Source organism: Lathyrus oleraceus, chromosome 1, assembly GCF_024323335.1.
Source record: "Lathyrus oleraceus cultivar Zhongwan6 chromosome 1, CAAS_Psat_ZW6_1.0, whole genome shotgun sequence".
NCBI lineage: Eukaryota > Viridiplantae > Streptophyta > Magnoliopsida > Fabales > Fabaceae > Lathyrus > Lathyrus oleraceus.
Genome location: NC_066579.1, coordinates 427,644,565 through 427,716,653, shown reverse-complemented (window position 1 = coordinate 427,716,653; position 72,089 = coordinate 427,644,565). Strand labels below are relative to the sequence as shown.

The 72,089-nt window shown below is 34.3% G+C and overlaps 1 protein-coding gene across 1 annotated transcript; it reads left to right on the top strand.

The window, feature by feature from the left end:
• Window positions 1–50,220: 50,220 nt before the first annotated feature.
• Window positions 50,221–51,556, top strand: LOC127114160 (MATH domain and coiled-coil domain-containing protein At3g58360). Its single transcript, XM_051046530.1, has 4 exons — window positions 50,221–50,348; window positions 50,431–50,591; window positions 50,799–50,960; window positions 51,006–51,556. The coding sequence occupies exons 1-4, from the start codon at window positions 50,221–50,223 to the stop codon at window positions 51,554–51,556; spliced, it is 1,002 nt and encodes a 333-aa protein (XP_050902487.1).
• The last annotated feature ends 20,533 nt before the right edge of the window (window positions 51,557–72,089 follow it).

Sequence of the window (72,089 nt, the reverse complement as noted above, 5' to 3'; positions counted from 1 at the left end):
TTGAATTGAAGAAGCAACTTGAAGAATTGCTTGAGAAGAAGTTTGTGCGTCCAAGTGTTTCTCCTTGGGGTGCACCAGTATTGTTAGTGAAGAAGAAAGAAGGTACGATGAGGTTGTGTGTCGATTATCGGCAGTTGAATAAGGTGACTATCAAGAATCGGTATCCATTGCCGAGGATTGATGATTTGATGGACCAGTTGGTTGGAGCTCATGTTTTCAGTAAGATTGATTTGCGGTCGGGTTATCATCAGATCCGAGTGAAGTCAGGGGATATTGCGAAGACTGCTTTCCGTACGAGGTATGGTCATTATGAATACACTGTGATGCCGTTCGGTGTGTCTAATGCTCCAGGCGTGTTTATGGAGTATATGAATCGTATATTTCATCCGTACCTTGATAAGTTTGTTGTGGTGTTCATAGATGATATATTGATATATTCTAAGACGGAAGAAGAGCATGCAGGACATCTGAGAATTGTTTTGCAGGTGTTAAGAGAAAAGAAATTATATGCAAAGTTATCTAAATGTGAGTTCTGGTTGAAGGAAGTGAGTTTCCTTGGCCATGTGATTTCGAGTGGTGGGATTTCTGTTGATCCTGCTAAAGTTGGTGCTGTATTACAGTGGGAGACTCCGAAGTCTGCTACTGAGATACGCAGTTTTCTGGGGTTAGCTGGTTATTATCGCAGATTTATTGAGGGCTTCTCTAAGTTGGCATTGCCGTTGACGCAGTTGACTAAGAAGGGTCAAGTGTATGTATGGGATGCAGCTTGTGAAGCGAGTTTTGTTGAGTTGAAGAGGCGGTTGACCAGTGCTCCAGTGTTGATCTTGCCTAATCCTGGTGAGTCCTTCGTTGTTTATTGTGATGCTTCTTTGATGGGTCTTGGTGGTGTTTTGATGCAGAATGGTAAAGTTGTAGCTTATGCTTCTAGACAGTTGAAAGTTCATGAGAGGAATTATCCTACGCATGATCTAGAACTTGCAGCTGTTGTATTTGTGTTGAAAATGTGGAGGCATTATCTGTATGGTTCCAGATTCGAAGTGTTCAGTGATCACAAGAGTCTGAAGTATCTGTTTGATCAGAAGGAGTTAAATATGAGGCAGAGAAGGTGGTTAGAATTACTGAAGGATTTTGACTTTGAATTGAGTTATCATCCCGGTAAGGCTAATGTAGTTGCAGATGCGCTGAGTAGAAAGTCTCTACATATGTCTATGATGATGGTTCGGGAGCTTGAGTTAATTGAACAGTTCCGTGATATGAGTTTGGGTTGTGAAGTTTCCGCTGATAGTGTAAAGTTGGGTATGCTGAAGTTGACTAGTGGAATTCTGGAAGATATTCGGAATGGTCAGCAAGTTGATGTCGCTCTAGTTGATCATATTACTATGGTTAACCAAGGTAATGGTGGTAATTTTGAGATTGATGAGAATGGCATCCTGCGATTTAAAGGTAGAGTTTGTGTTCCTGAGGTGTCTGAATTGAAAAAGAGTATTCTTGAAGAGGGTCATAGGAGTGGATTGAGTATCCATCCAGGTGCAACTAAAATGTATCAAGATTTGAAGAAGTTGTTTTGGTGGGCTGGTATGAAAAGAGATGTTGCTAAGTTTGTGTATGCCTGTTTGACTTGTCAGAAGTCAAAGATTGAACATCAGAAACCGGCAGGTGTGATGCAACCTTTGAAGATTCCTGAATGGAAGTGGGATAGCATTTCCATGGATTTTGTGACGGGATTGCCGAGGACAGTGAAAGGTAATGATTCTATTTGGGTGATTGTGGACCGATTGACTAAATCGGCGCATTTCTTGCCGATGAAGATTAATCACTCTTTAGAGAAGTTGGCAGAGTTGTATATTGAGGAGATAGTGAGGCTGCATGGTATTCCATCCAGTATTGTGTCTGATAGAGATCCCAGATTTACTTCTAGATTTTGGGAAAGTTTGCAGAAAGCGTTGGGGACTAAGTTGAGGTTGAGTTCAGCTTATCATCCTCAGTCTGATGGTCAGACTGAAAGAACTATCCAATCCTTGGAGGATTTGTTGAGAGCTTGTGTGTTGGAGCAGAGTGGTTCTTGGGATAGTTATTTGCCGTTGGTGGAGTTTACTTATAATAATAGTTTTCATGCTAGTATCGGTATGGCTCCATATGAAGCATTGTATGGTAGGAGGTGTAGAACTCCATTGTGTTGGTATGAATCAGGTGAGAGTGTTGTACTCGGACCTGAGATTGTGCAGCAGACGACTGAAAGGGTTAAGATGATTCAGGAGAAGATGAAGATTTCTCAGAATCGTCAGAAGAGTTATCATGATAATAGAAGAAAGGCACTTGAGTTCCAAGAGGGAGATCATGTGTTCTTGAGAGTTACTCCGACGACAGGTGTGGGTAGAGCTTTAAAGTCTAAAAAGCTTACTCCGAGGTTTGTGGGTCCGTATCAGATTTTGAAGAGGGTTGGGGAAGTGGCGTATCGGATAGCTTTACCGCCGTCGCTTTCTAATCTGCATGATGTGTTTCATGTATCTCAGTTGAGAAAATATATTGCGGATCCTTCGCATGTTGTTCAGTTGGATGATATCCAGGTGAGGGATAATTTGACCGTTGACGTGTTGCCAATTCGGATAGATGACCGAGAAGAGAAGACCCTGAGAGGTAAGAAGATTGCTCTAGTGAAAGTTGTTTGGGGAGGTCCAGCTGGTGAGAGCTTGACTTGGGAGCGTGAAGATCAGATGAAGGAGTTGTATCCGACTCTATTTGCTTGAGGTATGTTTTCGAGGACGAAAACTTCTAAAGTGGGGGAGAGTTGTAACACCCCAAATAAAGTAAAAGAATTATTTAATTAAGTTGATAATATTATTTTATTAATTTAATTAAATTAAATGGAATTATTGGATTATTATTATTATTAATTGGAATAATAATTATTGGAAAATATATAAGTTGGGATAAGAGAAAGATTCTCATTTTGGAACAGAAGAGTTTCACGTGAAGTTGGAAAGCTGCAGAGAAGAGGAAAGAGCTGTAGAGCGAAGGTCGAAGAACGGAAAAGCTGAAGCTTGGAGAGTGCTCAGAACTTCCTTCAATCCAAGAGGTAAGGGGTCTGAACCTTATTAAACAATGATATGCGAGCAATTGTATGACATCTGTTGAATTGTTGATGAATTTTGGGGATTTTAGGGAGATTGGGAAAGTTGGGGATTTGATGGAAAATCCTCTGATTTGTGAGTTTTGTTGTGTTATATGCATCGTAATCGAGGTATGTTGCGTAAATGTGTCTGTTAAATGTCGATTTTGGTTTGCTAGCTGTGGGGTACGGGTTATGGCGAGTAGAGAAGCGAAGCTGCGCTGAATTCTGCAGCAGAGGGTTCTGGTTGCGCGCGATTCGCGGCGCGAAGCCTAGTTCGCGGCGCGAAGCCTAGTTCGCGGCGCGAACTGGGAAGGATTTAGAGGGGTTCTGTAATTCGTTGTTCGCGACGCGAACCCTGCTTCGCGGCGCGTACTGAAGCGAAATAAGCTGTTCGCGACGCGACCCTTCGTTCGCGGCGCGAACTGTGTTGTATTGGAGAGTTCGCGGCGCGTCCCTATGTTGGCGGCGCGAACTGGTGAAATGCAGAAGCTAATGTTGGTGGGTTTTGAGTACGTTGAATTGCGAGACTCTTAGTAAGTCGCTGTAGTTGTACTATAAACAATTAATAGTGATTATATGATTTGTATGAGGTGTCATGATGAGGATATGTTGAATTTACGTGTTTAATTATGAATGTGTTATGTGACGATGTGATATCGTTATGATGTTGTTGTTGTTTTGTTGAGTTGTATGTCATGATATTAATGATGATGATAACATGACTATATGATGTTGTTGTTGCGATGATGATTATGATGCATGTTTGATGTGCATGCATTCATGAAAGGCCGATGCCTAGTGATGAACGGACATGAGTTCCAATGATGTTGTTGACTCCGGGCTTGTTGAGAGGCTTGGTTCCTTACGGGGGACTCGGATTCTATGGTGATGAATCTGGGAGTGGTGATCCTGTAGTGATCACAAAATGGGTATACCGAGTCGTGTCGAGTCATGCATGGGTGTGTGCATTGCATTTGATGTGTTGTGTTGTTGGTGTTCATGAGTTATTGATTATGATGATTAGGATGAATTGTGTTGGCATATGTGAAACATATTTATGTTTATATTTCTGTCGTTATATTATTATTTAATAATGTAATTCTCACCCCTTCTGCATGTGTTTATGTTCATCTATGATGAGCAATGTGCAGATAAAGAGGAGTAGCTATTGTTGAGGTTCGAAGAATAAGTGTAGGGTCATTCTACAGAGTCGAGTCAAATGCTCTGGTCATGTGACACCGGGGATTATGGGATCCGATAGCTATATTATTGTTATTTACGTTGTTTGTGATGAATGATTTGTTGAGATGTTTTGTTGAGATCATGTTGGCACATTATGATAATAATTATGTTGTTGTCCGCTGCGAAGATTTAATAAATTAAATAATATGTTTATTGTGATGCGATAGATGATATGTTGTATGAAATGTAAACTCTTCTACATGTTGTACTCTGAAGGACCTCCCTGTTTTGGTCTCATCCATTTCTTTGCTGTTTTCATTAAGTTATGAATTTTTGAAGTGGAAGCATGTGTTGATATTGTGTTTTGGAGCCTATGATTGTGTCTGTTTTTGTTGATTTTTATTGACATGGTTCCATTTGCCCAAATGAGCTCAAATTTGACATGGTAGACCTTGAGTACCCCCTGTTTAGGTGTGATTAATTTGAGAATTTTTGGATTTGCTTTGATGTGGATTTGAATGCAATAGTTCTGTTTGTATGCTTGGTGTTTCATTTGAACCAATGTGCCTTGTTTTGTGCATAACATGAACATGATGGATGATATAAACATGAGACCAATGATGTTTGCTCTTGTTTGACTTTAATTTGAGATTGGTGGGTGAATACCTTGCTGTTTACTATTTTTTTCTTGCTTTTGGACCCTAGGCTTGGCCTAGTGGTCTAGTTGCTAATGTTTGCTTGATTTTTCAGGATAAGAAAAGCAATGCTCATGGAGAATGATTCAAATCAATTTTAATTGATGTTGTTGATGTTTGTACACTAACATAACATTGTTTTGTAGGTTGTGAAGCTTAGGCTTAAGCTTGAGCTTGCCTTGTGTTGTGCATTGAGTTGTATATTCTGATTGATTGAACACTTGCTGTTTATATTTGTCTGTCTGAGTACTAACTGTGTTTGATTGTTTCCAGGTACTTTAGTTGCTCAGTTCCTTGTGAACTATTGCTTTTGCTTTGCTTTGCTTAAGCAACTTGCATAGAGGTATAACCTTCTTACTTCATGTAGTCTGGAGACCCGGCTGTTACCGGGCCGGGCAAATTGTCTGAAGTCCTCCTTAAGAGGCAATGATTGTGTATGTTTAATTTTAAGCCCAAGCAGGAAAAGTCCTTCAAGTAAGGCAATTGGTGGAAGGTAGGGACAAGCAGTCTGTCCCCCACTATTCAGTGAGTCTTCTCCTTGCTCCCATTACATGGTTGTAGCATTGAGATCAAAAGCCCAAGATCCTGTGCAGTGCACATTGAGTCAGAGTCTCCGAGTATAGAAGGGTCCCCCTATTCTGGACCCATGCTCATTTGTCAGCTCTCCCTGGTTAGGGATAAGAGCTGTGAGGTCTGATCCTCACTTCATCCCATCATCTGCTTCACCTTAGCCTCGTAATGGCAAGGTTAAGAGCAAACACAGCCTGTACAGACGATTGCTTAGGCAGTCAAACCTGATTGATTGAGCCCCCTTGTTTGGCTATAGTGCGTGTTATGTGGATATCTGATTGACATGCTTGTTTGAGATACCTGTTCTCATTTGATGATATATGATTGTATGCTTGTGTGCTAGCTTCTTTCCTGGTTAGGTTAGTTTGCTTATGCAAGTAGGATAGAAAACCGAACTTAGGGTTGACTTTGCATGACAACATTAGGCTCGAGTCTCAGCTCCCTAGTGTCGTGTTTTCCCCTCGGTTTCTGGTTAGCAATTCAGTCCCTTTCAGGGGAACTACATCGCCCTGATCCTTGTTCCAGACGAGGTATGTAGGCAGGTGGTCGTGCGAGACCACTCCGGGCAACCTTTTTCTTTTTTGCGTATGTTTGTTGGTTATCTGATTGTATGTTTGGGTTCGGATGCCGACGTAAGCCCAGTGATTGGCTGTCGGGCTCCACGTTTGCCGTTTTGTGCGTGTTTTGGTTCGGATGCCGACGTAAGCCCAGTGATTGGCTGTCGGGCTCCACGTTTGCCGTTTTGTGCGTGTTTTGGTTCGGATGCTGACGTAATTCCATCCAGTGGTTGTCGGGCTCCATGTTTGCCACCCTTGCTTGTTTGGGTTGTTTTGTGTTGTTTGGCGTGCGTAAGCCGAACTACAGTGGCTCTGATTCTTGTAGCAGACAAGATATGTAGGCATAAGGTGCGATACCTTATCGAGCTCCCTTCTCTTAACCCCACCTGCGTTCCCCGTGTGTGTGTGTGATGTTTAGCAACCTTTTCTTTTCTTAGAACGTGGATCCCGTCGAGTACGACGGACGTGAGGGGTGCTAATACCTTCCCCTTGCGTAACCGACTCCCGAACCTTTTCTCTCTGGTCGCGAGACCATGTCTTTCCAGGTTTCTCTGAGCGTTTCCTTTCCCTATCTTGGGATAAATAACGTTTAGTGGCGGCTCTGTGTTGTATTTTCTTTTGAGGCTCGCCGGTTGATTTTTCGCAGGATGCGACAATACTGACCAAATTGCTCATTCATCATAGAGAACTGATCCTCTTTCTTATCCTCCACAACCCTAAAGAAAGGAGGAAACTGAGTGTCCTTCAGAGTGTTGCCCACAGGATCTAGTCCACCGTCTGCAGCGAAACCAAAACCACCACCATTGTTGAGGACTACACCAGCAGTAGTTGCCTTCCTTCTGGGATCGCCACCATCCCTAGAACCACCAGGACCATTGTTGGAGGTACCCTCTTGATTATTGCCACTATTGGCAACCGAAGCCCGCTCAAGCTTCTCCACTTTATCGGTGAGTGCTTTCTGCCCCAAGGCGAACCCTTGCATGGCGTTGATCAACTCACTCATCTTCTCTTTCAGCTCGAGAATGTCAGCGTTGGGTGGATCCATCATTCTGGGTTTGTTGCGTCTGGTAAAGTATCTGTGCGGACGAGCTACGTGCAGAGGAATGATTCTGCGTGCGTGAGCAATGATTCCTGAGTCAATCAAACATGTTAGATACTGACACCTGCAAAATAGAATACAAGTTATTATGATTCATGCATGAATGCAATGTCTATCCGTATGAGGAACATTCTGTCTTTCGATCCTGGCTTCATTGAGACGGATAATAATTTGACAGCAACATTCTGACATAAATCGTCTGGCTTTGCCGTACATAACAGAAAATTATGAGGATGTCTCTCAACCAGAATCTCGATCAAGACTGTACCCCGCATATGGATAAACATGAGTTAGATGCGGATAAATGCAAAATGGGAATGATGCAGATGCATGAATGTAATGCATAGTGCCATCCTCCAAGACATCTGAACACCAACTGTACTGAATCCCGGTCTCAGAACTGATCACAACCATCCAAGGGACTAAGTAACCATAAATCCAACTCGGGGGTTCCGAAATAAACGGAATCGGAGGATACATCACCATCATCACAGGACAATCACTGAACGAATAGCAACCAGATCATCTGAACAAGTAACCTCAAATCCAACTCAGGGGATCCGAAATAAACCGAACCCGCTCATAAATACCACGGGCAGAACTCCGGCGTCTCGGAAATAAATCCATAAATCCAACTTATAAATAGAACCTAAATTACGGACCGAACCAAAGTCACCATCAAAGAGTCGCCAACAGAACTTGTATCTGTAGGAATCAAACCCCTCCCCTCACAGGTGAATTCTAATAAGGTCATCCTAAGGCGGATAATGGTCTCGACAATCGGACAAGATACTCAACGGGTTTGCCCTTTCGGGTGTGCCGTGCAGCTCTCATAAGATCATCTAAACCAAAGATCTGGGAAAGAACGGTCACCGAAGTCAACAGCTCAAAAGAGATAACCCAACCATAGTGGAAACCCCACAAGGAGGGGCTCTCTCAAAAGAACCTCGTCCGGCTGTGGTATGTCATGTCACAACAACATGTTGATCCAACATGTGAGACAACATGAGACCACGCTAATCCTAGGTGTATACTCGGGCTTTGGGTTTTAGCCCCACTCAGAACACCCATCCCCAAATCATAGGAACCACACCTGTCCAGAATCCAGCACAGTGATAATATGATGCATGCAAACATATATGCAAATATATACAATCACAATATAATAATCACAAATGCAATAAATAAAGCAGTAAAAGCAACCCAAACTACCCTAAAAACTACGCTAGAGAGCGCTAGGATTGACTCGCTTAGGGAAGATGGACCAGCAAGAGGTCAACAACAATATTCCCTAGCAGAGTCGCCAGCTGTCGCAACGCGAAAAACAACCGGCGGGAAAAATACAGAGCCGCCACCGACGCTATTCATTCTATGACGGAAAGGGAGCGCAGGACTAACCTAAGAAAGGGAAAGGAATGGTCTTACGACCAGAGATTACAAGGTATGGGAGTCGGTTACGCAAGGGGAAGGTGTTAGCACCCCTCACGTCCGCCGTACTCGACGGGATCCACGCTCAAAAGATAGCTCAAAGAGTAAGAAAAAGGGTTGCTAATAAACTGCTCAAAGAAAACTGCACCAAACTGGAATAATAGACAGGTGAAAGAAGAAAGAAGACCTAGGAAATGGACTCGGCAGGATGTCGCATCCTGGGCCTACGCAGTTTGTCAGAAACAAACATCAGAGTCAACGTAGTTCGGGGAAAAGGGAGACATGCTCGCTAGGACATCGCGTCCTATGCCTACGTATCTTCTCTATCCAGAGAAGAATCAGAGCACTCGTAGCTCGGCTAACGCACGCCGAAACAAAACACCAAAAAGAGATGCTGAGACGTCAAAATTCACACCCAAAAGGAAACAGAATGCCAATACATGGGCTTACCTCTGACTCCTAACACCAACAAACAGGAAACAGAATGCCAATACATGGACTTACACCCGACTCCTAACAATAACAAACAAAAGGAAACAGAATGCCAATACATGGACTTATATTCGACTCCTAACAATAACAAACAAAAGGAAACAGAATGCCAATACATGGACTTACACCCGACTCCTAACAATAACAAACAACAGGAAACAGAATGCCAATACATGGACTTATATCCGACTCCTAACAATAGCAAACGCTAACCAGCAAACACCAAAGATGAACCCCAAATGAATAACAAGTAGCCAAAGTGAACCCCAGATGATACAGGTAAACCCCAATATGAACCCCAATATGAATAACAATCGTCACATAATGAACCCCGAGATGAACCCCAAAGATGAACCCCAAGTGAACCCCAATATGAACCTCAAGTGAATAACCATCATCACAAATGAACCCCGAGATGAACCCCAATATGAATGACAACCGTCACAAATGAACCCCGAGATGAACCCCAATATGAATGACAACCGTCATAAATGAACCCCAAAGATGAACCCCAAATGAATCTCAAAGATGAACCCCATAAGGTATAAACATACCACACACGCCCACGCTGGACAAACAAGTACTCACACCAAAACAAATAAAATGGTGAACAACACACAAAACAACACAGCAAAAAAGAAAAAAAAGTGCCCGGAGAGATTGCTCACAACCTCCTGCCTACGTATCTCATCTGGTATGAGAATCAGGGCGACGTAGTTCCCTTTAACAGGGGTAAAACACTCTCCTAACCAGAGACCAGGAAGACAACAAACTAATAAGGAGACTAAGACTCGAGCCTAATAGTTGTCATGCAATCAAATCCCTAGGTTGAGGACTCTCACATGCATTCAACTTCCTCAGAAATCAATCATACAACTCCTACAAAAATGGAGATGAGAAGAGGAAAGCAGATAAATACACCAGCACAAGTTAACAAGCATCACACACTATATCCATACAAGAGGCCCAAACAATGGGTGGACTTTAGTCAAGAGGGGTCATATCAACCTCGACAAACAAGCCAAACTGTAAGGGTAATCAACTGGGCTCTTAACCACTGACATTGAACGTCAGGATGAGCAAATCAAAATGGAAATGAGGATGAGACCTCATAGCTCTTAACCCTGACCCGGGTGAGCTCATGACAAAGAAAGCGTGGGGATCCAGAAAGTGGGATCCTATTCCACTTGACAGACTCTGGACAAAAGATCAGGGGCACATGTTCAGAAGCATCAGCACGTAGTGCGAGCATAAAGAACGACTCACTGAATAACGGGGGATTGGCTACTAATCCCTTTTATCCGTCAATTGCCTCTTCTCTTGGAGGTCTTATAAAATATCATATTCCTCTCCTTGGAGGTCTTTGGGCACAATTGTAAACAAACACAAACAGGGCCTCTGAAGGAGGACTTGCCAGCAAAATGCCTGCCAAAAAGGTGACAGGACTTCCATACTACATGAAGTAAGAAGCTAACTACCTGAGTGGTGTGTCAACCACAATCCAATGCTCAAGCAAAAGCAAAAGCAAGCAAGCAACTAAGGTACCTGTACAAAGACTAAACAATTAGTACTTCAGTCATACAACCAGAAAACAAACAATGAAACCCTCCCACAGTTTTACAATTCAATGCATAAGTGTCCTAGCACTCAAATGAGCTCATGAGTTCACCACATCAATTAAAAAACCTACAAAACAAACATAAGTCATAACTCAAATGCATTTGCATCTCACAAGTGAGAACAAATCAACCATCAATGCTAAATGTCCAAACCTGAAACACAAGACAAAGTTAGTTTATGTACAAAACACTAGTGCAAAGACTAGATTCAAAACCAAATCAAATGACCAAAACAGAACCAATCTTTTACACATTACACATTCAAACACTCCACAAAATATCCTCAAAAGGACCAGCATCAAATCAACAAGCAAATGCCTCAAATTGCCTATGCCATGCAATGACCAAAAATAGGCACAAAATGAACTTCCAACTTAGAAAATTCAAATCAAATCAGAAACGCATGTAATGACCTTGAAATTTTTTATACAAGTTCCTCATATCATGAATAATCAATATGCAAAAAATCAAATCCATAATGATGCAAATGCTATGTGAACAAAAATGCACCAATTCAATGTAAAAAATGTGACACAAATTGTCACATTTATCTCCATGTGTCAAAAGTAATGATAGCATGTGAGAAAAATTCCAAACCAGTGACCAAAAATTCATATCATGTGTGAATGTCAAGCATGCAAAAGATTGGATCAGAAGGTTCAACATAGAGAATTTCACAATGCATTGAATGCAATAGATCAAATTAGCACAATGTTCAATCAAAAATATCCACATAAAAATCCAGACATCAACAAATCATGAAATCAGCACCAAAAAATAGTAGAGATCAAAACAAAACTATTAAAAAAAATTGGGATTAAATTGGACTATTTTTGCATTTTTTATGAATTTTCTAAAACAAACAAAATAATTGAAATATTAAAAGGAAATGGAGGGAAACAAAGATATTCAAATAAACTCAGAAATAACCACAGTCGTTGGATCTTGGCGTGCATAAGCAATCAACGCTCCTCATTCAAATAGTGAAACGCACCATTTCACTAATTGACTCAGCATGCCACTCAGCGTTCAAACAATACGCGTGGCCTTGGTCAATGCATCGTACCCAATCATTCATCAAAGCATGCAGCCACATGGAACACACGTAAGCAAAGCCCTAACATGTTACAGACGCCGGAGCTACAACTCCGGTCGTCTTCTCCGGCGAGACGCACGGTGGCGCCGCCGTGAGAATTTCCAGAAAATCACAAGACTTATACCAATCGAATCCTCTTTCAATGCTGAATCCAAATATCAATTCAATTCTTCCTAATTCTCACTAGGTTTTTCAGATCGAAAAGAAACATTTCTGAGATCTAAACTTATATTCAACACTACATGCTCAATACTCAACCAAATTCAATTCTAATCATATACTTGTGCTCTACACATCAAGATCCACACATCTATAATAAAAAAACAGCAAAAGGAGAGATCGAATTTGCATCACCTGGGATTGAAGCTTCTTGAATTCACGATCTCAAAGGCTATGCAGCTCCAGATCCACTCCTATGAACTTCTGTTGAAGCTTTGTGCAAAAAGAATTAGTTGAAACCACTTGATTCTACTTCAATTTTCAAATTCCATCGCCATGTTCATGCTCTTGCACTGCTCGATTTCTTGATGAATTGCAACAAACAGATGATGAATCTTGCTTAGTGAAGCACCAGGAACAAGAATATGCAAAGATCTTTAAGCTTTGTGTGAAGAAAATGAGAATTCGAAGTGAGAGAAAATTTGAGAGAGTTCTTGATTTTGATCTGAAATGGTTCTGTTATGGCAGTTACAATTAGGGTTTGGCTATTTATATCCCATGCTAATCATAATGCTAATCATATTTTCCATGTACTAATCATGATTAGTGAGATATGAAGCCATTTGCAAAAATGCAAAATGAGCTCTCCTTGCCATAATGCACGTGTACATCCTCATGTTAGGGCTTCAATCCACTTAAGAACATCCAATGGTCATGATTTGAGTATTTGTTTGCTTGCATCTTAAGCCAAAAATGAATGTTGAATATTTTCTCCAATTTGCACATGTGTGAAATAATGAGCATACAACCTTTTCCCATGCATGGCAAAGCTCATTTTGAGATGTCTTGATCATGAGAGGAATTGTGCAAAAAGAATGAATCAATTTGGAGCATTGTATCAAAAGTTATGCCATTTTGAATTTCCATGCACACCTTGTGATCAAATGACCATAACTCCTTAACCATTCATCATATGGACATGAATTAGGACTTTTTGGAAAGGTGAGACAAAGATCTACAACTTTCATGTTCACCAAAAATCCATTTGAAACATCTTTGATATTAAAAAGTCAAGTTGAAAGTGGACCAAAAAACTTGCCAAATTTGGAAACTTTGAATTATAGGTCACTTTCCATTTTTAGCAACTTTTGCCATGACCTTTGAATCTTCAAGATGGATGTTTGGAATGATGAATGAACCCCATTTGAACATGATTGAGGTGTCTCAACTCATTTCCCCACCTCATAGCCCTCAGTTGACTGCACAGTTGACTTTTTGGCCCTTAGATGACCTTGTAATGCCTTGATCCACTTGAGCCTCTACCACTTGGGGAAATTGCCCAAAAATGAAACCCTAGCTCATGTAAGCCCCTTATGATAACCATGTGATCCTCATCCCAAGAAAATACCTCATCTCTTTGAGAAACCCTAGTTGGAAGAATGGCATTGATTAAGGTTGACCAGAGGTCACAACCTTAATCCAAAGGAACTTGAGAATGAACTATGAAACCCTTGATGATGATAGAACCATGATGATGGTAATATATCCTTGCAAACAAAATGATGCTCAAGACCTTTGAAGAATCAAGAAACCCTAATTGAAGCTCATACCCTCAGATGGTTGATAATCAATTCATAGAGACCCTCAGGCTTGAATCATGTAACTTTTCCATCTTTTGAAAAGACTTTGGAGGATGACCTTCTTATTTTCATAGGAGATGCAAAATGCAATGCCTAATGCTCTAAAATATGAAACGCAATGTGTCAAACTAGTCTCAAGAAGAGGAGGGTAAATTTTGAGGTGTTACAAAGGGTTTATTGCTTTTTATTTTGAAATTGTGACGTGCATGAATACTTACAAAGATGACAAAGCAAGAAATAAAGGGTCTCATTGTAAGGTAGTCCAAGAGAAAGCCTTGTGTGTGCAAAAGTGGCATATGCTAACAAGTGGATCATGATCATATAGTCATGTCTCCATAGGGTAGTGCCATGATGCCATTCTTACAATAAAAGATTGCAAGTTACATATGAAAATCCAAGTTAAGTCAAAGTGTCAAGAGATAGGGCAAGGTCCTCAAGCAAGGGTCCTAAATGAAATCCTCTAAGTCCAACAATTGTCACAGATGAATGCATCTTAGTCTTTTAATTTTATCATGTTTTTGTTGTTTTTGTATATGAAAACAATAAGTAAATGACAATGATCAATATGCATGAGGATATATAAAATGATGATGACGATGGATGCTTGAAATTACAATATAATAAAGTTGACAAGAAAGTAAATCACAAGATGATAAACAAGATCAACAATGACAAAGGTTAGCAATGAATAGTTAGTGGTTAGTAAGCAAATGTACAAGGTAACCATCTAGGGATTATCTATCCATGAGTCAAAGGACTCAAAATATGGCGCATTAAGGGATAACTTATCATTGATGCAAAGTATTGAAGATGATCCAATGATCATCTAACAATAGGTTTGAACCAAAGAAAGTTATTCAACCTGAAGTCCATCTATCAATGATTTGACAAATGGAAGATTATATCACCAAAATAATTATTTCATATATATCACCAAATGTATCACCCAAATAATTACACCCCATAAGTGATCAATAAAAGGTTAACTCTAACTTTGAGTTTTACTTATTTCATATATATCACCAAATGTTTTAATACCTTGAAAATTTCAGATTACATGGTTTGCTAGCAGCTATTGAGGAGTTACTTGGTAATGTTGACTAGAGGTTTTGTGTCAGGCATTTATATAGCAACTTCAGGAAGAAGTCCCCTGGCCTAAAACGAAAGGAATTGATGTGGAGTGCTGCAACTGCAAATCATGTGAATGCTTGGGAGAAAATAATGCTTGAAATCAAGGGAGTCAATGAAGAGGAATTCAAATATCTCATCAAAATTCCACCAAGATTCTGGAGAAAATCAAGGTTCAGGACAAGTACAGGTTGTGATACTTTGGTGAATAATATGTCTGAGGCATTCAACTCTATCTTTGTAGCTGCTAGAGCCAAGCCAATTGTGGCAATGCTTGAAGAAATTAGAGTGTATATAATGTAAATATGGGAATCAAATAGGAAAAAGATTGGCAAATATGAAGACACGATACTACCAAACATCAAAAAGAGGATGGAAAGGGAATCACAAAAAACAAACCATTGGATTGTGAGGTAATGATTAATTTTTTGCCCTTCTACTTTGTTACATGCTTATGCAGAATGTTGAAAATTACAGGCGTGCAAGTGAATATGACTACGAGGTTAGGCATATATCACTAAATGGAGAAAAATATGATGTCAATCTTTCCAAGAAAAAACGCTCGTGTAAAATGTGGATGCTGACAGGGTTGCCATGTTGTCATGCATGAAGGATCAACATTTACAAATTGATGATTTTGTACCCGACTATTATAAGAAGGATCTCTATGAAGCTTGTTACTCACTAGTTATTTATTCAGTTAATGGGGAAGCTTTGTGGACTAAATTTGATGATGTTGATCTCCAGCCGCCACCAATAAAGAGACAACCTGGAAGACCTAAGAAAAAAAGGAATAGAGAAGTTATAGAAATGGTGAGGGGTGATACGCGCTTGAAAAGGGCAAACCAGGGAATCAAGTGCATTTGTTGCCACAAGGAAGGTCACAACAAGGCCACTTGTAAACTGCCACAACCAGTGGTACCTCCAACTCAGGTAGCAGAAGGAGCCTCAACTCAGGAACCACGAGCAATAATTTCAAGTCAGCCACCACAACCAACAGTTTCAAGTCAACCATCATAACCAACCGTTTCAAGTCAGCCACCACAACCAATAGTTTCAAGTCAGCCACCACCCAAAAAGAAGAAAAAAATTCAAAAGGGTGGGAAGCCTATTTCAAGTCAACCTTGAAGTTTGTTGTGATGTTTTTTATGCCTTATAATGGATTTTTGTAATGTTATTTTAGTGCCTTATAATGGCTTATTAACAATGGCTTATAATGCCTTTTTGTAATGCTATTTTAGTGTCTTATAATGTCTTATTAACAATGGCTTATAATGCCTTTTTGTAATGATATTTTAGTGTCTTATAATGGCTTATTGACAATGGATTATAATGATTTTTTGTAATGTTATTTTTGTATCTTATAATGGCTTATTGATAATGGCTTGTAATGCCTTTTTGTAATGTTATTGATATTCCTTATAATGGCTTAATGACAATGGCTTATAATGTCTTTTTGTATCAATTTTTGGAATGTTATAGATATGGATTATAACATGTTATATTTTGTTCCAACTTTTATACCAGTTATGTATCAGTGTTAAAACAGATGAATAATGTACAAACACAACACTTTGTTAAAACAAACACTAACATTCTCCATTAAATGAAAAGAAGATTACATTTATATTGTGAAAACAAAACACTAAATTACCCTAATCCTAATTAAAATACATTGTTACAAACACAAGGTTCGACCTTAAGCTCAACATCTCAACCACAATGGAAATTTTCAACCATCCTTTAGTGTGGATAACCTCATTCTTCAATTTGTTAATTTTCTTCTTTTGTATTTCAAGCTTCAAATCCCTTTCATCAACAAATTCATCCTCTAACCACTTGAAGAAATTACACCCCTTATCCATGTGATTTCTGTAATTTCTACAATCCCAAAATTTTCTACCATAGTTGACACTGTTCACATCAAAAATAGTACGAAGAACACTATCATCTTGGCAAAAACACTCAATTATCTTGTTTCTACGAATCACGAATCCAGATGTACCAAAGCTTGTGATTGAGGCACTCCATGCATTCTTAGACATTGAAGCACTGATGGAAGATGGAGGAATACAAATGCACGATGGAAGATGGAAGTATGAATAGTGAAAAACGAAGGAGGAAGATGAATATTTGGAAAACACAAACCCTAAATGGTTTATAACACAGTAGTTGAGTCTTAACTTGAATGGTTGCATACCTAGCATGCCACCTCAGCCATACTTAACATTTTCTCACCCTAACTAACGGAAGGGACCAAATACTTTAACGGAAGAGAAGTTAAGGTACAATTATATAATATTTTTTAGTTAGGGGACCAACACAAAACTTCGCTTAAAGTTAAGGGACCTAAGGACTAATTATGCCCAAAAAAAATACACCTAATTGCATTGTACCTTATGGTGTGTTATATTTCACCTAAGTGCACGATTCCTTATGGTATTCTTTATTCCACTTAAGTGCATCATACCTTACGGTGTTCTACAATTCACTTAAGTGTATCGTACCTTACGACGTTCTTTAGTTCTCTTAAGTACACCAGATCATTCAGTGTTCCATATTTCACTTATTCATTATATCTCTCATCGATCTGCCATTATGTGTGTGACTCTATAGGTTCTCGTGATGTTGACAATTATACTAAATCACCCACTTAATATAAACGGCATCTAGCAAAACATCATTGTTATCCAAGTCAAGAAAATTTCAGGTGATCTCACAAAACCTTTCCATGATGGTGTTTGTGTGTACTATTACCTATTTTCTCTCATGTATACATTGAATACAAGAGACAGATTGTGTCACCATTGTCTATTTCAATATTGGACCCTTAGACATATACCCTGTTACGCAGGATGGACAAATTTCATCTAGGTCACTCATGTCTCTCAACATTATTTGTGGAGTACCCATCAACCATCTTTATGGTCATCATATTACGGACGATGTTTGATTGACAATAAAGTACCCGACTGCAAATCTAGGATCCATAGTGGTTTTAGGTCGAACGGTGCTATACAGATATATCATCTTGAGAATAACTTATGACACTTGCATAACATTTTATATAGTATTATCATGGTTTGTCAATCTAGTATAAATATTACTCCTAACATTCATACCTATGTGAAGACTTGATAATTCTTTATCTAAGATTCATGAGATGTGTCCATCATCTTATCCACATAATAAAGCTTGACTATGGATACTTTAAGAATAATGTCCCTATGTTTAATGGGATCTCATGATTAATTCACACTCAATGTTTCATTAAACGGATTAGCTATTCTATAGACTTTATTATTTTGGAAAATCAAACATAACAAAGAAATATCTTTTATTATTGATATATAATTCGATACAATTACCAAAATTATTGGTCTCTAAAACAATATCATTAACTTGATATTTAACAAGATTATATTTAATTTTATAATTTAATTCTTATTTTTAATCTATAGATAAATTAATAAAGAATAAATGTTAAATAGTTAAATGATTAAAGGCTTTATACTCTTTTTAGTCTTGTATCATGTACTCGATATTCATATTTAAAAGAAATCATTTATATTATATTTCTCAATGTTTTAAAATGTATCACGTAGTTGTTTCCATTCAAATATCACTAATGACGTTAATTTTCGCTAAACTGTAAAATTCAATTGCATGTGATTGATTTAGTGATAAAAAATGGTCACTAGAAATGTTTCCTATGTTTAGATTATCTTTGTCACCTTCTTTATCAAACATATATCTCCAATAAAATTTGCTTTTCTTTTTATCACGAACACATATCTCCATTTTCTTTTTCAGACAAAGATATATCTCCATTTTTTTTTTGACAAAGATATATCTTCAATTTGTTTTTCTTACAACCTGTCGGTGGGAGAATAAGTAGAATTATGGTTATTTTCCACTAGGTTTGGGAATTTGAAGTAGGGAAAGTTGATATTGGGAGGATCGTCATTCAATCATGAATTTATATTTTTTTTATGAATTAGTGATCGATTTTTTCGTCGCTATATCACAAAAGCTTGTTCAAATCATATGGCATACACCATGGCAAAAATAAAGACACATAAACATTAACCATTTCACTTAAGTGCCACATAAGATTATTCATTGATTTTGATTTATAAAATAATTAACATGGTTCAATTTGTATAATTAAGAGATAATTATGATCCTTTTTAATGTTATTAAATCAATGGGAACCCTAATTGACCATGCGTCGGTTGGTTTAAATCGGACGGTTCAAATTTGTCCACTCCTAATGGAAACCCTAATAAACCATCCCTCTATATATAAACTATGATCCCTAATATACCGTACGATAAGTATATTATCTCTTATCTCTCATCTGAAGAATGTTTAAGACAGTAGAAGTATAAGTTGAAGATCTACGAACTAATAAATGTTAGTCATTTGTCTCTACATTTTTGTATTTCAGGATTATCATTATCATTGCCTATAAAACTTTCTCTTTAGACTCATCCAGATATTCTTGTAATCTTTAATAATATCTCATACACTAACATATCGTAGATCATAAGATTAAGGGCCAGTTTGTTTTAGCTTTAAAAAAATGGATTTTTTCTTTGTATTTTTGAAAATGGATTTTACAAAAATGTTTTTTAAAATATTACAAGTTTTTCTAAATTTATTTTTTATATATTAAAAGATTGAATTGTTCATTGTATAACATAAATATACATTATTGAAGATCAAAACATAGTCAAAATCACAATTTTTAAAAAAAATTGTATCTCAAAAATGATTTTTAGAAAAAGCTATTTGAAATAGCTTCAAAATTAAGTGATTTTTTGAAATTTTGATATCCAAAAAAAGTTTTGATAAAATGATAAAGTACCTAAAATAACATTTTAAGAATAACTATTCAAACAAAATTTTCATTTGAAGCTTTTATGAAAAGTTTCTTTGTAAATTTTTTTTACACTAAAATATATAACACTATAAAAATCATTTTTTTAAAAAGCCAAAACAAACGGGCCCTATGTGTGTATGCTTGTATATTTGTTTCGCTTCGCTTTTAATTATAATTATAGTTTTAATCTTTATATTAAGTATGTGTTATATAGATTGATTATTAAATTAATTCTAATAGTTGTTGCAAATATTTCAATGATGGATGATTTATTACTCTCTTCATTCTAGAATGAGCGATGTATCTCCAAATGTTGGTGTATAGAAGTTCGACAGCAGCATCAAACATGCTCAAAAGATAATTAAAATGTGTAAAGTATGTGACTTATTCATAAGATAATGATAGATATAATTCCATCAAATATAGGTATATCCCATTATGCTTCTTGAGTGGCTATTCCCTTTTGTGTTTAGGGAGTACTACTAGAGTTCAATTTTCACTCAATGAAACAAATATTCCTCTCATAGTGGTTCACCAGACAATGATATGATCATGTATATATTTTTAATGCTTATTTTTTTGAGTGTTGATTTGAATTATAGAACTAAGGAGACAATGTGCCTGAAGACAAGCATGGAGTATATGTTATCTTAAGTGGAAGCAGATGCAAGTGCAGATGAAAAACATCTTGATGGAATTGAAATGACCCCCTACCCCCTATAGCTACCTCGCATTTGGTACAAAACTACATATTTAGCGTGAATTTTAAGGTTACTACAAATATTTATGAGAAAGTTGTGAAAAAATATTAACATTTTTATATTTAGTATATATTTATAAATTTATTTTCAACTTCCCAATATAACTTCTCAGTTGATCAATAAAGAAGGAAATTATATTTAGATTTTCTATAGTAAAAATAGTTGATAGTTAATATGTTGGTTAGTAGTTTATAGTATAACTATGAATTTTGTTAACGTGCTTGCTTCTACGATCAATTCATTGGAAATGGGGACATTTCTGACCATGACCCCATTTGGATCAAAGGACATACAATCCATTAGGGTCGAAACTATTTAAGTTCTTTAATTGTTGGACAAAGTATAAAGATTTCTTTCTTTTTGTCAGAAGCATTCGGGAGTCCTTGAAGATTCAGGGGAGGGGAGGTTTGTGTTAAAAGAAAAATTAAAAGGGTTCAAAGAGAAATTTAAAGTGTGGAGTTGGGAAGTGTTTGGTTTTCTTGACTTTGAAGTGGATAACAATGTGATGAGATTAAATAAATTTGATCAGTTAGTTTCCTCTGGTTCCTCGAGTTTCAACACTCACCTTATTGAATACGGGATGAAGGCTTATTCTAAAGTGTGGCAATCCACGATAATACGAGAAAACATTAATTTTGAGACAGAAATCATGACACCAATAGATCAAAAGGGAGATTCTAACTCTAGGTTCTTTCACAAAGTTGTGAAACAAAGGTTTAGAAGGAACAAAATTATAGGTCTTAATACTACCTCGGAAAGAATGGAACAAGTGGAGGATGTTAGAAAGGAAATTAAATATTACTTTGATGAGTTGATTTAGGAACCTATTAGCATAAGGTCTTTGCTTGATGGAGTGGAGTTCCAAAAATTGAAATTTGAGGATAGATTTTCTCTTGAAGAGCCTTTTAGTGAAGAAGATGTCAAAGAGGTGGTGTGGGGTAGTACTAAAGAAAAAAGTGTTGGTGTAAGTCCTAGAGGTCAATACTTTTGGTACTTGTATCGAATTATTTATTAATAATAAAAGATTTTTTTCTTTATTATGCTTATTTAATAAATTCACTAGAATAGATAGTCCGTTTAATGTATCAAGTGTGACTTAATCATGAAATCTCATTAAACATAAGGACACTATTCTTAAAGTATCTGTAGTTGAACTTTGTTATGAAGTGGGATAATATTAAAGCATTAAGACTATTATGTATATAGACTGATGATCACATCTCATGGATCATGGATAATGAGTTATCAAGTCTTGAACATAGGTATGAATATTAGGAGTAATATTTATACTGGATTGACCCGCTGTGAGAATACTACATAGAATGTTATATAAAGTGTCATAAGTTATTCTCATGGTGATAGTGGTGTATATCACTCTTCGACCTGAAACCACTATGGATCCTAGATGTAGAGTCGAGTGATTTATTGCTAATCAAACATTGTCCGTAACTAGATGACCATAAAGACAGTTGATGGATACTCCATGAAGCATGTTGAGGGACATGAGTGACCTAGATGGAATTTGTCCATCCTGCATAACAGGATAAATGTCTAAGGATTCAATATTGAACTGGACAAGGATGACACGGTCATGCCTTATGTTCAATATAGACCAAAGGGCAAAAAAGATAATTTTACACACAAGTATTATCACAAAAAAGGATTTGTCAAATCACATGACATTTGTGTGTCTTGGGTAGCAGTGATGTGTTGCTAGATACCGCTCACTGTTTATTATGTTAAATACGTGATTTAATATAATTGTCAATGTCGCGAAAACCTACAGGGTCACACACAAAAGGACGGATTGATGAGAGATAGAGTAAATAAGGAACACTGTAAGGTACGGTGCACTTAAGTGAATTGTAGAACATCATAAGGTACGGTGCACTTAAGTAGAATACAAAATGTGGTATCTTACCACACGCTTAAGTGATTTTCGGTATACCATAAGATATGGGCCACATACACTAAGTGGATTTTTTAGTTTGCAGTCCATACAATTTGTTCTATAAATAGAACCCTAGTGCAGAAGCATTTCACTTGATGAAATTTTATTTCTCTCTCTCACTCAAAGTCTTCATTCGTAGCAGCTAGCACTGAGACTGAAGGAATTCATTCGTGTGGACTGAGTAGAGGTGTTGTCACCATTTAATGGTCGTGATCACTCCTTAGATCTGCATCAAAGGTTTCAATTGCCACAAGAGGTAACGGTTTCTATCACTGATCATGCTCATTCGTAAGAATCACCAAAGGAAAAATTTTAATTTCCGCTACGTTTTGGATCACAATTTTCCTTCAAAAAGTCCTGACCCTGATGGATTTAGTCTCCTTTTCTTAAAAGAATGTTGGGAAATTCTCAAATTTGATTTCTATTTGTTGTTAATTCCTTTCATTCCAAATCTAGCCTCCTAAGGTATGACCATTTCTTTCCTTTCTTTGATTCCTAAAGAGAATAACCCTTAAATCCTGGAGGAATACATTCATATTTGTCTGATAGGAAGCCTCTACAAGATTCTCTCTAAGTTATTGGAAGCAAGACTCAAGTGGTTTTAGATGGTCTAATTTCTCAGAGTCAATCAATCTTTGTAGCTCAAAGGCACATCCAGGATGGTGTCTTGGTTGTGAATGAGATTATGGACTATGTAAAAAGATTCAAGAGAGAGTGTCTAATTGTTAAAGTATATTTCCAAAAATCTTATGACTTCCTCTCATGGGACTACCTGAGATTCATTATGAAGAAAACGAAGTTTAGGCCTAAGTGGATGCAATTGATGAAGGTTGTGGTTTTCACTAGTTCTTTGTCCATTTTGGTCAATAGTTGTCCCACCTCATATTTCCAAGTGAGAAGGGGGTTAAGACATGGGGGGCTCATCTCTCCCTTCTTATTTATTCTGGCTACTTAAGGCTTGACAATGATGGTGAGTAATTCTTCTTTATTATGACAATTCCAAGGTTTTCACCTCAATAAGAATATCTATTTGATATCATCCAATTTGATAATGATACCATCATGCTATGTAGTGGGAATTGGAAGAATTTATGCAGTTTAAAAGGTATTATATCAGGATTTGAATTGGTTTCAGGCCTAAGTGTAAACTTATCCAAAACCAAGCTTTATGACATTAACCTAAAGGATGAGTTCTTATCCACTACAGCTTCTTTGTTGTCCTGTAACATAGGGTTTTTACCTTTCAAGTTCTTAGGTATTACTATTGGTTATAATCTAATAAGGGGGGATGATTGGTGCAACATTTTGAATAAGCTTAGGATCAAAGATGAAGGTGGACTAGGACTAAAACATTGTGGTACTTTCAATATGGTTTTATTGAATAAATGATTATGGAGAATGTTAAATGATCATAGTCTCATTTGGTTTGAGCCACTAAGTTTCAGGTATGGAAACATCCAGAGTAAGAGCATGTTTGATTCCCTTTTCAAAAACAGTTTTTAGTTTTTGAAAATTGAAAAATTAAAAACTTATTTGATAAATAGTTTTTAAAAAAGTGATTTTAAAAACTGTTTTTGTTTTTCAGTTTTAAAACTAAAAAATCAAAATTTGTAAAAGTTGTTTTGCTTTTGAATTTCTAAAACACCAAAACTGAAAACACGCGGAAAATTGTAAATTTTTATTGATGGTATGATTATAATTACATTGATTTGTTAAATATGAATTTGTAATAGAAAATGTGTTTTTGTTGTGTTTAAGAAGAATTCAACAAATGAAAAATGTTGTGTTTGTATAAGGGAACATATTTTAATTGGTTGGACATCTTCATGTCTATAACATATACATTATATATTTGTCTATTTTTTATTTTTTAATAAAATTTAACTATTATTCTTTTGTATATTTATTTTGTGATTACTATTATACATATTGAAAGAAATGATTTTATAACTTTATTTAATAACTATTTAATATAGATAATTGTTTATCATTTACTTATAATCACATTACTTATTAGTTTAAAAACAAATCAACCAAACAAATTTTTTCTTTTATCATCTCAAAAATAGTTTTACAAAATACAGTTTCCAAAAAGAAATTTATTTTGTTTTCATTCTAAAAATAATTCTTAAAACTAATTTATAAAACAGTTTTTAAAAACAAAATTAAAATTGAATCAAACAAGCCCTAAACCCTAAGATTCTCCATCAATCTTACCCCTCTTTTGGCAAGAAAGACTCACTTTGGTGAAGGATGTGCTTGCTCTTTGTCACAATCCAAAAAAGGAAGGAAAATGGTTTGCAAACTCCATTAGTTGTAAATTAGGAAATGGAAATGATATTGATTTTTGGAAATCCAAATGGCTAGGTCTGACTCCCTTATGCTAATTCATATTCTCTTAATGCTAAAGTTGTATAGATGGGAGCTTGGATTGAGGGGAAGTGGACTTGGAACTTAAAGTATCTTACAATCAGATCTAGAAAGACAATTTATTGAAATGGTGGGCATTGTTAAGCATATACCCATCAGTTTAGAGAGCAAGGACCAATTTATTTGGCGGAAGGATACACATGGTTTTAGTGTCAGCATCAGCTATGGCTGCATACTAGATTGAAGTTCCATGATAAGATCTATGGCTTTTTTGCTCTGTAGTTTGTTGGACAATTTGGATATGCATGAACAACATAGTTTGGAGGAAGGTGGAGAATAAGAATTATATTAAATACAAAGAATGATATGAGATAACGGAACATAATTGCACAACTTGATAAAAAATACAAGGGATTGTGAGAATATTAAAGATTTTCATATGCTTGTATATATAGAAATATAGTATGACGGCTAGTTTTTATTATTATTAATGAAGAATAAATTTACTATAATAGGTATTTTTTTATAAATGGTATGAAGCTTGACTACTTTTCCTCTTACTTTCTTTTTTGATGTATTTTGTCCCATTAAAAAAATCATTGGCGATGTTTGATCATAGTTTAAAATATATATTGGCATTTATGAATGAAAAGATTATGAATATGTCTCAAAAAATAAACTATTTTTATGGGTTTTCATTGGATATGTCTTTTATTTTGGTTTTTCTTTCAACTACAATCATTGTCTAGATTTGTCAATTTCATTTTGATAAAAAAAAATACTATATATCCGGACTATGATGTATTTCTCATAAGCATCATTTTCTTTGATGATTAGTTTCTCTATATAAATAAATAAAATTTTAGACCAAATCATTCAACAAATGTCACGAAGAGAAGTGTCGACAAGTGATGTTTTGAAAAAGGACATGCCTTAGTCATTCTCCATGCAATCCGAAAATTTTCCTAATCAATAAGGTGGAAAAAATACTCATTTATTTTGTGACTATTTGGTTGCAATTGTCACGCGTGCTTCAAACTACATGTTGGAATTGTGAATCACCTTCTTAAGCTTCTGAAATTCAATTCATTCCTTAAAATTCAGATTGGGACTAAGGGATTAAGGCAAGAGTAGGTCAGGATTCTTGGACACTACCTGTCCAAAATCACTCTAACCTTTTGATAATAGATTAAGGGGGATATGAAGAGATGACTAATATCACTATTGTATTCATCTTAAGTCTCGTGTAAAAGTTCTAAGATGTTTAAGACTATTAAATTTTGTAGAGAAAATCACTTACCGGCTTGTTTTACATGTTCCTTCATTATAAAAATTTTTAGATACAAAATATTTGACTTGTTCTACTCTTTCATTATATATATATATATATATATATATATATATATATATATATATATATATATATATATATATATATATATATATATATATATATATATATATATATATATATATATATATATATATATATATATATATATATATATATATATATATATATATGACATGATCAAATGACATTAATGTATCAAACTTACTAATATGAAACCTCTAATAACTCTTCACCATACATCCGTATAATAAAATTCATCGTTGGATTGAAAGTTATTATCATATATATCATCTTTATAAATTTAAACATAAATAAAAAATTATTTGATATATATAACAAGATGCATAAAAATTAACGTCTTACAAAACTTTAACAAAATCGTTAATTTTGATCGTTGTCTTTAATATATCAAATGTTTTTTGATAGATATTAAATTTTATAGAAATGATCTATATGATAATAGTTTTCAATTCAACGGTGGATTTTGTTATATGGATCTATGTCGAAGAGTTATCGGATGTGTCATGTTACTAAATTTAACACTTTGATTTTATTTGATCCTGATTATATATATATATATATATATATATATATATATATATTGAGTAAGTTCTTTTAACTTACTCTAAATCTTAACATTTAAATTGAATCTAATCTAATGGTTAAATTAATATTTATATATATAATTTTAATTATTATAAATTATAGAAGTTAGAAGTTAATTTTATTTAAAATAATAAGAATAAAAATGAAAAAAAATTATAAGTTAAAAGATATATATTCAAAAACTATTTCAAATAGTTTTTTAAAAAAATTATAAAGTACTAACAAAAACCACAAACTCGTGTTAAAAATAATTACCAAACAAAACTTTTTTACTAATAGTTAAAAACGGTTAGTTTATAGGCACATTTATGTACAAATTTGAAGGTATTCATGCGGATGGATAATGTTTTAAAATTGGGCCGGATCGATTGGTCGAATTGGGAATTTAATTTGTCTAATTTGATTGTTAGATCAAGTAAGCTATTAAATTATGAGGAATCAACTAGAACCGATAAAAAGTAGTAAGTCGACGATTTTGGAAAACCGGCGGATTAAAGGCTTGGTTTTTCCTCCAGATAAAATGATGTCATTTTGATAATTTTAAAAAAAATAAAATTAAAATATAAGTAGATTTTGTTCCGAACTTATTTGGAACAACTTTTCATCTTTGAAATTAAATTTGTTAGACACTTAAGTTATTTTATTATTCAATTTATGTTGAAAATAGATTTGGTTCAAAATTTATTTGGAGTTTTTTGTATTATTTGAAGCTACGCGAAAAATACCTGAGCACATCGCACACTCGAAGATACAACAGAGTCGCCATCGAACTTTATTTATTCCCGAAGGAAAGGAAAAATATCGATAAAACTCAGGGGAAGAGAAAATGGATAAGGAAGTCGGTTATGCAAGGGGAAGGTATTAGCACCCCTTATATCCGTTGTACTCAACGGAAATCATTTTGATTGTTATGTGCTCGAATGAGTGTTATTATTTAAAGATTACTTGCGAATGATAAAAAGGGAAAAAATGTTTAATAATTAGTGTGCTCGCCAAAGGTTTGAACCCTTGTGTCAATGTATCCTCATAGTGCAATAAGGAAATCAGAGTTCCGTAATTTGTGAAATTAATGGTGGAAGATGAAATGAGTGTTTGCCTAAGAACAAGGACTGACAAGGCAAATAAGAAAGAAATGGGTTTGATATGATGAAAGTATGGTTTGAACAAAGGATAATGTTTGAACTCATAGGGTAAGTATATTTGAACCAAAGAGGATGTGGCATGAGCCAATATATGGTATGGCCAGAGAAAAAAAAGGGTTTGCCTAAGCACGAGGACTCACAAGGCAAATAAAGCAAACAAATAAAGAAGTTTGCCTAAGCACTAGAACTTACAAGGAAAATAAAAAGGAAAGGTTTGCCTAAACACTAGGACTAACGAGATAAACAAAAAGGCTATTGGTTCAGAGGTAGGTATTTAACCATATGGTAATTAACTCAAATGTATAAATGGAATCCGAAGAAAATGTATTTGGTCCAAAGAGATAAGTATCTCACTGATGAGAATTGTTGAAGATATTGAAGATGTAGAATGGTGAAAGATTTTGATGTTTCCCCAAGGCAGAAGAATATATTTGATTGCTTATTTATGAAATTTGTTTAAAGAGTTTAATCGTTGGTACTTAGAGGAAGACAAACATCTAACCACCGGCTAAGTACGATCGACAATCAGAATACTAAGGAGTTTAGAAGACAGTTGCATCCTAACCATTCTTTTTCTCCCTAAGAGGACCAAATTAAACTCATTTTATTATTAGGTGTTTTGAATGAATGTCAAGTATCGGACCACAAGCTAAGTACGATCGACAACCCAAGTACTCGAAAATGTTGTGCACAAGTACGTACATCCCATATTTTTCATCCAATTTATTATGAAAATGATTTGATGATTTTGAAATGGATCAAGGTATGAGAATATAATAGAATGAAAGATAGAATTGGATGAGATAGAAGTGAAATGGAAATGGAATGGATGAGATACTTGATGTTGGATCAAACACTCACGTTTCTTTTTATTGTATTTTATTTTAAAATGTATTTGATGTTGGATCAAATGTGTTTTATTCTTTGGAAAAAAAGTTATTTTTATAGTTTTAATTTTATATTATTTAATAACATGCAAAGTAAACAACACAGAAAAGGAAAATTATATGCTATTACATGTTCATGGGAATGGGAGACATTTTACCCACAATGTGGGGATGAATCATCATAAACCATACAAAAAATGGGAAAGAGATCCATACAAGCATATAATGGTACCATACCCTAAATCAATCAAGTGGTAATGGTAGAAATTAGCATGTTCCAAATCCATGCAATGGATGCAAATGAGAAACTTATTCTAATGAATGCAAATTAGAAATTAGGTCTTAAAGCCAAGCATCAAAGTGAACCACAATATATGTGTGAAATCATATGATCAAATGGTTTTGAACCAAGAAATGCATTAAAGTCCAATGTGAACTATATGTGAAATTAATATGAAAACTAACCACCCACTTAATTGAAAAGTAACACATGAGTAATTAAATTCCATCACGATGAATCAAAACTTTAGAAATTGACTAATGACCTAAAATCAATTAAAATATAATGAGGTTCTAAAGCATTAACCATTTATTTTCAAAAAATTTAAAAGTAACAAAAAAAATAATTAAAGTCTAATTGAAATTCAATCATATCAATCATTTTCTACGTATTATTAAAAATAATCAAACCATTATACTCTCTTCTTTTAATCCTATTTTTTATGGCAAAATGTATCAACAAAATAAAGGTAATTAAAAAGAACTACAAAGAAAACACAAAGAAATTATAAAGAAAAAAGGCCAGGGGTATAAATTTTGAACTAGGGGTGTAGTTAGAAATGCAATGAGCCAAGGGCGCTGAGGTCCATTGGCTATGATTTACACTCAGTAGAGGGTGAAGTGAGAAACAGGTGTGTAGGAAGTAAATGATATGGGCTAGGGCGCTGAGGCCCAATAAGGCTCTGCAAGCAAATCCAAAACAAATGGTACTTAGTTGTCATGAATCAAAACTAGGGTTTCATGTCCTAATTCATAGGATAGGCTTTCCAAATTAAATGTAACACCACAATTCCTATGGATTGATCCTTGTGCAAATCCTAGCCCTTGGTAGGTATAAATACCACAAACCTTGAATCTATGATGACTTATCTGAAAGTGCTAATATGAATGAATGATACACACGTATTTGACATGAATGAGTGCAGATGAATCTCAAACCAAAAGTCAGATGAAAAGTAAAAAGAGGGGGACAAATTTTGGGTATGAAACGATTTTGTTGTGTTTGATGATTACGTTTAGAATTTGAACTCAAATAATGAATTTGTGAAATTATGATATTTTAAAATTTTATAGGTGTCGTGATTCTTTTAAAGACAAATTCATCTAGTTCAACCGATTTAATAACTTGTGAAATATATATATTTTTCTAATTACACATATTTTTTAAAAATTATATACTTTCAAAAAGTATATCCTTATTATTATGATATACTTTTTATTAAAAATTTAAATACTTTCTATAAACCGTAAATGTAGATACATTATTAAAAATTATATACTTTATATATATACTAAAATTAATACTAAAATATATTACTAAAATAATACTAAAAATATTAATAATAATAATAATAATGATATACATTTTTTAAACTTTTTTTAATCATTTGGGATATAATATTTATACTGTTTTAAAAATACTTATATTATATATTGTTTTTATTAATTTTTAATACTTATACTTTTTATAATATTTATAATACTATATACTTATACTTTTTAGTACTTATGTTTATAATATTATAAACTGTTTTTTTATTACTTATACTTTTTTATAATATTTATAATACTAAACTATATTAAAATACTTATTATTTTTTATTATTTTTTATACTACTTTTATACTTTTATACTTAATTTTATACTTTTTACACTATTTTTTAATTTTATTACTTTTTATATTGTTTTAAAAGACTTATTAAAATACTAGTTTTTTTAAAAATACTTTTACACTTTTCCATATTTATCACTTAATACTTAATAAAATATTGTTTCTTTTTCAATTTTAGAAATATAATTTACTTATAATAAAAATAAATTTTGAAATACTTTTTATAATACTTAAAATACTGCTTTTTCATTTCATACCTATTTTTTATTTCAATTTTACAACATATTTATAATTTTCAAAATAAAATAAAATACACACAAAATTTATATTAACATCACACCAACATAAACAAATATCAATACATCCAAATTTAAAAATAAATAAAAAATAGAGAAAAAAAGTGTATCTTCGATGAACAAATCAAACAACTCCAAACCTTTGATTTGAATCTCCTTGTAAAATTTGAAATCTTTATGATACATAAAAACATAAAATGAACATTAAAAAATAAGATAAGGGATTTGATGTAAACTAAAAAATAGAAACCAAAGAAAAAACAAATTAAAAACTTAAAAAATTACCTTCAATTAGATGTGTTGTTGAAGATTTGGGAAATGCGAAAATTGATTTAGAGGGATGAAGGTTGAGGTAGAAGGAAGTGAAAGTGGGGGGAAAGGAGAGTGAAGTGTTTCTGGAAATGGAATGGGAAAGTTGAAGCGGTGAAGTTAATTTATGCAGGAATCAGCGACGGGGGTTCCCACGCAGGCTAAACAATCATATTTAGCTTAGGGTAGCCCCTCGCAAAATGCCAATCTCAGCATGTCTCAACATAACATCATTAAATCCACTGACATGCACTAACGGTGATGTGACAAAGTGCAGAAGAATCTCAAAAGGTGCAATGGGGTGCCCCTCGCAGAAGCTGCGGTAAATAGTGGCTTGGGGTTGCCCCTTGCAAACACACACTTTTAATGACTCCATTTTTTTATGTGTTAGGTGATCACCCGTAAAACTCAATTTCAAATTTTAAAAACTCTCTCCTTAAAATTTTTGAGGGGCGTCCCCCACACAGTTTTGTTTTCTAATTTTGGTTTTTGTTTTATGTGTTAAAAGGGGATAAACCCCATGCAACGTATACATTTAGTGAGGGAATTTTCACCTGGAAAATACCACTGACTAAACATGTTTTTTGGATTGAACTCTAGTTTCAATAGGAGAAACTCCATGGTTCGACTAGAATCACTACTACAAATAAGATATTTTACGATAAAACTTTCACCTCTAACAATAAAAAACCGATAGGATATATCCTGGGAGCGCCATGTTCTATTTAAAAAAAATATACAGCCTATTCCCTCGGTTTTCTTAAAAAACGAGGAAATATAGCTACAAAGAATCTCGCTTCGAATCTCTGTTACTGCATTTTATGTTTTTTTACGTTTTTTTTCAATGGTTTAATTAGTATTTCTCAGTTGACGCACCTTTCAAGCTTCCCTATTTTTCTTTGTTAATCTTTTTTTTTCATTTTTTATTAGTATTAACCTTGCTACATGGTACAACTGAGAGGTAATGTATTTTGCATTAATATTTTCAAGTCAATTTTTTCAAAATCTCTTTTTAGTTTTTTATTTTATATATTCAAATCTCTCGGTTTTTCTAAAAAAAAACGATGTGATAATTAAATGTATTCCTGAAATATGGTGCTAAGGTGATTTTTTATATTTTTTATTTTTTAATTAAAACTTACATGTAAGTTTTTTTGGAAAACCATCGTGATTTCTCTTTTGCATAAAATACTTCAAAGAACTAGACTCTAACTTTTCATTTACCTATCAATGCTCTAGCTTCATATTGTCATATTCTTCGTAAAAACCCTAGGCGATTTTCACCGTCATTGTCATCAAAACTCTTTCAACAATAGGTGATATTCATCAACACTCGAACATTAAAAGTCATCACGTTTGAGGTGCATTTTTTTTCTTTTTCACATTTGTTCTTCTTCAAACAGTAGGTTTATATCACTAAAATGAATTTTGTATGACTGAAATGGCTTTAGTTTCTCTTGATCATTTGTTTTTCTATTTTGATCATTTCTTCTTCCAATACGTAGAACCAATGTGTTCTATGAGTTGTTTTTAACTTATATTTATTTCACTGAAATCACTTTAGTATCACTGAAGTGGCTTTAGTATCAGTGAAATGGCTTTAGTTTCTCTTTATCATTTATTTTTCCATTTTGATCATTAAAATGATGTTAGTTAGTATATATCTTTATTTAGAAAGTCATGGCTTATTCGACAAGCACCTCCCATACAATATCTGTTGCAACCTCTATTAATACAAAACGTAAAAGAAACACTAGATGTTTCAAGATTAATATCAAGGTGAAAAGAGCCCACAAAAACGGTGTTCACTACCCGGTTACAGTTGATGTTGCAACCGACAGGACTTATGGTGAAAATGTTGAGGATTTTATGGATTACAATGCATTACAAGGTAGAAGTAAAATGGGTATTTTGATAGATAGTTGGCACGACGTTGACGATGAATTAAAAAATAACACATGAACCAATATTATGGTATTTATTTGAAATTTTATGATTTATTTTACAAGTATATATGATCATATATTTTTTTGTATAATATTAATAACAATTGTATTGTGTAAACATATGAGATGTTTGTTGTTAATCCAGAGGATAGTTTGGTAAAAACAAAATTGCTTAGAAATGATGTTGAACGTTGGAGAGGCTTTAAGACACAACTCACTTGTGATTATATTAATCATCCAAGTGATGAAGTTAAGCCTCCATTCTTGATGTATTCATTTATTGATCAGGATGTTTGTGAGAAGTTTGTAAAATCTCGCACCACTCCTGAATTCTTGGATAAGAGCAAAAAAGGAAAGGATAATAGATCTAGAAATATCTATCCACATAGGTTATCTCATGGAGGATAAGAAAAACTTGAAAATAAGATGATTAAATAAAAAAGAAAACAAAGGGGTTTGTAGTTGGGAAATTCTATAAGCCTTGATAGCACTTTATCTCTACCATCATGTCATGAGAAACAGAAGAGGGCACGTCAAAGAAAAGGTGACGAGTTCACATCAGAGGCTACACGCGAAGTGGCTGAAAAGATTGTAAGTAGATACATTATTCAATAATATTTATTTTAGTTAAATCAATTGGGTAAATATGAGATTTTATATGCGTTGTAGGATGTATTGGTTGAACAATCCAAAGCTAGCCTCTTCGTTCTACGAGATTGTCATGACATCTTGGTATAAGAGATTGGAACCGAGGAGCATCTTGGGTGTGTCTGTGGTCTTGGAATAGGTGTTGGCTTCAAATCATATTTTGGACCATTTAAATTATCTTGAGAAGTAAACTGTAGGAGAGAGATTGAAGAGACAGTTGTTGTAAAGGTGGGAGAGGTGAGGGAGAAGTGGATTCAGGAGGCAAGGGAGATTTTATTTTAGGAGGTATATGAGAGTGTCTAGAAGGAGAAAGAGGAGCAAGAGAGGTTGGTCTAGGAAGAGTGAAAGAAGTTGAATGAGGAAGAGCTTGAGAAAATGATTGAGAAGTGTACAGTGATGTGCTTGAGGTATAAGTATAAGTTTAAAAAAATTGTTGTATGTTTTTGTTATTATTGTTTGCATATTTTGATTTTTGTATTGTATTTTTGTTGTTTTTATGATGCAGAAATTAAATTAATTGGGTCTACTCAACCAAACAATTTAAAATGCTCAGTTATACATTCATGATAAATTTATGGGGGATACAAGCACGAAAGAAAGTTGTTATTCCCACCAGGACAATATTAAAACCACACCACCACAACTAGATAACACTAAGAAACTTTCAATAGTATTAGATAGTATTTCATACATCTGCGAGAATATTAAACTAAGTCATGAACTAGATCAATTTTAGGTACTTCCTAAGACTTTTATTATGGAATAGTTGAAATGGGTGAGTGGCTAGACAATACTATATTACAATTGACATGCTGATAAGTATAATTTTTTTGTTGATTTCTATTTATATTCATGCGTTCTCGAACTTTAACATAAAGATTTGAATCTTGCAGGTACTTGCATGAGATGTGTGTCAAAATAAATTTAAGAAAGTATTGTTTCATAGATCCAGGGCACATTAGCCTTCATGGTGGTATGGTAGCAAACAATATCACACTTTACGTACAAGAGAAGTTGTTGAATAAGAACAAAGAATGTTATTTGATCCCGTTTTTCCGCCTGTAAGTATATATTAATTTTTTATTTTCATTTATGAATTAATTTTATACATATTATTAATTATTCTGAATGTTTATGCAATAATCATTAAAAACTAATTTATATATGTCTGAAGCAAAATGTTGTAGCTATGTTTTGCTCACTGCACTCAGACCTTAATGAAGTTATGATTAACGTTTTGAGTGGGTAAGTGATATTATTTTTAATAATCAAATTTACCTTTAGTTTTGAATAGTTTTTATTCATGTTTAATTTTAACTGACATGTGTAGAGTGATGGAGAGATACAATGCAATCAAACATAATGTACTTCGTAAAAAGTCAATGTTCTATTACCCAAAAGTAAGTATATTACTTGTGCCTTTTGATATTATTTTATTTGTGTGCATTAGTCATATAAATATATGAAAATTATTTATAGTCACGAAAATAACCCGATAGTTATTCTTATGGATATTATGTTATGAGATAAATGTTTGATATTGTCCCGGAGACATTACAAATGGATGGACTAAGCTTAGGTATTAGTTTAATCCATATATAGGTAATTTATTTATATTTCTAAAGTTAATATTGTTGTTGTTGTTAGATTATCATAATTTAAATTTTGTTCTAATTATAGGAGTTTAGCGACAGATCACCATTATCACAAGAAGTTCATGCAAAGAATAAGTTCAATTGGCCTTGTACTATAAGAATTTGAATGAATGAAAGGAGTACAAGTCATCGTCTATTGGTGAAGGATTGTCTGTTAAAGGAAATTCTTAAAGAAAGAAGGCAGGTTTGAGAAGAAGAAGGGTAAAGGTCAACATAAGTCTTATGATGGTGATGTTTCTCTAATTAGGTGTTACCACTGTAAGAAGGATGGTTACACAAGAAAGGTTTTCCCTGAACGTATGAGTAATCATGGAGGTAAGGATAATGGAAACACAACCATTGTGCAAGATGATTATGAATCATTTGATGTCCTTGTGGTTTCAAGCAGCAACTCTAGAAAGGAATGGATTATGGATTCAGGTTGCACTTGGCACATGACTCCAAACAAAGATGTGTTTGAGAGACTATATGTTTAAGATGGTGGATCAGTGTTGCTGGGAAATAACACATCCTACAAAATTGTAGGTATTGGATCTATACGATTCAAGCTCCATGATGAATCAATAAGGCTATTGACTGATGTAAGGTATGTACCTGAAATTTAGAGGAATTTGATTTCTCTTGGTGAATTCGACAAGAAAGTATATATTTTCAAAGGAGAGCAAAGTATCCTTAGGGTAATGAAGGGGTTGAAGGAAGTATTGAGAGGCATCAAGAGGCAAGGCATGTATACCCTTGAGGTTGAGGTTGTAAGTGGTTCAGGAAATATGTCATCCATAAAACCCGTGTCAAAGACTGAGTTGTGGCACAAGCGACTTGGCCATGTCAGTGAAAGAGGCCTGGTCGAATTTTCAAAATAAAATCTTCTATGTGGTGACAAGGTCAAAAAACTAGAGTTTTGTGAACACATAATAGATTTGTTTCAGATAATTTGAACAAGCCTCTTTCATTGACATGGCCAAGTCGCTTGTGTCATAGCTCAGTTTTTGACACAAGTTTTGTGGATGCCACATCTGCTGAACCACTTACAAACTTATCCTCAAGGGTATACAGACCTTGCCTCTTGATGCTTCTCAAGACTTCCTTCAGCACCTTCATTACCCTTAGGATACTTTGCTCTCATTTGAAAACATATCCTTTCTTGTCTAATTCACCAAGAGAAATAAAATTCCTCTTAAGTTTAGTTACATACCTTACATTAGTGAATAACCTTATTGACTCATCTTGGAGCTTGAATCTTACAGATTCAATACCTGCAATTTTGCATACTTTGTTATTTTCCAGCAACATTGATCCACCATCTTGATCACATAGTTCATCAAACACTTTGTTAGAGTAATGTGATAAGTGCAACCTGAATACATAATCCACTCCTTGCTAGAGTCACTTCTTGAAACCACGAGGACACTAGATGATTCATAATCATCTTGCATAATGGTTGCACTACCGTTATTCTTTCCACCATGATTATTCAGTTGATCAGGGCACACCTTTCTTATGTGACCCTCTTTGTTACAGTGGTAACACCTAATAGCAGAAACATTACCACCATAAGAATTTTGTAAAACTTTACCCTTCTTCTTATCAAACCTACCATCTTTCTTTGTAAATTTTCCTTTTACGGATAATCCTTCACCAACAGACGATGACTTGTGCTCCTTTCATTTGTTCAAATCCTTAAAGTACAATCCTAATTGAGCTTATTCAAAGGTAAACAAATATATTCCATACAAGAGAGTTTCTTTAAAATTAGCACGAGACTTAGGTAAAGCACACAACAACATCAATGCTTGATCTTCATCATCAATCCTGACCTCGATATTCGTAAGATCAAGAATCAACTTGTTGAACATATCCAGCTGCTCAGCCAAGACTTTGTCTTCACTCATCTTGAATGAATACAAAGCTTTCTCCAGGTAGATACGATTGACAAAGGGATTTTGTCATATACAAACTCTCGAGTTTGCTCCACATACTCGCTGTCGTCTTCTCCTTCGAGACTTTCCGAAGAACCTTATCATCAAGGCTCAATATGATAGAATTATGGGATTTCTAGATCATCGTCGTCTTCTCCTTCTCTATTAGGGAAATATCCATCTTCTCTGATCCTTTAAATGCTTCTAATAAATCATGTTGAACCAGTAGGGCTTGCATCTTCAAGCGCCACAAACCAAAATCATTCACACTGGTGAATTTCTCAATCTCATATTTTGTTGACGATATCTTCTCCTTCCATGCTCATCACACAAATTTGTTATGAAAGTTATGCCAATAAAATAGATTATGATTGGTTTCTTGATTAAAAACAAAACCACATAGTAAAAGAAAAGAAAGAAGAGAAGAGAAAGACAATTCAAAGTGGTATAAAAAACTGGATTCTTGATTCAACTTCACATTAAGTAATAACATTTACAATTGAATCTCAACAACACCATGTTCTCCCTCCGATTAGGATTATCAGGGATTCATAGGGAAGGATGACTAGTGTGTTATTTATAAGAAAACAAAACATTAGCTTTCAACTAACATACTAAACAATTGGCCCAACAAACTGGCCCAAATCGACATGCTAACTTAAACAACAAGCTAACATATTTAAACAACTACACTAGATCTTCGACTTTGACAGAGTTTGCTACAACACTAACTTATAATCCATAAGCTACAAGAATAGATAGAACTTTATGATTTTTTACTCTAGGTTCATGGTATGTCTTGGCTAGTTAGAGTAGATGTCATGGTAATCTTGAAGGTTCATTTCAATGATTAAACTATTTATTATGAAATAAATTTTTTAATTTATGACTTTAAATTATTTATTGGTGGCATAGTTACTTATGAAACTGCAAATTGTGTCCTAAATTTTGGTGGCAGTGCTTTTATTGGGAGGCTTCATGGTGTTTTTTTTCGATTCTTCTATCATAATTGTTAGGTGTTTATTATTTTGTACTATTGCATGTATTTTTTTTAAAATAAATTTTAATTTTTTAAAAAGTTGTTTTTATAAGTTAGAAAAGTAAGTTAACTTTTTTTTATAAAAAAATAGATCATAAGTTAGTTTTAATGAGTTCTTTCAAACAATGTAATAAAATTTATGTTACTAGATAAGTTCAAATAAACAAATTCAAATAGACCATAATTCAAATATCTTATAACATCATTATGATATTTCAATATAGACCACACTCACGAATGACAAATCATAATAAGACCACATCTAATCTTAGATAAACCTCTCAATGATTAAAAAAAACCTACAAAAATGAAGAAAGAGCTCCATAATCGAGAAAAGACCATCTAAGTCACCTCAAATTCTTATACCACAATGTTGTCACAACCTCGCAAGTACTAAACAAGTGATAGACTGACTCTAAGGGCCCACAACACAAAAAACAAGAATCACCATCACGATAAAGTAAGACAAAATGCTTAAACAAATCTCCTATAGTAGGAATCTTATATTGGAGGAGTCGCTAAGAGAAAACCGCCAATTTTGAAGGGGGCCAACTAATCCAGATTAAAGTAATACTCATGTACACTATATTCCTTGTGATAATAGTACCAAAATTATCATTAGAAAAGGAGTTGTAAGTCGATGCAGTCGAGTACACGCATTCATTCCCTAGCCGCGATCATTAATTGTCCATGTTCAGGTAGAATAGTTCCTTAAATTGATAGAAAGAGATTAAGAGTTAAATTTTGTTTCAGTATAAAAAGAGATCTCCTCCACTCGAGGTCCCAAACAAAAGTCCCCTCCTCCCTGTAGCACCTCAAATTTGCACCCTACCTTTTGTACATTCATTTTCATAATAGGTCATAACATAACATAGGCCATTGCATAGCATTGCATAGCCATTGGCCCAAGTGCAAGATCAACTGACAAATTAGGTCAAACTGGTTAGGAGAATCAGTCAATCAAGCAAGCAAGTGCCATTTTCATTGAGACAAAGCCCTAGGGTGGATTTATCAAGCTCATATGGTCCAAGTATCATTTTGAAGTGGTTTGGCCAAAGATTGGATGCTCAGAAGTCACCAGTCATTGTTCAGTCAACCAGAAACCCTAGAAAGTCAACTGTGGTCAACTGTGCCTGATTTTATGGATTGGAAGGTGTGAGATGGTTTGAAGAGCCTCATTCATGTCTATATAAGTCTCATTTGACATATCAAAGACCAAGGTTGAAGATTTGGAGGTCAGACAAGAAGTTTCCTAAAATGGCAGGTGACCTGTAATTTCAACTGCCCAAAATGGAAAGTTTTTCTCCTCAAAATTACTTCATCATACAAGCTTCAAATGGAATTTTGTCCAACATGAAAGTTGAAGATCTTGATCTCACCTTTCCAAAAAGTCCAAGAGCTTGAAATTCCCATGTGTGGTTAGCAAGATATGGTCCAGTCATTTTCCAGAAATGCCTGAAATCAAAGTGGCATAACTCTCACATGGAGTGGCCAAATTGGATGGTTCTTCTTTGAGCAAATCACATTTAATGTGTAATTTCATAATCCATCACCACATTTTGCCAAAAGCATTCACATAAAAAGGCCATTTTTCAAGTGCACTAATTAAAATCCAAGGGCAAAATGGTCCAACTTTCAAAATATTTGGAATTTTGGCATGGGACTTTTTGCAACAATTTCTAAATGTCATTTGTGACCTGTTGGAACCAAGTTTGGACAGAAAAATCAGCTGCATTAACCAAGGGCATTTTGGCCACACTTGAAAATTGCACATTAACACTAATCATGTACATTTTGCTAATCTTAATTAATTTGTGATTAAGTCTTGGTATAAATAGATAATTGCAACTGTATTCACTAACCACTAATCATTTTTTTCAGATTCGTCCAAAAAATCTCCAAATTTTCTCACTTTTTCTCCACTTTTTCACAATTTCACATAAGCATTTTTTCACCATTTCATCCATAATTCACCATTGTTTGTGCTTGTTTTTGGTATAATCTTCATCTGCAGGCATCGGTAGAGTTCTGTTTTCGGCATTTTAAGCAAGATTCGCACAAGAACTCCATTGTTGGAAGCTTGAGTTCTTCCATGGCAGCTGCAATTTTCTTCGGATTCGAGCACTTATGAGCTGGATTTTCACCATCAATCACCTCCATAATCAATCTACTACATCTGTTTTTGTGAATTGGAGCTAAATACGCAAAGATTTCGCACCGCCACTCCAAGAAGGTGAAATTTCGAACTCGTTAATTCACGCAATTGTTATATGCATCTTGTAGTGCGTTGAATGTAGAACATTTTGCCGTTTGAATCGCGTAATTTCGTCGAGTATTCATGGAGATATTTAGATTTAAAGTTTATGCGTCAAAGCTTCTTTCGATCGGATCTTTTTATACGTTAATCTTTAGCCAAAAGCGTTGCCATATACGTAATCTACATGGAGAGACGATCGCAACGGTATAAGGTTCGCGCGATTTGGTGAAGAATTTCCCGTAACCGTAGCTGGAGCTTGATGAACGCATGAACCGCGATGAAGATTAGAAATTCTGGAATTTTTTCTGCTACAGATCCGTTCAAAGCCGTGCCATTTTCGAAAATGTGTTTCCCTCCACATTTCACCAATCAACGCGTGACAACACATAAATTGCTACAGTACCGGTTTAAGCTTGGCTGCACATATTTACATTACTGCCATTAACTTACTAATTAATTCGTATTCCATTAAATAAATATCACAATAAATTAACAAATCTTTAAAAATTCATATAAAATTTAATTTAAGTCCAAATTAAGTGGGACTTTTTTTGTTAGATTCATAATTTTGTCTAGAATTTTATAGGTATGATAACTCAAGTTGTGCATGGAGATTTTTTGCTTGGCCTATGGATCTTTGTCATGTGTGCATTTTTTGTATGTTTCACCATTTCTAACATGAAATACTCATACATTATCCAAAATTAATGAAATTTCATATGATGATTCTTGACACATTTCTGGAGATTTTGGTATATCATTTGTAATTTTTAGACCTCTGGATTGGTAGATATGATTTATTCTTTTTGAGTGTGACAATATGTGTCACATTATGATATGCGGAGTTCATGAATTATTTTTCCATGCTTCCCCTAGGCCTATGGCCCTGATTTTTTGCATGAGATGACATGTATATGTTAACTTTCAACATGAATTTTTGTGGATTTAATTGGTCCCTTTTCTAATTGATTTGGATTTTTTATTGCTGTTTAGCATCTTTGGGTTGTTTCTTGTGTAACAAACTTTACATGTGTTGTTGAATGCTCATACTATATCATATGAATGTGAAATTTGATGGAGTGATTCATAACATGTTCAGGTGTAGTTTGGCTTTGGTCCCATCAATTTCTTAATTGTTTTCACTGTTTGGCATGTGATTGAAGTTAATGCTCATTTTGTTACCATGTGTTGGCTTGCATAATTGTGTCTGAATTTCTTGATTTTCATTGACCTAATTTCTTTTGTCCAATTGAGCTGAAAATTGACATGCTATACCTTGAATGTGTCCTGTTCAGGTGTGAATTTTTGTGGAATTAATTGAATGGTTTTGGTATGCTTTTGAGTGAGATAGTTCTGTTTGGTCAATTGAAGTTGTAAATTGCATGATTGATGTTAAATGGTGCATAAAATGAATATGGTGAATGATATGAGCATGGGATCAATTGCATTTGCTTTTGAATTGTTTTAATGTGATGTTGGGTGAATATTACTTGCTGTTTAGAATTTTTTATCCCTTTTGGACCCTAGGCTTGGCCTAGTAGTCTAGTTTCTCACATTTGGTTTGGATTTTCAGGTTAAAAGTGCAAAAGGCTTAAGGAGAGAAATGGAAATTGAAAATTGAATTTATTTGATGTTGTCCACTAACATGTCTTTGTTTTGTAGGGATTGATGCTTGAGCTTGAGCTTATAGCTTGCACTTGTGTGCATTAACTTGTGTTGCTTTGTGCAGATTAACTGATTAACAATTTGCTGTTTACTGTTGGTTTGTCTGAGTACTGATGATACTTGATTGATTTCAGGTACATTTAGTTGCTTACAGTTCTTTAAGAACTTACTTGCTGCTGCTTGGTTTTTAAACCATTTGAGGTAGGACTTCTATTCTTCATGTAGTCTGGAAGACCTGGCCTGTTACTTGGCCAGGCAACTGTCTGAAGTCCTCCTTAAGAGGCGATGTTTGTGGTTGTTTACATTTGTGCCCAAGCAGGTGAAGACCTCTATGAGGCAATTGGCGGAACCCAAGGGATATGCAATCTATCCCCCGCTATTATGTTGAGTCTTCCCTCTGCTCACACGGTTGTGTGTTGATGCATTGGGACACAAACCCAAGATCTTGTGTTGTTGCACAATCGAGTCAGAGTCTTGAGCGTAGAAGGGTCCCTCCATTCTGGACCCACGCTTCTTTGTCTGAAGCTCTCCCTGGTCAGGGATAAGAGCTGTGAAGTCTAATCTTCACTCACCTTTCATCAGCTTCACCTTAGCCCCTCAATGGCAAGATTAAGAGCTAACCTTACCCCGATACAGAGGCTTGTTTGTTGAGGTTGATATGACCCCTCGACTAAAGCCTAGCCCTGATGTTTGAGCCCCTTGTTGGTGTGTTTATTTCATGTTGTATATGTTTGTGTGGTGTGATTGTATCCCCTAGGTTTGCTAGACTCCGCGTAGTCTCGTTTGCATGACAATTAAGGTAGCACGGTTCCTTCATATAGGACTTCCTTTCTTGCTTGAGCTTTCCTAAAACACAAACAAACATTATTCCCTCTTAAGGAGGCGTCAACTCCTTCTACTACAGGTGAGTAAGTCTCCAAAGGTCGAGCATCCGGTAGATTGCGTAGTGACGTCGTCCACTTAAAAAGACACAAACCAACAAGAATAGTTTAGCCGAACTACGGCAACTCTGATTCTCATGTCCAGATGAGATACGTAGGCACGAGATGCGATGTCTCGTCGAGTTTGACTAACAACTAACACTAATTCTTTTCTCTCGCCCTCGTTGCGATTGAGACCTTCCCCTTCTCTTGCCCTAGTTGCAATCGAGACCTTTCTTCTTCCTGTGTTGGTTCGGATGCTGATGTAAGCCCAGTGATTGGCATTCAGGCTCCACGTTTGCCTTCTTGTGTGTGTTTTGGTTCGGATGCTGATGTAAGTCCAGTGATTGGCATTCAGGCTCCACGTTTGCCTTTGCCTGTGTTTGTTTGTGTGCGTGTTAGTCGAGCTACGGATGCTCTGATTCTCCTTCGTCCAGAGGAGATACGTATGCATAGGATGCGACATCCTAGCGAGCATGTGTTGTTTTCCCCCGGTCGAACTACTTAGACTCTGATGTCTATGCTTGATAGACTAAGTAGGCCCAGGATGCGATATCCTGCCGAGTCAGTTTCAGTCTTGTTTGTTTTCTTGTGTCTCTTTCAGCCAGTGTGTGTGTGTGAGTAGTGTTTTAGCAACCAATTTCCCTTCCTATTGTGCGTGGATCCCGTCGAGTACGACGGATGCGTAGGGGTGCTAATACCTTCCCTTCGCATAACCGACTCCCGATCCCATTCTCTTTGGTCGCGAGACCATGCTTTTTCCAGGTTTACTCTGAGCGTTTCCTTTCCCTCTTTTGGGATAAATAACGCACGGTGGCGGCTCTGTTGTTCTTGTTTCCCGCCGGTTTTTCGCGTAATGCGACACTCCCAAAATTATCTCTCCCACTTTCCTATTGTGTTGGCTGGAAGTGAGAAATAGTTTAGAAAATCTAATTCTAAGAGATATATGTCTCATCCACAAGTCATCTAAAGAAGAGGTTAGAATATTGATCCCCGCCTTCATTTCATGTTGCCCACAAACCAACGAGAGTATTTTATTTGTACTTTATTTGTTTCAAAATAATTATATTTTTGCAATATCAACACTACTATGTAAATGCTCTTTCACCACGGTTTGAAAAGAGATACAATCACGGTTTACCAATCGTAGTAAGGTAAGGGGTGATAGTAAGTATCCTGCTTTCAACCATGATCATGTGATTGTGATGATAAACTAGGTCACACGCTACATATCACAACGATTATCTCAAACAACCATGGTGAAATATATTAACGTCATAGGTTTGGTTCAGAACCATAACATGGTATATAATAATTGGCGCTCTATCTATCTCCACATACATCTTAATCAACCGTGGTGAAATACTTTTTTTAAAATATTTTATTTATTTATTCCATATATGCCTCTTTTTTAGTACTTGTATTTTATACACTATATTTCACCACAACAAAACCAACAAATACGTATATATTTGTAATCAAACTATGGCTATAATATATTTCGATCAAACACAAATATGACTATATCAAAATGTAACCAACCTAAATATTATTTACACCTAACAAAAAAATATAGCAAACTTATATTACAAACTCGTGTGATCAACCTTCACTATAAAATGCATTGAAGCAACACTCCCAATATATACGAACGTCTTTAAAGTCTTCTTGTGAGAATGGTGTAGTGTCGTTGAACATATATATATATATATATATATATATATATATATATATATATATATATATATATATATATATATATATATATATATATATATATATATATATATATATATATATATATATATAAAATAGTGAAGGAAATTGAAGAATATCTGATTTGAAATAATAGCAAACTTAAACATTTAAATGATATTATAAATATATACAACTTATCCCAAGAATCAACAATGTTGGCATAAACAATGTTTAACATGTGTTTCATGACAAAAAAAAACACTTGTATCCTCCTTTTTGTTTCCTTGTCTACAAATTTAAACATTTCATGAATATATAACCACACATGCATGTAATAATAGATAAATGAATGTCACATGTAATCCACTTACCGAAGGCGTACCAAATGTGCGCTTTTTACCACAACTATGTATATTAAAAAGGATTTAAACATATTGTACGATAAGCTAAGTAAAAATTCAAAGAAAATATTACTTAAAGTCTCATATAAACTTATGTAGAAATAATACGTTTCATCTTTGATTCAAGTGGTTTGCCTAAGGAACATATTGTAACTACCATCTTTGTGCGAAGAGAGATGATGATCAACTCCAATGACCACTGAGCGAACACAAACATAATTAGTATGTATTTAGTAAAACATAGAAATTAACTGTAATAGATAAATCATAATTTCAAAATTACTCACTCATCGATTAATGACGTTGTAGTAATAGTCTTTATTCCCCTCACTTAACTGTGATGATATGAATGATTCAATCACTTTTGAAAAATTATTTGTAAATTGAATATCAAATGGATCTAATAATCCATAAGTATACAATTTATTTAATTTTATACAAACACGATGAATGTGCCTAAATGGTTAAACGAAATTCAAAAAATAAGTGAGGAATTATTTCTATACAAAGACAATGAACGTAGGATAATGAGATATTTAATTCTATACTTATTTGCACCACAACTGCAATATCCTTATGCCCACCCACTTATTTCCATACATAAAATCCTTTGTATCTTTAGTATCGACATAGAAAACCTCTAGCTCTCGACCATTATCTAATTGAATAGGAATTAGTTGTTTCTTATCTATAACGTGACATACCAATTGTCAATTGAATATTTAAAAGGAACCAATATCACGTTATGGATATCGGCATGGACGGCTAAACAACTTCCTCTTGTGCATACACCATCTACAATAACTCTTTCAAGTAATTGATTATCATCTTCATTTATAAAAGGTTGGGCGGTACCACCTAATCTATGTATCATAAAAATAAAAACAACACAAAATATATTCAACACAATATATCCTACATTTCAATCCAAACACTAAAATCTTATTTATCCAGATAAAACACTATTTTCACACACCCTAACAAGCTCGACCATCTCTCTCCTACGACTTTCTCGCTACTGTGCTAACAAATCTTCCAACTTCTTGTTGCACACAACCTCTAAATCTTCTAACTCTTTCTTTTGTGATTCGTGTTCACTTGTTAACTTCTTCTCAACAATCTCATCCATCTCTTTATTTTGCATGTGTGTGACTTTTCTCAATGTACCAAACCATAATCTCAGGCCAATGCCTTCTCCAACACCACATACACGACCACCATGATCCTTTGTTCTGATTGCTTCAAGTAATATATCATCTCGTGGTTGTGGAACAAATGTACCTTGACTGACCATATTAATCAATGAATCTTACACAACATGAATAAGATATATCATTACCAGTGTTATATTTAAATTACACATAACAAATAATATGCACAACAAACCCTACTTACAATTTTCTCACCGACTACTTGTGAGGCATCTGAAGTGAACTCTCTAGTTAGTCTTTGTCGAGCCCTCTTCCACTTCTCATGTTGTTAAGGTGAAGATTGATAGTGATCGCAACTCTTCGAGTCCTCGTCTCCCATTTGCTGTCTTTTTTTCATTAATAAATTTTCCTCAAAATTCATGTAACCCCACGAGACAATCTTTGGGGATATTTTTTTTTGCTTTATATAGTTTCTCTGATTCACTTTTAAATTATTATAAACATAATGAAAATATTAATTTGCATGATTTTATCTATAAAAAAAGATAAGATTGTTATACTAACCAAGAAATCAGCATAATTACGAGACTTCACAAACTTTGCCCAAACCTTCTTGCCAATAAAATTATATTTCACAGTTGGACGCTCAAGATCAACCTTAGGTTTCATAATGTAGTTATGCATGAGATGTGACTTAAAGCCCCTCCAAAACTCACTAGCACAAGTGATCCATTCTTTCTTCAACTTATCACCATCAGTAAACTCAAAAGTCCATTATAGTTACATCAATAAGTGTATATTAGTAATTGGAAATAATACTATCAAATTGTAAACAAATACTATCGAATAAGTACAATTACTTTAAATTATTACCTTAACGTCTGTCCATATGCTTTTTTTCACATTTCTGATACTTTGGTCCAATCATGAATCAAAATAATCACTTTGCTACGTCTAAGAAACGAAATATTACTATTAAAAAGAGAAGAATTTTCATCATAACATGTCCAAGTTAGGGGATGAAACTCGATCGACAATCGGTCACCCGAGTTGTAGACTTTTGTTAATCTAGCCATTATTGTAGCACCTCTTTGTTTTCTTTTTCTTTTTTCCCTTATTAGTTTCAGATTCATTGTTACGAGAATCAATTGTATGAGTATCATTTTTATGAGTTTCGCCTCTAGATGATGAAGAGTTCATCTATGTTCAAAAACAACCACAAAATGTTAAACCAATCTTAACAAAACATACAAAGAACAAAAACAAAAACAAAAACAATGTGTCTAATAAGCATTCATCAACAACAACATACAAACTACAACAACAACAACAACAAGGTGTCTAATACAAATCCATCAACAATAACATACAAACAACAACAACAATGTGTCTAATACACATTCATCAACAATAACATATAAACAACAATAATATAACAAATGTGTCTCATATACATTCAATAACATCATATAAACAACAACAACAACAACAATGTGTCTAACACACATATAACAACAACAACATAAACAACAACAACAACATCAACATATAACAACAAAAACAACAACATTCAACATAAACAACATTCAACACCAACATATTAACAACAACACAAGTGATCCTATAAGAACTTACAACAACAACAACATCAACAACATCCAACAACATCAACAACATCCAACAACAACAACATAAACATGAAATACAAAAACATAAACATCAACAACAAGAACATAACACATACAATACATGCATGGTGAATAGTTTACATATCGGAAACATGATGATTAAGTAACAGAATTTTGTCTTCCTTTCTTCGTCTTTGTTTTTTTGTCTTCCTACTCTGACTTTGTTTTACTTTATTTTGTAAAACGGAAACCCAAGAATGAACGATATGATATAGATTTTCGTTATTTTGTAAAAGGGAAACTCAAGGAGGACGAACGATAATGATGACTTCGAATGTTAACCAAATAATGAAAGATAGTGATTGCATGTCTGTTTCGTTAATGAAGATGAAAAAATGAGTTCAACTTGCTCTGAATGTGTTATGGTTGAAAGGTTTCTCAACGGTGATATAAAAAATGACAATTGAATAGACAAGCTAAGTAGTGTTTCATGTTTCTGAATAACATTTCACCACGGTTGATTAAACCAACCATAATGATATCTGATTTATTTAATTAAATTTTATAAAAAACGTCAATTTTTTACCATTAAACAATTTAAAAATAAAGGAGAAAATATATCACAACGGTTAGTTAATAATGGACCAATATAATCAAATTGAATAATCAAGCAATAAAAGAATATTTGAATTGGTCATCAAATATTAAAGGAGAGTTATTTGATTATTATTAGCATTTAGAGACATATAACGCTGCCAAGCAGTAACAACTAGCTAGCTAAAGTTTAGGCTTATTTCAAATGTTTCCTATTTAATTCTCACTATGTAATATATGTATACAACTAGCTAGCTAAAGTTTAGGCTTATTTCAAATGTTTCCTATTTAATTCTCACTATGTAATATATGTATATATACCGATGTATATCTCCGTAAACCATTCATTCAAAAATACATTCACTTATAGTTAAAACAATCCGGATGAAATGTGGAATCTTTTCAAATTAAAAATAAATGACGCCACTATAAAAAATAAAAATAAAAGAAGGTAACTGATATGACCACAGTTGTGATAATCAACCGTAGTAATACTATCTTTATTTTTAATTTAAAACAAAATAAAAAATAAAATCCCCACTATAATTTTAAAGAAATCACAAAATTACTTGCACTAAGATTCAAATTCATATAATTTAGGAGTTTTCACCATGGTTGCATTATTGAACCGTGATAATATTTAAATTATCTTTATGAAAAAAATAAATAAAAATATTGGTGCGTGAATTTATAGATTTCATAGAAACCGTGATAAAATGGATGTCGTCGTATGTAAATTTTATAGGAGTATGATATGATATTTATTCTTTTTCTACTGCTATATTCTTATTTATTAATTTTTATTTTATTAATTATAATTTATAGGAAAAATTATACTGACCACTTCCGATATTTGTTAAAATGCCCCTGACACCCCTATAATTTTTAAACCTACAATAACCTCCCTTAAACTTAAATAGACTAACCAAATATTTTAGTGACCGACAAAAAAATCATAGATAAATCTCATCTATACCTACGATTTTTAGTGTGACTAAGTATTAGAGGAGGGAGTGTTGTTGTTAGTTTAATAAATTTGAATGAAGGTTTGTTGCATAATTTAAAATTAATTTAAAATTAAAATTCAGATATTTTATCATTTTCTTAAGAGTAATTTATATTTCAAATAAGACAATTATTTTTATGAGATAGAGTAGAAGATATATAAAATTAGATTGATTTTTCATGTAAAATTGAAAAATAAAAATAACTCAAAAGTCTTCTATACCAGGTCTATGTAACTAGAGTGATTTTTTCCCCCTTATCTGGTTAGCAACAACAAAAAATTAAATGAAATGCATTAAATACAATTTAAATGGCTAGTATCTCTCTAAGTCGCTCTTTACTGGGAATTGTAATGTGATGTTACCGCTTCTGCTTCTATGCTGTTTTTTTTATAATATATAACGTAGCTGTGCATGGTGCCATTCCAGTAGGGTTTATATTGATCTAGCAATTTTTATGTTTGTAGAAATGGATGAGCATAAACAATCTTGTGTTGAGAATTTTGAGAAATTCACATGGAAGGTTGAAAACTTCTCTTTCTTGGACACTCAGTTGAATTACTACTCCGAGCCCTTTGTCGTAGGCGGTTATCCATGGTATGATATTTGAATGAATCAATCTTTGAGTCCAATTTCAGACTACTGTGAATTTAGTCATCTAATTTTGCTTTTGCTTTAGGAAGATTCTTCTCTATAAAAGGGGTGATAATGCAGACGGCTTATCACTATTTCTGAGTGTTGTGGAAACTGCTAATATGTCTAATGGATGGAGCAGACATGTTAAATTTAGGTTGCTTGTATTTAACCAGCACGACAGCAACAAAACAATCATATCTGATGGTAATGTTTCTTATTTTGTTGTCTTCATTATTCTTCTTTTTCTAATAGCTTTTACTTTATATAAAATACTAATTAAGAAACCATTTATAGTACTCTTTTCTTTTTATGTGTTGTTGAAGTTAGATTACACAAGTCAACAACTGAATGAAATGCTTTCATTCTTCACTAGACGCAGTTTGTTTAACTCTTGATACATGTTTTTCTCAGAGCTAGAGCTGGAGTTCAATGCAAGGCTCACTGAGTTCGGTCTTAAATCTTTTGTGTCTTCAACTCTGCTTCATGATTCTCATAGTGGATTCCTTGTAAAAGATGTTTGTATTGTTGGTGCAAAGATTTCAATTTATAAGTCAAAACATGAGAAGGAAGTGAGTAAAGATACATACTTAAATACTTCCTATACATCTCAAAGTCAAGCTGAAAATCTGGAAGTTGAAGGTAGAAGTCAAACGCAAGAGAAAGTGCAAAGCCACGAAAGTGAACTTGTGGATTTCAAGGGCTTAGGACAAATAGAAAAAGCTTTTGTTCCGTTATTAGAGGAAGCGTGTACTCAGCAGCCTTCACTTATTGTGTCTCAGCAGAAAAGAAGTGGCAAGTTTATGGAATGGGCGTTCATGGCTTTAGGCAGAGTTCTTTATTTTCTTAAGACTAAAAAGGTGAAAGATATGAATGATTTAGCTTGTAAGGAGCTTCAAATGTTGTGGGAGGAACTTGAGCTATTTAGTTTTGATTTGACATGGCTAGAGCCTCGTGTTCAATCAGCCTTAAGAATGAAAAGTTATTTGGAGAAATTGGATGAGTCACAAAAGCTTAAGAATACTTTGGTAGTTCTAGAGTTGGAAATAGAGAGGCTAAAGTCAAAAATAGATACTCTAGATGTAAGTATTGATGCTGCAAGAGAGTTGATGAGAATAGAAGATCTTGAAGAAACAGATTTGGAAGCTGAACTAGGATTTATGAAATCGTAATCTTTTAGCCATATATGCAATTATGCATTTCTTTGGAATATGATGGTTTTATATGTCTTAAATGGTTTCTCTTTAAAATAATTGTTCATTTCTGCTACTATTGAAAAGATCCTTTATAGTAAAAGAACTTTATTCCCTCAGCGACACATTTCAGACTTCCCTGCCCAAAAAAACCTATCTAACATGATGTAGCATCACCAACTCTTGCCAATACCAAATAACAATATAAAATATTCTTCATACACGACTAATATAGTACTTTCATTTCATGATGAGACTCTACTTTGTTATGTTGTGTACTATTGTTCTCTTGAGGTGTAAGCTTCTTGTAACGCAAGTTATAACAAAATGGAAAATAAGATACAAACATTTTTCACTCATTCTTATAGCTACAATAGTATTGACCAATTTCATTGTTTTGCATCCTATTTTGTAACTCTGGTTCTCAAAGTTAAATCTCTTTCTCATTTATGGGAATTCAGGTTGACTTTTTTCGTGTGATCTCTTTATAAATTGGTGCCTAAAGTGTAGGTCACTACTAGACTTGGTTTGGTGATGTTAGTTGATGGAATGATGGAGGTTAACGAGGTGATAGACTTGACTAAAAGAACTAAGAAAATGTATGATTCAGTTAGTTGGAATTTTCTAGATTATATGTTTATTAGATTCAACTTTAATGAGAAGTAGAGGGCTTGAATGAGAGTTTGTGTGATTGTTGATAATCTGGCGGTGATGATTAATGGTTGTCCAACTCAAGAAATTAACATTCAAAAAAAATTGAAGCAAAGGGATCTTCTAACTCCTTTCCTGGCTTGTGGCCGAGGGGCTAGGTGGCTTAGTTGAGAGGGCTAATGATATTGTTTTTTCCTCTAGGTTTATGGTAGGATTGATTAATTTGGTGGAAACTAATCTTTAGTGTGTAAATGTTACACTTCTGGTGCCAGATCCTACTTTTGAAAATCTTTGAAGTATTAGGGTTATCTTAGAAGAGTTTGAGCTGGCTTCGGGTTTCAGGTTAATTTGTACAAGAGTAGTCTTAAGGGAGTTACTCCCGCAGTCTCATAAAAAGTGTCTCATTTGCACTTTTTCTCTGTCTCAAAATAATTGTCTATTTACAAAATCAATGCAACATTTATTATTATTATTATTCCACTACTATACCCTTATTTATTAATTTTCTATTTATTCAACTACTCTATTACCTATAATTAATAAGGGTATTATAGTAAATGATATTGGTTTTATCATTAAAATTAATCTATTTAATCATTTTCTTAAAAATCGTGCATTGCTCAAATATGATATTTTTTTATGAGACAGAGAGAGTAACAAAGACCTTGTCTTTATAACCTCTTTAGAAGATTTGCTTAACTGTGAGATTGAAACTTTCTCTTTTAAGTATCTTGATTGTCGGTAGGGGCTAACCCTAGACTAGGATCTACTTGGGTTACTTTAGTCAATTTGTTGACCAAGAGACTGAATTCTTGGAAGCATATATATGTTAGTTTTTGAGGTAGAGTGATTCTTCTTAATTATGTGCTAAATGTTATTTTTATATTTCTCATGTCCTTTTTGAAGATACTTGTAAAGGTTTGGAAAAAGCTTGTTAGGTTATAGAGAAAGTTTTTATAGGGAGGGGTGAAAGGGATTCTAATATATCTTGGATTAATTGGGATAGTAAGTGTAAGCCTAAGAAAGAAGGGGGACTCGGAGTCAGGGATCTTTGAATTGTAAATCTAGTCTTTTTGGCTAAGTGGAAGTGGAAACTTTTTACAGGTGCTTTAGGCAAGTGGTGTAGTATTCTTGTAGGTAGGTATGATGATTCAGTTGTTTTCTCTTTTGGAGGGGGAAGGACATTCGGGTTCCGATCAACTTCTACTTAGTGGAAATGTGTGTCTCCTCTTGGGTCTAAAGAGGATGATTCATATGATTAGGTTACTAATGATAGCCTTAGGAAAGTAGGGTAAGGTCTCTAAATTTCCTTTAGATGAATCCATGGTTAAGATTTATACCCCTTAAGGTTATGTTCTCAGGTCGTTTTTCTAACTCCATCAATTCATACGGGTTGATGGTGAGCTTGGGCGTGTAGAAAATTGGGAAATAACTTGGGATCTTAAGTGGGTGAGAACCTTATTTCTTAGAGAGCTATCTATGTTTGAAAAATATTCTTTCTTAGCTCCGAGGTATTATTCTCTTTTAGCATAGAGATAAGTGGATTTGGAAGCATTCTAGATAGGATTTTTACTCTGTTGCCAGTGTTTATCATATTTAGTTTGCTGGCTCATAATCACCATTTTCTATGATCAAGAACTTGATTATTCCCCTCATCTAGATCAAATAGGCTCATCCTAAAATGGTGGTCTTCTCTTGAATTTTTTTGCAAGATATATATCCTTGTAGATATAAGTTGACTAAAAGGGGGTGTGATATTCTAGAGGGATTTCTTGTCCTTTTTGTGGGTATTCGATTGAGTCGGCCACCCATCTTTTTGTCACTTTGAGTTAGCTTTATCTATTTAGTATAGGATCTTCCAGTGGTTGGGTTGACAGGTGGTTCTAGTGATCATAGGTTTCTTTTTGAATTTTTACTCTCTTAAGGTGGTAGGTAGAAATCTAAGGGTGATTTTGTTATGATATGGCACACAAAAGCATGAACCATTTGGATATCCCGTAATGATGTTATATTATTGATGTTAGAGAATGAATGTAATAGGTAATAATATATTTTTTCCTTAAAATGATTTTTAAGTAGATCAGAGGTGAACTCATGCACCTACTCTGGTTGGCTTCATAACCATGCCCTCTTTGTAACACCCTATTTTCAATTATTCATTTGTATCGAATTATTTGTATATTATGCATGCTTTAAATTATTGATGGGTTGGGTCAATTAAAATAATTATGAGATGTAGAAATTAATGGAGTTGTTTAAAGTTATTTTTTGATAAAATAATAATAATATTTATTTAATGAGGTGTATATATTAGAATATTAAAATAATAAAGAAAATAAGGATGTGTAGTGGAATTAAGGGTAAGTTAATAATTTGTGAGGATGTGTTGGGACTAATAGAGTGAAATCATAATTAGGAGGAATATGGTTATTAGAAGTAGGAGAGAGGTAGAGAAAGAGTCAGTTTGCATATTACGTGAAAACTTGGAAGAGAGAAAAGAAGTTCTAGGGCAAGAGGAAGGAAATATAAAAAGGGCTTAGGAGAAAAAGTTCAAGGATTATTTCATCAAATTATAAAATCTGAGGTAAGGGGTTGTCATACCCCAAATTTACCTTACCTTCTATACAACTTCCATGACCCCGATTCACAGGCATACATCATCCATCTCATCACCTCATTCTCATTTGCATTCACGACAAGAGAGCATGCTCCATGGACTTAAGTCATGATATTCATATCTGAGGACCACCAAGATCTCTTGATCATGTTGGGATGTGCCTAATCCACCATAAACCCTAATTTTCATCTTCAAGCACTCTTTGATCTTAAAAGACTGCACAAGATCCCTCATTCACCTCTGAAACCCTAATTGGATAATGGGTTTTGATTGGAAGAATTGTTTGTTCATCTGGTCATCCATGGGCCTTAACCCTAATTCTCTTATCCTTAGTGACTTGTCCAAGTCATCATTTTACTGTGTGTTTTGTGCTTTGACCTTTGCCTTGAAGGAAACCTTAATCCATAACCTTGATTTTACTTTAACCTTGTGAATTTACATCATGATACCTCATGCACACCTAAACCCTAGTTTGTTTGGTTTTGGTTCTTGATTGACCTTTTGACCCAAGAAACCCTAGTTATGGGTGCTCATCATTGAAGGCTCATTCGATCTTTTTTTGAGGCTTGAAACCCTAGCCTAGGAGGTTTTTCTTTGGAGGGTTGCTTGTTGATTATTGCATGTGCCACAAAACCCTAGTTGTGCTCATATGCTTCTATGCTTTGACTTGATAACTTAAACCTACTTCACGGAGTTTGTACTTGGTCATTTCATCATACATTTTCCTTCAATCATCTGCCTAAGATCTTTTGCTTAGTTGTTTGATCTTGTTCTATACAAGTTTGCTTGTGAAATATAGTTTGTGATGCCTTTCATTAATCATTTCTTGTTGCTTTGATTCATGATCCATTAGTCCATTTACATCCATTCAAATTCATAACCATATCATTCATGCAAGAAAGTGTAAAAGATCTTATTTGGCCAAAAGGTTGACTTTGGTCAACAATTGACTTTTTGGTCAAGTTTGACCAAAGTCAACACATCCTTCTAGAAGATCCTAGTTTTCAAGACAATCTTGATTCATACATTGACATACATTTTTAAATTCATGTCATTTATAATCATATAATTCAAAATATTAAAAAAAATCAACTTTGACATAAGATTGACTTTGGTCAACACACCTTTCCCAAAGACCTGGCATTCATAAATTTCATCCATTTCATGTCAAAATCAAAGAAAAAAAGAATGATTGAATTTTTGATTCAATTTGAAACCTTTCTTGCATTACAAGCATGCACATAAGTTCATAAGCATACATGTAACATCATAAGCATTACACCATAAATCGTGTCCTAAACTGCCTAGCATTATAATGTGTACATCACTTTTGAATCAAAGTGAGACAAAGGTGGAGAATTCTCATGGAAGCCCCCATTTGTCTCATGCCTTCCTTGCTCCATTTTACCTTTTTGTGTTCCATGCTTTCATCAAGTGCATCCATGCCATGCCAAATTGCAAAGTCCTGCAGCAGTCATTCAACAGTCCTACACCAATCCTTTGCATCCACATCTTGCAACAACCCTACACCTCAATGTAGCGGTAAAAAATTGAGATTAAGTTATCAATTAACTTAACTTGCAAAGCAAGAGTCGCCACCGCACTTTTATAGTTTCCAAAGGAAAAGGAAAAAAGTACGAACAAAATATGAAAGAGTTTTTAAAACAAAACTAATAAAAAGAGATAAGGGTTTGGGGGTTAGTTATGCAAAGAGAAAGTATTATCACCCTAAACATCCATGGTACTCCATGGGAACCTCTTTGAAAATATGTGCATTTTGGATTGAAAAACGGGTGTTATTTGTAAAAAAGATTGGAGAGATGGGAGAAGAAGTATATTTTTCTTATTTTTGTGTTTGCCAAGACTTTTGAAGCCTCATGCCTACGTACCAACAAAGTGCAATGGAGGATCAAAACCTCGTAGTTAGTGATAAAAATAACAAAGGGAGTTTGTTTTGATTAATTTTTATGGGAAAAGACATTATGTCATTTTAAGGAGAATACTCAACTAGTCACCCACAAATATGAGAACTTTCTACCATCATGAGAAGGGCTCCAACTTGGATAAGGATCAACAAGTATGCCACTAGCTCTCACAAATGGAAAAATAATTATCATCAATACTATGGAGATAGAAGAATTATAACTCAACTATGGAAATGACTCATGTCTAATTCCTTGAGAAATGTTTTTAAGAGGAAAAGTGCACTAGGGCACAAAATGATTTAAATGAGTTATGCATTTTTTAGTCTTTTGAAATTGGTCTAAACATTCTTAAAATGGATTAACATTTATTAAGAAAAAGGGTTTTGAAAGTCACTTGACGAAAGTCAAGGTTTATTGAGAAAGTGGTTCAAGTTAGAAAACAAGAAGGTTTTGAAAAAAAAGAGAAGATTTTGAAAATTAAAGAGAGGGAGAGATGAGAAGAAGGGACTATCCTAGAGCATAAAGTAAAAGCTAGGGAGGAAAGATCTAACAAAAAACAGCAAGCTTTATGACATAAGTCAAGTAAGAATTCCCTCCTTTGTATTAAGCCTCAAGCAAGCCATAATAAGCAAGTAATAATCCATGCATCAGATGAAACCAAGTTAACTCAACCAAGTCTTTAAAGGAAGTCCAAAGTCAAAGGTATCAGATGAATCCCAAGATCTCAAATCATAAGCCCAAAGCAAAGGTCAAGGTCCTAATTCTAAGTCCACAACTCCACAATAATGTCAAGGATAGTAACCACAAGTCCATGAATCAGGATAATCAAGTTTCTTTTTAGGTTTCTTTTCTTTATTAATGTCTTCTTTATAATGATATAAAAGAAAAGTCCAAATGGACAAATAACAAATTACATAACCACAAACAATATGATATGAAATGCTAAACGTAAAGCATAAAGTAAATGGCATAAAATAAAAGAGCATAAAGTAAATGAATTTGAAGTAAAAGTTAATACAAGTAAAGTGTTAGTAAAGAATGTTAGTAATCAAAGATGAAAAGATGTTTTGGTCACTTTTTGGAGGATATTCAACCATCCACTCACAAACATGAAAATATGAACTTATACATCATTTATGAGAAGGGCTCCAACTTGGATAAAATCAACAAGTATGCCACTAGCTCTCACAAATGGAAAAGGAGCAACATCTTCACACAATACCATGAGGAATAGGAGACTTACAATCTCACTTATAAAAATGCCTTTGTTTTTTTGGGGACAAATTTAACGCTATGTTAAGCAATCGTAATTGGACTTATGTAGAAGTCACAACTATCTGAGACCGGTAAATAATAATGTTTGTGTTAATACATGTTAGAGAAATGATATGTAAATCATTCTCCTTAAGACGTGCCACACAAAAAAAGACATAAAGGGGATGGTCAAGCACAAAGGCTATGAGGATTGTCCATTACTTCAATCCATACTTCATGACACTTAGGACAAACTTATGCATCCATCCAAAGTTCCTTAAATGATCCATGATCAATTAGGAGGTAGATTTGAAATGATGGAAGTTCATCAAGTACCAATCCACACATCATGAACAAGATGGACACAAGCCATCCAATTGATCAAAGGGAAAAGAAAGATATGAAGAAGAATGAGACACGAGAAGTCACATCCAAATTGGACCAAAAGTTTGATCAAGTCATCATCAAAATCAATCATCCATTTTGGTGGATTAGGGTTTTCACCCCAACACCCAAGATCCATTGAGTTTGATGAGATTTGAAGTCCAAACCATCATGATCCAAGGCCAACATAACTTCACAAGGGTCACACAAAATAAAAGTGCAATTAAATGAATTAAATATGCATCAAAGGTATTTTTTTAAATGAATTTTAAAATATAAATGAAATAAAAAATCCATAAAATCCTTCAAAACACCAAATAAATGGCCAAGAAAATTATGAAAGATTGGAAATAAAATAAGAACTATATAATAATTTTTTCAGGATTTAAAAATGCAGAAAAGTATTTTTATACCAATAAAAACAAAGGAGAAAAGAGAAAATTCAAAAAAATAGAAAATCACTGAAATAAAATATGGAAAAATAAAAATCAGATGAATAAAAATGAAATAAAATTTTAGAAATTATTTTGGGATTTTTTGGATAAAAAATGAAATTACTATGAATTTTAAAAGAAAAAGAAATTAAAAATAATAAAATAAAAATAATTAAAATTAGAAAAAACATGGAGTGTTTGATCACGCCTCATTAATTGACGTGGCTGTCATACCCCAAAAATTACCCATCATTTTTCCTAAAAAAAAAAAAAAAAAAAAAAAAAAAACGAAAAAGAAAAACGAAATAAAAAGAAAAAAAAAGAAAAAAAAAGAAAAAAAATTTTAATTAATTAATTAATTAATTAAATAATTAAAATAAATAAATAAATAAAATATAACAAATTATTTTGGACTTGGGTCTCCCTCATTCCAAGCCCATTACCCACGAAATTAGTCTATAAATACTGAAGTTTCAGTAGGGGAGACTTGGAGTTACACTTGGAGTTTACACTGGGAGATTTACCGGAGAAAGAAGGAAGAGAAGCAAAACACCCTGAGGTTTCCTTGGAACAAAACCTTGAGGAAAAAGAAAGAGAGAGAACAGAGAAGGACGGATAGAAACTTTGGCATAGGAACCCTGCCTACCCGGAGAAGTCAGAGTAAAGAAACCCTGAAGGCAGCCCATCTGCACCGAAGCCATCGCCGTCCAATTCCCGCTGCCTAACTTATTCCGATACTACAAGTGGTCAATCCCTTCAACCTTGAATTGGCAAACAGGTTTGCGTATCTCTATTGTTTATACTTTCAATTGGCCATATCTACATATATAATGCATCATGATTAAATGTTGATATATAATTTGCTTTCGTATGGGAATTTAAATATGCCTGAATACCCTGAATGTTTGACCATGTTATTCCTGTGATAAAATGCCATAAAATTCAAAGTTCCTAACATGGGGCTGTTTTCAAATTCAAAATCCGTGGCCTTCGCTAGGCGAGGCAGAGGCGAACGAGACAGTACCTGATTCTTCTAGTCTGTTTTTTTTATGTTTTTATCATAGCCATGCATTATTTATCCTATCCTATTTATTGTTGTGATATTTCTCCGGTGTAATCTTCGATTGCACCCTGATTTGGTGTTCTGACATGTTTCTTTTTTTTGAGTTTCGTAAAGGTTCACATATCCCAGGAAAAGGTTATTGGCTAGGTATTCCACTTTATTTGTGGGATACCCTTGTGGAGTTTCACCCTAAATTAATTTTTTAATGTATTAATTTCTAATGTATTAATTTTTTAATATATTATTTTTAATAATTTTAATGTGGATTAATAATGTGGAGTTTCATCCTAATTATATAATTAATTGTAAAACTTTGCCTTTGAATAAGTGATCTTGGACCTCTCTTTGTTGCCTTACGATTACGATATTACGGTCATGTCCCGCGAACTTGGGGATACCCTTAGCAAAGACCCTTCGGTTAAATCATCATAAAATAAATTATAGTCCCTCGGATGTTGCCTTCGAATATACAACTTTGTCCCTCGATGACCCTCCGATGTTGCCTACGGTTAAATGATGATAGTCCCTTCGAATGCTAAGGTATCCTCATAACTGTTGCCTTCAATGACCAATCGATGACCCTACGATGACCCTTTTACATCCAAAGGATAAAACTACTTATTTCTCAATAATAAGGACAGTTTTACCCTCATAAGGATAGGAAATGCCCGTAAAGACCTTGGGTCGGTATAACTCTTAATTGCTGGCTCACAACTTAAAACATTTTTTTTGCACCTCACACCTTTCAAAATGCCTTTAGAAAATCACCACTTGGTATACATTCATACTAGAATCATTACCGAGTTATATTTTTCTAAACAATTTTCAAAACTAAAACGGGATAACCACTTTGTATACATTCATACAAGAATCATTACAAAGTTAGATTCTCTTTTCAAAACAATTTTTCTAAACAATTCACAAACACTTTTTTTTAGACAAAAATAATATAAGTGATCGAGCAATTAAGAGCCCATGGATAACCATGGATACAAAGGGTGCTAACACCTTCCCTTTGTATAATGTACCTCCCGAACCCAAAATCTAAATTAAGGTTTTTTCTGTTCTTTTCCACCTTTCCTTATTGGATAAAAGAAAAGTCGGTGGCGACTCTTGCTAACCGCGACATTGCGATTAAAACCACAAAAAAGTCCAGTTCACCGTATGACAGTGGCAGATCCAACACTCCAAAGGTTAGAGAACACAATAGAACGCGTTGCAAGCCAAACACAGGATCCAGTTCAAATTCAACCAATCAAAACATTTCATTTTGCCAACGTGTTTGATCAAACTCAGACAACCTGAGAAAGCCCTAGTCGTCTTTTCTGGTGACCTCTCATCAGAGTTTCATCATTTAGTAAATTCAATACACGATACCACCACCATTGTGATCCTTTTCTCATCCTGAATTCTACCTTATGCTCCAAATTCATTTATGTGAACTGAGCAAAGGGAATTTCAGAGAAGTTTCATAAACAAGCAAGCCACGAAAAATAAAATTAAATGATGAACACGACCAACCAACATCAGATAAGTTAGAGAAAAGCATTAGAGAGTGAAAGACTACATTGTGATAAATTGTTTAAGTTCAAATGGTGATCAGATGGTGATTGGAACTACCTTGTCCAGATGGTGATCAGAAGTTGATGAAGCTTGATCTGGTTAGAGCACTTCAAGATGTCTCAGAGCTTGGGAATTGTTGCAAGAGTTTCAGAGGATGCCGAATGTGCTAATAGAATCAAGAAATTGGATTGAAATAGGCTGAAACTCAAAACATGATAGTTGAATTTTCTGAAAAAAATTTAAGCTGCAGCACGGATTTCTTGGCTCTCCAAATCTTGGAAATGAATGCAATAGCTTCCTCTATTTATAGGGAATGTGATTGGATCCAAATACGTGTGAAATAATGCAGAATTCGTGCAAAACGAATTTGATCCGAGTGAGTGAAAAGTATGACTTGAACCTCATCAAAACTCCGCCAAATGATGCGTTTTAAGGGTCAATTAACTTCTGGATAATTTGTTAAACATGTTTAGGTCCAAAACATATGCTAATTTGGCTTGGAATTGAGATTAGTGAAGCTCCAAACTCGGGCAATGGCAATTTCTTCACACCTTGATATTCTCCTCACCTATCATTTATTGGGTTTGCATTGGGAGAGATCATCAAGCATATATGATTGTATCATACTTTATTTTCTTTGTTTACTAACCAGAATACAAAAATATGTCTAGTATAACTTTGTTTCTTTTGTAGGTTGTCTGTGTGTGTGTGTGTCCATATGTGCCCCACCAAGCCCACAACTAGGGTTTGAGACCCTCAATACAAGAGATCAAGCAAGAAAAGTTCCACATTAGTTCTAAACATAATATTTGGATCCCCATGTTCTTTATTTGTCATTTTGATCAAGAGTTCATCAAGAGTTTGAAGCTTGTTTGTCAAGGAATCCCTAATTCATCTGGGTATCTTGTTTGCCTTCCTCAATAAGTTTCTTCAACAGTTGGTGAAAGATATAAAGGGATAATTCATTTTACATCATCATAAGAATATATGATCCTCCATGATCCCCTAATAGAAAATTAACTTCAAGTATGCAAGTTGATTCAAGGAAGTTGACCAGAAAGGTCAACTGGTCAAATCTAGGGTTTCCTAGACCCTATCTCCTACACTTTTTGTCATATGAAAATGATTACAAGAGTAAAGTTACTCTTTATGACATTAAAAACATCTTTCATGTTGTCCTTCAAGAGCTAATTTTGCTTGGAAAGGCATTTTATATGGTGAAAGGTTATAGGTCATTTTGTTTATGCCCTAGATAGAAGGTCGACTTCCAAGAGCCATAACTTCCTCATTTTTTATGATATGAAGATGATCCAAGTTTCATGATTAATTTAAATATATATTGTTCAACTTTTATTCTTTCAGAAATATCAAATTATACTTGCAAAGTCATGTACCATGAGGAAACATTACAGGTCCATTTTGGTCTTCATCATTGAACAACCAAATTTTCTCAACTTCTAAAATCCATAACTCTATCATCCAAACTCCAAATGGTGTCAAATTTATGGTTAAATTTAAGGTAATTGAAAGAGATACAAGCTTTTAGAAGGATATAAGTTCATTTTAAGCTCACATCAAAAGTTATTCAAGGTGGAAAGAGAGGTCATTTGGCTTATAACGTAGAAAAATTTCTAAATATGTTTTATACCTCTACCTTCAAGGCTAGTTTTCTCCATTTTCCAGGATTCAAATTGAAAAAGTAACAACATCAAAGTTGTTCCTCGTGATGAGAGATTTCCAAAAAGTCAAAGATCACATCATTTGGATAATAAATGAGGGACTTGCGCATAAGGTCTTTCCATGGCTTGTTTTGGCAAGTTTTGAGCTCCAAACAATGCACAACTTTGCATGGACTTGTGTGATGATTTCAGCAACCTCCTTGTATTATTTAGAGTGGATTATAATCATTAATTGGGCCTTTACTATTACCCATGCACCAAGAATTGCTTATTTTTTATTCAAAATTGGAAAGGTGCACATATCAATTGCTTGGCCTATAAATCAAATACCATTTGCTCAGAAATAGGAGGAGGAGACTGCCCAAGATCTACTAGCCATTTCCATAACCTCACACCATAGAATTATTTGAAGATTTCTTTTAAAATCGAGTTTTTGTTCAACTCAAGTTTCTTAACAAAAACTCCAAAGATTCATTCCCTTTTCCACTTCATTGAGTTTTTGCAAGAAAAAGGAAGAGAAAGCACGAAGAATTACATCAAGAACAAAGCTCATAAGCAACTCAGAGAAGGTGAATTTCACAAAACTTCATATCTTCGATTCTCCTTCCATACTCTAGATCTAAGCTGAATTTTGTGATGGCTGAAGTCCTACCAATATAGGCAACATGATTGAGTTATTTTGGGCTTGATTCGAAGCAACTCAGGTTGAACACCTCTGGTTTGATCTTCGCATTTCTAATTATAGAGTGAGAGATGGAACAAACAAAGGTCATATTCGTGATCCTTGCAATTTTTCCTTTCAAATGATGTTAGATCCATCAATTTCTGAGCAAGTTTGTTCTTGATAGTCCGGTGACCCTCACTGGAGAAGACCATCGGAGCTCGGGCTCCGGTGGTGGTGTGGCAATGCCCTCTTCCTTGGATCTCGCTTATCTCTTTTGATCTGATCCTTTTGTTACTTTTACCATGTGTGTGATCCGCTGACTGAGGGAACAAATAGAACGCGCGTTTTAGATCATCAAATCTGCCACCTCAATTAATTTGGGGTGATCTGATGGCTCCTGATTTTCCATTTTTTTTCTAAATTGATTTTTAAATAACCATTTATTTTAAAGTTCACCATAAATTCATTTTTGATCCAAAAAATTATGGGACCAGCACCAAAAATTCACAAATATTTTCTTCTTCCCATTTATGATTTAAAGTTAATTTTTGGATTAAGTTTGATATTTTTGGTGAATTTTGTAATTTTTAACTTGTTTTAATTAGTTTTTAGTTACTTCTGACTTTTGAAAAATACCAAAAAATTTAGTCAATGGCCATTTCTCTGGTGTTTTGGAGGGGTTTTAGGTTTTTGATCTTTGAAAACTTATTTTTATTCATTGTTAAAAATGTTTTAGAAATAGTTTAATTGATTTAATGCTTTGGTGAGCTTTTGTATTGACTTTATGTTGACCTTACTTCTGTTTGGCCTTGGTCTTGGTTGAATTGGACCTTGAATTGGTTAATACCATTGGATTTAAGAGGTTGATGAAGTTTAAGACTTCATCCCTCATATGAATGAATGGTATTGATCAAGTGAGGTTCACCCATTGACCAATTTGGGATCCCATTCATTTCATCTCTCCATTTTCATCTAATTTCTTCCCCAATCCTCTCTTGGCCAATGACTTCTCATGGAGCATTAGCTAGTTGATTCATCAATGACCTTGTGTCAGATGAATCAACATAGGCTTGATTGAGATAGGCCCATCCTCTCTTGTTTTTGTGTGTGGTATGCTTTAGGAGCTTGGGCTTGGATACCCTGTCTCTGGCATGCATTAACACCAATATTATTATTGACCGACCTCATATAGGTATGGCTTCTACGTGAGCCTACTTACGATTGCTTAACATAGCGCTAAATTTGCCTCAAGGCACAAATTAACATACTAACTTGACAACTAACATTTAATTTTCTTGTCATTTACTTTAATGCAATTTAAATTCTTGCACTTTATCATTCCTTGTCCTTTACATTCATGCAAATTGTTTATGCTTCAGTCATTTGCTCTTTGCCCACTTAGACCTACGTGTCATCCTAGCTTTCAACCCTTGAGTGTCTTTCCCTTCTTGGAAAACTAAACCTTCTAACAAAGTGTTATTAGGTTTGTCCTTCATGGAGAACCCAAGTTGACGCCTTGCTAGAACCAGATTGTAGTTAATTCCCCCTTGTGTACCAAGAAGAGGCACATTAGAGAAATCCCCACAACTATCAATAATCTCAATGTCATCGTAAACAGAAGAATACCAAGCTATGTCATCATTGCTGAGAGACATAAGTCTTTGGGACCACCTTAAACAACCCTTGTTTTCTTTGAAGACGGGAGAGTGCAGCAAGTGCGAAATAAACCACTTGTACAGTAAAGGCGCACAATAGACAATAGTTCCACCCCCTTTAGAAGTCCTATGATGAATGGAGAAATAGGTGTCACCAAGCAAGGTTGGAACTAGATTTCTAATCAAGAAGATCCTCATAGCATTAACATCAACAAAATTGTCAATGTTGGGAAACAAGACCAAACCATAAATGAGTAAGGCAAGAATAGTTTCAAAGGCCACCATGCTACCAACATTAGCAAAAGAAAAGGCTTTCTCAATCAAAAAATTCAAAGTCAACCCTCTGATACCTCCTTTGACAATGAGATTTACATTTATGCCAGGCTTCCTCAGGTGAATAGCTTCAGCAATAACTTGATATTCCAGAGTTCCCTCTACCCTACTAAAAGGAACTCTATCAGCAACTGGTATACCCAAAAGATAAGCATACTCCTCCATGGTGGGCAACAACTGATAATCAGGGAAAGTGAAACACTGATAAACAAGATCATAGAACTGAACCAAAGTACAAAGAAGACCATCCTCAACATCAGTAGATATAACAGATAAAAGTCTTCCAAAGCGGTCTCTGAAACCCTTAGAAGCATCCACAAAAGATTCTAGCTTCCTTAATTTCATAAGATCCAGACATCTGAAACTGTATTTCCGAGTATTCCTTCTTCTGATATCCATCATCAAAATATCTGCTATATTTGTAAAATGAGTCTCTAAGTTCCTTGAAAATTGAGAAAAACTCTTATGAATGCCATGAGTGCATGATTCAATAATCATATACAATATCACACAAGGCACACAAACAAGGTCCAAAGGTTCAGAGTCACGAGCATGGAGACAAGGGTAAGAACCAACCCACAATGTATGTACTAAGGGTATAATCACCTGTAGGACAAGGGTCTAAAAAGTTTCCAGAGTCATAATTCTATCTTTTGAATATTGTCAGCTTAAACGACTACTTGTCAACCAATAATATTCTCAAGAGAAACTTGTTCGAGTGTAGTATCGTGTAACAACTAATTCAAGTTTACACCTGAATAGCCACCGCACGACATCCTAAAAGGCCAAGATGGGTTAAGGGTTCTAAGGTCATCAGCTTCCCGGGCTCCCATGTCGAAAAAAGTAATGCCTACTACAACTACTTGTGTGACATCAGTAATTCCAAAGGGGCCTCCACGGAGTGAGGGATCTCAAGTCAGCTTATTAAGGATTAACTCCACGTAATCCAAACATGACTATACCACCCTCTTATCATAAGAGCTCTCAAGTCCGGGTATAGGACTTATCTCACCACAAAGAGATCACCAAGCACCAGACAGAACAAACAATAACAAATAACAACAAACATAGTATATGCACAAAAACAAAGATGGGCTTAACCCACTAGGCACTACTCACCAGCAGAGTCACCACTTTTCTGTAGCGGTAAAATGTGTAAGATTAAGCTATCGATTAACTTAACTCGCAAAGCAAGAGTTACCACTGCGCTTTTATTATTTCCAAAGGAAAAGGGAAAAAGTACGAACAAAATCCGAAGAAGTTTTAAAATAAAACCAATAAAAATAGAGATAAGGGTCTAGGGGTTGGCTATGCAAATGGAAGGTATTATCACCCTAAACATCCATGGTACTCCATGGGAACATATTTGAAAATGTGACTTTTGGTTTGAAATGAGTATTGTTTGCAAAAGATATGGGAGATGGGAAAAGAAATATTTTTATGATTTTTGTGTTTGCCAAGACCTTTTAAAGTCTCATGCCTACGTACCAACAAAGTGCAATGAGGATCAAAACCTCGTAATTCATGGTAAAAGTAACAAAGATGTTTGTTTTGATTCATTTTTTTATGGAAAGACATTTTGTCATTTTAAGGATAATATTCAACTAGTCACCCATAAGTATTAAAACTTTGCATCATCATGAGAAGGCCTCCAACTTGGATAAGGATCAACAAGTATGCCACTAGCTCTCTTAGATGGATAAGAATTATCATCAATACTATGGAGATAGGAGGATTATATATCAACTATTGAAATTACTTATGTATAATACCTTGAGAAAAGTTTTTAAAGGAAAAATGCACAAAGGGCACAAAATGATTTGGGTGAATTATGCATTTTTTAAGTCTTTTGTAATTAGTCTCAATATGCTTAAGATGAATTAGCATTTATTAGGAAAAGATTTTGAAAATCACTTGACAAAACTCAAGGTTTATTGAGAAAGTGGTTCAAGTTAAAAAAAATAAGAAGGTTTCGAAAAAGAGAGAAGATTTTGAAAATTAAAGAAGGGGAGGAGAAGAAGAGACTATCCTAGAGCATAAAGTAAAAGCTAGGGAGGAAAGATCTAATAAATAAATAACAAGTTTTATGACATAAGTCAAGCAAGAATTCCCTCATTTGGATTAAGCCTCAAGCAAGCCAGAATAAGTAAATAATAATCCATGTATCAGATGAAACTAGAGTAACTCAACCAAGTCTCCAAAGGAAGTTCAAAGTCAAAGGTACCAGATGGATTCTAAGGTCTCAAATCACAAGTCCCAAAGCAAAAGTCAAGATCCTAATTCTAAGTCCATAACTCCATAATGATGCCAAGGATAGTAACCACAAGTCCATGAATCAGGATAACCAAGTTTCTTTTTAGGTTTTTCTTATTAGTGCTTTCTTTACAAAAATATTAAAGAAAAGTCCAAGTGGACAAAGAACAAATGAAATAATCACAAATATATTATATGAAATGCTAAACATAAAGTATAAAGTAAATGACCTAAAATAAAATAGCATAAAATAAATGACTTGGAAATAAAAGTTAATACAAGGTAAAATGTTAGTAAATGATGTTAGTAATCATAATTAAGGATGGTTTGGTCATTTTTTGGAGAACACTCAACTATTCACTCACAAGCATGAAAATATGAACCTATACATCATTTATGAGAAGGACTCCAACTTGGATGAAATCAACAAGTATGTCACTAGCTCTCACAAATAGAAAATGAGCAATATTTTCACACAATGTCATGAGAAATAGGAGACTTACAATCTCTCTTATAGAAATGCATTTGCTTTGGGGATAAATTTAGCGTTATGTTAAGCAATCGTAATTGGACTTATGTAGAAGTCACAACTATCTGAGACCGGTAAATAATAATGTTTGTGTTAATACATGCTAGAGAAATATTATGTAAATAATTCTCCTAAAGTCGTGTCACACAAAAAAGAAAGAAAGGGGATGATCAAGCACAAAGGCTATGAGGATGGTCTATTACTTCAATCCACACTTCATGACACTTAGGACAAACTTATGCATCAATCTAAAGTACCTTGAATGATCCATGATCATTTAGAAGGTAGATTTGAAATGATGAAAGTTCATCACGTACCAATCCACACATCATGAACAAGATGGACACAAACCATCTAATTGATCAAAGGGAAAAGAAAGAGATGAAGAAGAAGGAGACAAGAGAAGTCACGCCCAAATTGGACCAAAAGTTTGATCAAGTCATCATCAAAATCAATCATCCATTTTTGTGGATTAGGGTTTTCACCCCATAAACACCCAAGATCCATTGAGTTTGATGAGACTTGAAGTCCAAACCATCATGATCCAAGGCCAACAGAAGTTCACAAAAGTCACACAAATATAAAATACAATTAAATGAAATAAAAATTGCACAAAAAGTATTTTTAAATGAATTTTAAAACATAAATAAAATGAAAAATCCATAAAGTCCTTCAAAACACCAAATAAATGGCCAACAAAATTATGGAAGGTTAGAAATAAAATAAAAAGCATGTAATAAATTTTTCAAAATTAAAAAATGCAGAAAAGTATTTTTAAACCAATTAAAACAAAGGAGAAAATAGAAAATTCATGAAAAATAGAAAATCAGTGAAATAAAATACGAAAAAATAAAAATAAGATGAAGAAGAATAAAAGAGAATTTTAGAAATTATTTTGGGATTTTTTGGATAAAAAAATGAAATTACTATGAATTTTAAAAGAAAGCAATTAAAAAGAATTAAAATCAGAAAAAACACGGAACGTTGAATCACGCCTCATTAATTGATGTGGCAGATCCAACACTTCATATTTTAGAGAACACAATGGAACGCGCTGCAATCAATACATGAGATCCAATTCAAATCCAACCAATCATAACATTTCGTTCCTCCAACGTGTCTGGCCAAACTCAGACAACCTGGAAAAACTCTGGTCGTCTTCTCCGGTGAGCTCTCACTGGAGCTTCATCGTTTGATAAACTCAGAACACGAGACCACCATCATTGTGATCCTCTTCTCATCCTGAATTCAACATCATGCTCCAAATTCATTTATATAAACTGAGTAAAAGGAATTTCAGAGAAGTTTCAGAAATAAGCAAGCCACAAAAAATAAAATAAAATGATGAACACGATCAATCAACACCAGATATGTCAAGGGAAAGTATCAGAGAGTGAATGACTATATTATGGTAACTTGTTTGAGTTCAAATGATGCTCAAAACTACCTTGTCCAGATGGTGATCAGAAGTTGATGAAGCTCGATCTGGTTAGAGCACTTCAGAAGGTCTCAAAGCTTGGGAATTGTTGCAAAAGTTTCAGAGGATGCCGGAGATGCTAATGGAATCAAGAAATTGGATTGAAACAAGTTGAAACTCAAAACACGATAGTTGAATTTTCTAGAAAAATTTCAAGTTGTAGTAGGGATTTCTTGGCTCTCCAAAGCTTGGAAATGAATGCAATAACTTCCTATATTTATATGGAATGTGATTAGATCCAAATACGTGTGAAATGATACAGAATTCGTACAAAATGAATTTGATCCGAATGTGAGAAAAGTGTGACTTGAAATTCATCAAAACTCATCCAAATGATGCGTTTTAAGGATAAATTAACTTATGGAGACCTATTTAAACATGTTTAGGTCCAAAACACGTGCTAATTTGGCTTGGAATTAAGATTAGTGATGTTCAAAACTCTGGCAATGGCAATTTCTTCAGTTACAAGTCACCATGTTCAACCCAATGGGGCACCCTACTCAGGAGGCTTTTTCATCCCATTCTTCTTGCAATGTGTTGACATCATGGCAAAGATTAAAATGTGCCAAGAAAGGTTGCATTTAGATGCTTGATCACAAAGTTATGACATGTTGAAGTTGGCATGAAAAACTGATCATATAACTTAGAAAAATTCGAGTGCTTCATGGCTGAAAATGACATGCAATGTTTCAATGAATTCCATGGCCTTCCAAGCATATTTTGACCTTGATCCTTGAAGCAAACTTATAGAGGGCATCACAAATGACATTGTACAAAAATAATCAGCCTCATATGTTGAAAACTTAAGAAGTTATAATCTTTCAAAGTCGGGGAAAAGTCACTTCAAAATAGGTCAAATTTCACTAAATCCACAAATGACCTATAATGTCTCCAAACTTTTGATGATCCTCCAAGCATAATTGGATATTTTCATGTAAAGGGAATTTGTAGAGGATGTTGAGAAGAGTCATATGAAAAATGAATCATTCAAAAATGTTGAGAATTGAAGGAGTTGTGATCCTTGGAACTTTGACTTCAAAATGTTAACTTTTTAGTCAAACCCCTTAGAACAAGCTTGTGCACTTGAACTCTCCTTGCATTTCAAAGCACATGGATGATCATATGAACTCAAAATAAGGTGTACTTTATTGTCTCTTGATTAAATTTCCCAAAGCTATAAGTTTCTTGTTGAAGAATGCATGGAAATAAACACATGAACCTTTGACTTTTCCTTGAGAAATAAGCCACAAAACTTTGAGATGCTCTTGATTCAAAAGTCCTGACTTGCAATATAAACTTAGGAAAATAAAATATATTTTTTCTATTTTGATTAGTGGTTAGATAAGCAATTAATCATGTAAACACAAAGGTAAAATAAACCAACAAAGAGGTGCTTGGTGATCCCTGCAAGAAGCAAACCCAGAGATGGATAGAGGGAAGGACCAAGATGTGACCTTGTTTGTGTGCAAGGATGCAAATGATATATGGAATCTTAGGGTTAAAACTTAGCGTATGACAGTGTCAGATCAAGAAAGGGTTGCACATAAATAATTGAAGAAGAAAGATTATAAAGCTTTCTTTATAATCAATCAATGTGTTGATTCAGATAACTGTGAAAAGGTTAGTGATGTAGAGTCAGCGAAAAAAGCATGGGAAATTCTGGAGAAGTTGTTTGGAGGCACGGAGAAGGTGAAAGAGGTGAGGTTACAAACTCACAAAATGACATATGAATTGCTTCAGATGGAAGACAATGAAAGTATAACTGATTTCCTCACCAAGGTTACGAAACTGGTGAATCAAATCAAGGTATGTGGAGAAGTGTTAACATCAAGATCTGGTGTTAGAAAGATCTTGAGATCGTCGGCTCCAAAGTTCGACCACGTGGTAGTATCTATAGAAGAGTCGAAAGATTTTTCAAAACTAATAAAGTAAGAGCTTCAAGGGACACTTGAATCTCATGAACAAAGAATGACTGAAAGAGTTGCAGGAAAGTCGAAGAGTGATATGGCTTTGTAGGCGCAATCAGCAAAA

What these genes read in the sequence shown, in the direction of transcription:
- LOC127114160 (XM_051046530.1), top strand. Translation starts at nt 50,221, where the DNA reads ATGGATGAGCATAAACAATCTTGTGTTGAGAATTTTGAGAAATTCACA. An exon ending in CAAAACAATCATATCTGATG is followed by an intron (nt 50,592 to 50,798) that starts GTAATGTTTCTT and finishes TGTTTTTCTCAG; the next exon opens with AGCTAGAGCTGGAGTTCAAT. An exon ending in AAAACATGAGAAGGAAGTGA is followed by an intron (nt 50,961 to 51,005) that starts GTAAAGATACAT and finishes CTCAAAGTCAAG; the next exon opens with CTGAAAATCTGGAAGTTGAA.